The 72,089-nt window shown below is 36.1% G+C and overlaps 1 long non-coding RNA gene across 2 annotated transcripts; it reads right to left on the bottom strand.

Moving 5' to 3' along the window:
* Positions 1 to 17,801: 17,801 nt before the first annotated feature.
* LOC102013783 lies at positions 17,802 to 58,463 on the bottom strand. Of its 2 annotated transcripts, XR_001234401.1 has the most exons (5): positions 58,261 to 58,463; positions 55,366 to 55,440; positions 53,765 to 53,886; positions 51,357 to 51,470; positions 49,586 to 49,888 (listed from the first exon to the last, which is right to left on the bottom strand). It is a non-coding gene; the product is annotated as an uncharacterized LOC102013783 (long non-coding RNA). The 2 variants fall into 2 exon arrangements; XR_001234402.1 differs by lacking the exons at positions 49,586 to 49,888; positions 51,357 to 51,470 and adding an exon at positions 17,802 to 18,722.
* Positions 58,464 to 72,089: the final 13,626 nt, after the last annotated feature.

Below are 72,089 nucleotides of genomic sequence, written 5' to 3'. Positions count from 1 at the left end.
GTGTCCAACAACAGTAAAGCTAACCAGTACAGACAGTCAGTGTAAGAGAAGCAGAGTTGCTGCTGTCCCCATACCTGGCCATGTGGTTCAGAAACTTTTGGAACTACCTTGTGAGAGGGGTTGAGAAAGCTTTGGTGATTTGGGTTGGAGAGGCCAGAGAATTCTTTTTTCTGTACACAGAACTGAACTCAGGATCTTGCACTTCCCAGGCAAGAGTTGTGTTGCTGAACTACATCCTCTGTCCTAGAGAATGGTCTAAGCAGAGTGTGGGGGTGATTCCTGCCAGAGCTCACAAAATAGGTATGCTGATAGGAATGTGAATGTCAAAACCTAGGCTTGGGAATCTCAGTTGGGAACAAGTACTTCAGTAGCAAGTAGAGTAGAGGCTGTGTGTGTTTCACTCTGGCAGAAAAACTGTCTACATTTTGCCCATGCCTGAAACATTGAATAAGAATGAAATGAAGGGCAGAGGACTATGTGATCTGGTAGAGGAAATTCATAGTAGCCCAGCATTCAAGCTGTGGCATGAGTACCACTGGCTGCTTTTGGTAAGATTTATAGTGAGAATTGGGGGCAAAAAAACAAAACAGAAAAAATTGAAAAAACTTAAATTTTTTCCCCAAATACAAAATGTATGAAGCTGAGGTCAAAGAAGATGTGGTTGCAAAAGAGACTGGTGTATTAAACTGAAACCATGTATTTGTACAGGAGCAAGAACAGAGATGTTTTGAGGGTCTCAGAAGTCAGCAAGAATCTACCCCTCACAAGCTTAAGGGAGGAAAAGCATCAACATTTTATTCTAGAAGAGAGTCCTTGGGTCCCCTACATGAGAAGAGATTCCTAGGGAAATGGCATTTGAGATTCATCCCACTGTCCTCACACATTCAGGCATTTAGGCTTCTGTAGACATGGTCCACAGGGACCTGGCTACAGCTCTAGCTAACAGCTGACACTGGTGTCATCCATGTGGTGTTGACTGTACTGGTATGGAAAAGAGAAGAGTTGTTGAGTCAGGGAAGCTCCTATTCAGATTTCAAAGAAGGTTTGGGAAGGCAGGCAAGTAGCCTTTGAGAAGATAGTATGTGAAGCTTTGGAAATAAAGCCAAAGGTGTAGCGGAGCTCCCCTAAGGTTGGAGATTCCAGGTGCATGGAACAGTTGCTGAGGAAAGCTGCAGACTGTGAGCAGAACCAACCAAGAGAGGACCCACTGGGGCTAAAGCTAACAAAGCCGTAGGAATGGGGCTGTCCAGCCTTTTCATCCTTACCTCTTAACTCCGTATGCCCTAGATACTGGATACAGAGCTACAGGACCTAATAATTGCCCTGCTGGATTTCAGTGTTGCTTTGGTTGGATACTTTTTTTATCTACCTATTTCTCCCTTTAGACATGTGAATGTTTGTCCTGGGTCATTGTACCTTGAGATTATGTATATTGTTTTTTATTTTTACAGAAGGTCACAACTAAAAGTTTGTCATGAATCTGAGAAGAGATTTTGATTAGGACTTTTGAAAAATGCTGAACTGTTGAGACTTTGAGGAAGAGACTATTCTGGTTTTGGTTGTATATAAGATAATTGTATTGGGTTATGTGGAAATACTAATTTATATTATGTCTATTTGGAGATTAAGTATGCAGTAAGGAGAAAGGAGATATACTTGGGTATCAAGTGGACAATGGGTGAGACGGAATGGTTACACTGGATTATAATCTTGATTGTCTTGGGGATTAGTAAAGTGCACATCTGGGTGTGATGTGTAGGTCATAAAGTATGACCTTGTGTAAGATATCTGGTCTCTTCCCCCTTCCTCCCTGGTATGGTTTCTGTGATTTTCTTCCCAGCCACCATTAACTAAGCGAATTTGCTGCACCGTGACCATTTGCCACAGTGTTCCTGCCTTGGATCCAGCCAACCATTGACCATATGCTCTGAAATATGAACCAAATTAAACCTTACTTCCTTTAAATTGTACGTGCTGGATGTTATACCTCGGCCATGAAAATCTGACTAGTACAGGCATGTCGCAGAAGTGAGGGGCCAGAAGAAGACACAAAAAGTGGAACTGCTCCTACTGTAGCCTAGAGTAGTGTCCACAATCCTCCAGGACTTTTCTTGATTGAGTGTTGTGTTGGCTTAAAGGTAAAGCACTAGATAAATAAATTTGGCTTATAGCTATATGACAGGAGAATAAATACTGGCCCTGTTTTCAGGAATCCAAGTTCTTCCCATCTTTCCCTCTCTTGGACCCAGTGTCAGCTTCCAACAGAGTTTGTGATGAAAAAATGCCTGTCAAAAACAAGGGTTATATAATTTCTTGTTGAAGGTCAGTGGCAGTGCAGGAGAAGTTGATTTCCTTTTCCTTAAGAATAAGAAAGAACTTCTCCAAATGTCTTCAGAAAACCTCCTTCCCATCTAAGCTTAACCACTTATGTGAATCCCATTATTTAACTTTCATAGCAGTCTTGTACCTTTATTATATAAATACTATTTTTGATCTCTATTTTGTAAATGAGTACACTGACAGATAGAGGTTAGGTAACTTGTTTAAGGTCAGCCAGCCGATAGGCAGACAGGAGAACACATGGCAAATGGAGCTTGCTTCTGCACCCGACTGAAACTGGAAAAAATTACTTTCTCTGAGAAAAGAGGTCACATAATTAGGTACAATAATAATGTTAGTAGCATTACTCAGCTATATTACACATGAAAGAAGGTTTTTGGGGTCCATTTGGGGAAACCTGAGCATTCTTTCTAAGAATCATTTCTTTGGAGGAGCACATTCTTTGTTCAGAAAGAAAACTGGAAGAAACAAAATTTTCAAATAAATCTCATTGGAAATGTTAAAAAAAAATCTCATCTTAACAAAAAACTTGGGCAAAGAGAGATCACCACTGTCTTACCTAGCCTCTCCAGGCTTCCTCAAAGATAAAGATATCTCTGTCTTTCCATTTGAATAATTGATTGGGCTAAAATTTTGGCTCCATCCTTGAGAGTTCTTTTTGACTCATCCTATTTCCACTGTGTAGGTAAAATAATACAGGTTTACCTTCTGAATGCATTCAGCATATGAAAACTTCTTATGCCCTATTCTAAGACACCATTATCTCCTTCCTGGACTAATAGAATAGCTTCTTAGTTAATCTTCTGATCCATTCTTTCTATCCCAGCCTTCCAAATACACCACCCAGAACTGTCCAGTTGAACTGCAGGCAAATTATGTCACTTTTCTTCTTAAAATTCTCCATAAATACCCAAAGTTATTACTATGTAACCAATAAACTCTTCTGTGATAAGCACATGTATTCTCCAAATTTACCTTCTATTAGTCTCTCCTTTGCTCACCCACAGTCTTCTAATAGTTTTGATTTTGTTTTGTTTTGTTTTTAATGCTCCACACATCCTCCCATCTTCAGGCCTTTGAAATTTTACCATATATTTTCACCTGACTCATTCTCTCACTTGTATAGGTGTTTAGTCAAATTTGGCCCTTGTTTTCACTTTTATGTTTCATGAGTGCCTGTTTGTGGTACATAGTGATGATAGTTATCGTGGGAAGTTTGTACATATACATAACGAGTCTTAATTCTTTTCTGGTACCCTATCTCTCACTGCCCTTCCTGCGCCTTCCAACTTTTCTTTCCCTCCCATTTGCAAAAGCTCTATTTCCATCGTTTTTCTCTTCAACTCTTTCTTGTTGTTGTTGTTTTTCAGGACAGTGTCTCACCTGAACTCTCTCTGTGTCTCAGGCTGGCCTCACAGTGATCCTCCTGCCTCAGTCTTCCAAGTGCTGGAATTACCTGCATGTGCCGCCATGCCCTCCTTCAACTCTTTTAAATGATCTTTTCCTTTCCTCTCCCTCACTCTCCCTCCATCTCTTGTTCCTCTTCCCATTGGAATAAGACCTCTGTGCTTCCTAATATCTATCTTCTATTTCACTCAAAGTGTAAATAAGGAAGAAAAAGTCGCATTTTCAGTGAGAATGTTCCTTGCCATTCCATCTAAAGTTGAAACTTTTCATGAAATATTTTTATTACTGTCACCTGCACTATTTCTATCTTGACACTTAAAACTATCTAACATGTTGTATGCGTCCTCCTCCAGCTGCAAGCTATATATACATGTACGACTTCTTTGTGTTGAGCTTTAGTATTCCCAGCATCTAGAGAAATGCCCAATAATTTTATATTTGTATTCAATGAATGAATGAATGAATGGCTCTAAATTACAGTTATTCCTACTTTCTATTAAATTCTACAGTTCTATATCATTCACTTAGGATTTAGTCACAATCTGGCTTTTTTAAACTTGAAAAAATACCTTAGTTCAACAGTTTGATTATCAACTCATGAAAAGGTAAAGTATGATAGTACCTTGGTATTAACTTCCAAAGCCAAGTTAGAAAAGATGAATGAATGAATGAATGATGGCAGCAGCATTGGGGAATGATGGGCTGTGGAGGTCAAGGATGGGAAGTGTAGCACTAGCGACTGGAATCTAAGAAGGATGATGTCAAATTGAACATTAAAGCGAGGGCATTCTACCACGTGTGGGGAGTCCGAAGAGTGTTAAGCCCTCTGAAGGAAATGTAGTTGCCCCTGAAGAATTCACTACTCTGTCCATGTGCCCGCATCTTTCCCTCAAGTCTTCCTGTTTCACAGAGCTATATTTGGCAGATGCCAGACACTTTTCTGTTAATTGTAAAAAGTAGAAACAATCTAAGCAGTCGAGACAAATAACAGGTTCCAGAGAGACTGTGCTCTTTTCTCTATCACACAAATAATCCCACTGAATCAATTTTTATATGTCAAAAGTTTAGATGATAAAATTGGGGGAAAATGTAAAGCTAGGCCTATTTCCAAATATCTCATTCTAGAATAATAACATTTCACCTGTAACCTTGGAATATTTCAGTTTCAAGAAACATATATATTAAATATGGACATATACATTGGCAGTATTGGTTGAGATTAGTTTATTTATGTCAAGTCATGCTAACAGGCTGTCACATCTTTCTCCTGCTATGTGGTTTAATAAACGGTCAGGGAGAAGAGGCACAGTCACCTACATGGATGTGCAGTGGAGGGGATTAATAAAAACGCTGCTCCACACTCCTGGCTAAGGACGTTTACTGGTCCATGGCCTCTTGGGGACTGGGCAGTTCAGCAGGAATTGAGCTGCAGATCAGTGAGCAAAGCTGCCTCTGTATTGATAGCAGCTCCCCATGTCTCGTATTACTACCTTAGCTCTGCTTCCTTCATGTCAGCAGCAGCAGGAACAAGAGGCTGTGCAAAGTACACTGTGTGAAACTGCACAACACATTACAGGAGGGTTTGTGGTGTGTTCCAGCATGTCAAGCTCAGTTCTGTGGCCGTGCTCACCTCCTACACCTCCTGCTAGTCCCCAGCACCAGAGTGATCACCTGCATTATGCACAGCGTTGCCCCAGTCACTCGTGTTAAATGCTGGGCTGCCGTTGAACATCACTATGAGGCTAGCTGGGGAGAGCAAAGATTTCAGAATCAAACGTCACTCCAAAAGTGAGACTGGCTAACTCTGTACTTCATATCTATTAAAATGAGTGCTGTCTCTCCCTCAGCCCCATCTTCTAATGTTTGTAACAATTTCAAATTGCATACAACTTCTTTCATTCATCCTGTTCCTGTCTCAGGGACTTCGAAATGGACATCTTTGCAAGTACATAGCTCTATAAAGCTGTCTTTCTGCCAAATACAGGCAATAGCATTATCATCACATTCCAACACTGTTAGTGACTCTGATTGGTGGTGCGTTTCCATTGCTATCAGTGTTCTGAAATTCCATCCCTTTCACATACTTCCCAGCCTCCTGAATTCATCACCTACTGTGATTTTAATACTCAACATACCTTCTGAAACTATGTCATGTAGACTATTCTCATGAGAGGTAAAGAGAAGCTCTATTTCTGAGGAAATTATGATGCATGTCACTCTCTGAGTTATCGGCCCCACCTTCAGATCAGCATTTCCAAGAATCAGGCTCATTATTGAATGTTCTATTCAATACCTTGATTATTCCCCTATTCTTTCCAAATCAACTTCTTTTTAGCTTCTGCTAACTATAGAGGGTTCTTATGTCTCCCTACTCAGATGAGTCTCCTCCTCCTACAGATCACATCTGAAAACATGAATTTTCTATCTTTCTTTGCCTCTTAATGCCTCTCCTTTCTGTTATTTAACTATACCATTGTATGACTTAGCTCTGCCAAGTATCTTGACATACCCCTTGCACAAAAACTACTCTCCATTTTAAAACTCACACTATTGTTGAAAAACTCTTTGTAGATTAAAAAGCCTATGATTCTGTTTTGTGTATTAGCAGCTTCATAATAATTCCAAGGATAATGGAGACAAGAACATTTTTAAATGTTTATGTTTTTGATCCTATATGTAGGCCAATCCAAAGAAGTTATATATCATATGTATATAAGATACATTCAAATGCATGATAGATGGTACCATAGCAGAGGAATACATACTATGGAAAAACATCTCTTTTAATTGGATTTTTACCTTTTAACATAAAATTGTTATATACTGAATCATTATATATAGATTCACACCAATTTGAAGATTGCAAATCAGTGCAGGTGACACTGGTTCTCTGCCATCCAACACTCCCTTATCCATTGCTCTTCTTACCCATGCTGTGAGGCACTCAGGCTGGGCTCTAAGTAACTGAGGCAAAATTGGAGCCTCTGGGTCGAGTGTTGAAACAGCAGAACTTGCATCAATGCAATGCCTCAGAGGCTTCCTGCAACCCAAACTACAAAGTTTACATTTATGGCTGCTGAACGGACTGTCGATACTCTTGCTTTAACACCCAAATAAACTACCTTGTTAAAAGTAGCTTGCAAACCATGATATCATCTATCATTTTACCTGTGATCTTAGGACTGAGTTTCTAAATATGTGTTGATGCTACTTAAGAATGCAGTTCCACTCTTTCAGAATTCTCAGTTATTGTATTATTAAGTTGTTTTCTGCAGCACGCATGCAATCAGATTAACAGCTTGAACTGCTTAGTGTGTGGAAAAATACTGTTAAAAATGATAGATTCATGGTAGTCTTTAGTTGACTCTTTGGAAAGAGGAATTGGTGTTATTATCAACAATTTTTATTATTCATCAGTGCTAAAAAAGTTGTATGTTATTAAATCAAAATCATATAATTATGCTTTTATTTATCTTGTCCAATTAAATGGCCTGAATAAAATAACATTTTCTTAGTATTTGTTGTTAATTTGCAGGGTGGTGATGGAATTTCATTCTCCTGACTTCTAGATTCCTTGTGAGTAAATATGTGACCTTTGACTAAAATTGAGAGCTGCCAGTAACACAAATGTTTTATTATTTTGCATAAAGTCTGAAAATAATACCAAGAAAATATTGTTTCCTTAACAATTATTTATAATTACTGAGAATTTTGTGCTCTTTTTATAAATGTGGTTTACAGTTGCATTCTCTTAGTGTTGGGATCATGAAGAGAAAGCTTTGTGACCATTAAATTTTTTTAATAAACAAGTGATTATGATTATTATAAATTAATACCAAATGAAATTAATTTAGAAACCTCAAATAGATTTTTCTTTTCATATCCTCATGCCAGTTGCCATTACTTCATTTGATAGTCACCTGTTTATACTGATTATAAGAAATGCCTTTGATATTAATATGGATTATTCATGTCCTTTCAGGAAGACTATTATAATACTTAATGTACAGACAGGCTAAATTAACTTTTTAGAATCAAATTAGATTAATATGATTTTGAAGATGAAAACTATATTATATTTTTAAAATTCACTGGTGATATTGCTGTTTATTAAATGGATCACCACTCAGCCATACTTGAAATGTTCTACAAGCTGCTGAAAGGTCAAAGTTAATAGTCATGCATTATTGTGTTATGTGTGAGTATAATCAATCAGGTGTTTGTTTTTATGTTAACATTTGGTATGGCTGCCTCTCAGTGCTGCCTTTTAGGAGTTACCTGTTTCAGGAAGCATTTCTGTGGGTGAGGAGAGAAGCTAATCATGTGATCTCTGTAGCTTCCTACCCTTTCCTGTCACCATATTCCGCCCCTCCTAGTTGTGATTCTAGAAGCAAGAAGAAGCAGTGTCTAGAATGGTAGAAAAACTGGAACATTACTGAGAACAATTTTCATTCTAAATCAGTGGAGATTACTAAATTAAATATACATATTGGACTTGAATTAGACTTCTGTTCTTCTTGGCGTTGAGGATACGCTTCTCTGCTGCTGTGTGCCAGAAGTAACTTGCCCTTGTATCTCACGGGCTGTACTTGAAATTCAACTGAAGGAGTGCTTCAGAAAACAAGGTCTTCTGAAAGGTGTAGATGTCTGTAAATGCTTATTAGAGGTTCTTAGCTCTAGGGATCTTCACAACAATGACATTTAGCTATTTCACTGTTAATAGAAGTAATTTGGCTTTTCTGAAATAGAAATAATTTCCAAGGGAAAAACACAATTTTACTTAGTGTGTGAACTTTTCCTGAGAATACAGCCCATAATGAAACATAAATGCATATATTTTCATACACATTCTTTTAAAAGACATTGAGTTTGAATAGTGTTCACACATTACAAGTGCACTAAATACTATATTTGGTTCCTAAAATTCACCGTAGCACTGTGCACCCCTATCGCCTCAGAATCTTTATAATGTCCGTAGACACTTTTTGACAATGAAAAAAAAAAGGCAAAGCAGTCTGAAAATAAGTCATTTGTTCCTCAGTGGATGAGCATCTGGGTTGTTTCCAAGATTTAGCTATAACATATTGTGCTGCAATAAACATGGGTGCACAGATATCGCTGTGGTATGATGTCTTTAATTCTTCTGGGAAAATACCCAGAAGGGGAATAGCTGGGTTAAATGGGACTTCTAATCCTAGTTTTGTGAGGAATCTCCAGATTTATTTCCACTGTGCTTTCACCATTCTACACTCCCACCAGCAGTGGAGTAGGGTTCTTTTCTCCCCACAGCATCTCCAGCATTTGTTATTTGTTGATTTCTTGATGATAGCCATTCATTCTGGGGTGAGATGGAATCTCAGTGTTGTTTTAGTTTGCATTTCTGGAATGACTAATGACTAGTGACATCACTGAGAAATGGATAAAATAGATGTAGTATTTTTATACAATGGAGTATTACACAGCTATTAAAAATGATAATCTCGAGGCTTTTGTAGGTTAATGGATGTAACTAGAGACCATACTCAAGTGAAATAAAAAAAAAAATCATATTATCTCCTTGGTGTAGAAACCTGAAAGACTAGGTAAAACTCAAAATGTACAATAGATGGTAGGAAAGGGAAAGAAATTGCTCAAAGGAAAGAATGACTGAGGTAAGGGAAAGAAGAAAAAAGAAAGAAGGAATGCAAAATATAAATATATATGTGAATAGCTGTGATAACTCTTCTGCTGATGTCTGATGGTGTATTGAAATGAACAGTTAATGATTACAATTTTTTATGTTCTGATCGATTGTGCATGCTTGTGTCTGGTGGTCTGAGCAACTGATTTGAAGGTAACAGTATGCAATGGAATTACAATGGTGAACTCCTACTATCTTGTATAGTGAAAGTCTGTATTATCTCACTGTTTTATAGAATAATTATTTTCTTATTCTCTATAATGGTTTGAGCAATCTTTCATTCTTACATCGGGTAACCTGAGCAATGTAGTTGAGGATAGCGATATGTAATGTAACAACCGCTATTGATTCATATTATTTTGTCTTGGGACTCTGTATAACTTTGAATATCCTTGCTTTGATTTGTTTATGTTTGTGATACTGGTATGCTGCTACTGTTCTACTTCTTTGTTTGTTTGTTTTACATTTGCTACTATCTTTAAAATAAAAAAATAAAAAAGAACATTAGAAGAAATAAGTAGCCATTACATCTATGGGAAAAAATTAAATACTGTGAACAAATTTTTAAAAAAGAAAATAAAACATTACACACTCTGGATGATACAACTACTGGGAGAGAAAACGAGTAGAAATTCCACACACCCTTATACAAGTAGCTAGAAGGAGGGAAGTTAAGAAACACACAGTTTGACCTGTTACTATCTTGAATTAATTTTCTAGTCATTATAGGTATATTGTAACAGTTCTGATTGTGATAAATTGGTTTGGAGGCCATGTAGTTTCAAGATCTATTTTTAGAAGTGTTTGTCACATTAAACTTATTAAGCAATTTCGTGGTTTTAATACTGCTTGGAATCACTGTACATCTCAAGACCAACTCAACGAAGCTGCCCCACGGACGGGGGTGCTTTCACGTTATGAGTCTGTGCCTTCAGTCAGCGCAGTGTTATTTTGTTTTGTTTTGGTTTGGTTTGGGGTTTTTTTCGGTACCGGGAATCGAACTTACAACGTCGCGCTTGCCAGGAAGGCGCCGTGCCTCTGAGCTAAATCCCCAGCCATACGCGATGTCATTTTGAATGCTTAGCTTAAATATCCAGACCTGTCCTCTTTTCAGTGAATTGTCTCTCATCAGTCATCGGTCATACGCTTTAAGGGGCAACTCCAAATGTCTCACCTACTCTTCTACTCAGTGTCACTGTAAATGCTGCTCACTGAAAATTTTTCCCATAGCAATTGCAGATGCTTCTGTGTTAGTTATGTGCAAAGATGTCCCAGGTGTGATGGCTCATATTGTCTATACTCTGATCAAGCTTTGAAGTTTCTGATAGAACCACATCCCCGATACCTTTTCTACCCTGTGCCTATTTCTACGAAGTGTGCTTTCCTACCTTACCAAACTACTGTGGGGTTTGAGAATAATAAATAAGGTTCTACTAGTATAAATTGGATCTGCTGTTTTCTCTTTCTGAAACAAAGTACTTCTGCCTTCTGAATATATTCAAATCATACTCATTTTTCAATTCTTCAGCCAGTATCAGGCTCCTGTGAATCCTGATCTGATGCCCTCATTATTATTAATATATTCTTTCATCTTTCTCTGACTGTAAGAATATTCTTAAGGAATTTGTTATCATGTATAGTTTGTATTTTGTTAGGATGTTTTAAATTTTTGGTTTATTCAGCTAAATACATTTTTAGTACCATGAGAAAAATCTTAGGTACCACTCTTCACACAGTAGGTGCTCAGTGGAGTTAAATACATACTTACGGTAAAGAGGGAGGGGAAAGAGGCCATTGAATTGTGTAGTTAGTTGATATTTAAATAAAGTTGTGGGGTGGAAAATGAGAATATTTTAACTTTAAAAGTTAAAAAACTGATGAAACAACGATGAAGACAAAATCAAAACAACACAAAAGCAACAAAAATGATACATGACCTCAAAACAAAATGATAGGAGTTAATAATGGTTGCTACACCACATACTGTTATCTTCAACGAATTTGCTCAGTCCACCAGACATAAGAATGTAAGATTGATCAAACAATCAAAGACAGTAACAAGTAATTAAAAAAAAAAAAACTTTGGTGAAGCTCTGCATAAATAAGATTTAAACAAGTGAAGATGGCTTGGGCAATCCCAAAATTTTCAGAGTGATAGCTGGTGTCAAATTAAGAGTTTTTGTGTTTATTGTTTTATTACTTAGGGGAAAAGATCGTTGAAAGTTTTGTGGGTGTAGAAGAAACATGGTGTGGAAAGGAGACACGAAAGGCATTAATGAAAAGGGCATATCCCACAAGTGAGGGCTTGGGCAGCGAGAAAGAAAGAGGACTCCACATAGAAAATAAGTCCTCAGTTTCATTCAAAAAGAAGTATGATTCACATTGTGAAACTGGAGGTAAAGCAGTTAGAACAGTGCCCTTGATGGAGAGTGAGGGGGTAGAAGGCGTCCTGCTGATGCATTTCCTTCTCTTTAGGGAGAGGGTTCACCTTCCTCTGCAAGTGGTCACTGTGGTGGGGCTGAAGCTTGAAGTTGGAAGCTATGCTTAGAAGTTGTCTTAAGACAGTGAAAATGGTTGCTGAATAAGGACAGAATAATCATTCCAAGTGTAATGAAAGAGTCTACTGAAGTTAGAAATCCATATATCGGTAGTAGAATCATTTTACTGGGCTATGTGATAATTTCTGCAATCGTTAAGTAGATTTTTCAGGAAACAGTTAGAACCATGATTGACTACATCAAATAACATGGCTTTGGTATAAATAAAGGACTACAGGATTTCAATCTGCATATCTTCATGAAGTACAAAATATAGCTGAAAGGGATTTAATGTTATTCAGGATACTACAAATTTCTGTAATAATCTATCACCAGCTAGCACAAATCATTAACATCCAAATCTGTTTTTCTTCTCTTCTCAACTATAGGCATTGTATAAATAGGCTTGCCAGTCCAACAGTGATTTTTTTTGTTTTTTGTTTTTTTTCTGGTACCGGGAATCGAACTCATGACCTTGCCAGGCAGGCACTGTGCCACTGAGCTAAATCCCCAGCCCCCAACTGTGATTTATAATAACAATACTTTAAATAATATTTTAACAGAACAGTAATTTAAAATATTATTACTGCTTTATTTTTATAACTCAGTGTGTCAGGGTCCCCAAGACCAGCTCCAGGTTCAGAGTTTCAGTGAAAGAGCTTACAAGACTCCGCCTGCAGTCATAGTTACAGCTACAATTTATTACAGCAAAAGACTGTGAAGTAAAAGCAGCAAAAAGAAGGTATATGGGGCTTGGTGTAGAGGCTGCCAGGTGCAGGCTTCCAAGAATTGTCTTCCAATGTAGTCACACAGGGTGCACTTAATTCCCCCAGCAATGAGTTGTGACAACCTGTGTGAAATGCTGTCTGCCAGGGAAGCTCATTAGAGACTCAGTGCCCAGGGTTTTTATCGGAGGTTGCTCACCCAGGCAGACTCTACCTGACACATACTGAGATTCCAGAGTCCCACAAGGAAAGCAGGTGTTCAGCATAAACTGTGTTGTTTGCACAGATAATTTCTGCACAATGAGCCACTCTTACAAGTTTGGGTCATGGAAACATTCTCCAAATCCAAGTCCCAGGTGTCAGCCAAGGGCCAAATGTTTCTACAGGCCCTTGCAAGGACAGTGGTCAGGCCTAAGAGATTAATTCTCTGTACACTCTGCTACTGCCTCTTCTGATTCTTTTCCTTTTTCACACTTCATGATTTTTGTCTGTTTAGATATTTTGCCTCTTTTTTATAACCTGCTCACTTCTTTCTTTTCTGGCTTCTGTGTCATCTGTCACCTTTTTATCTATAATTCTCCTGTTTAAACCACTTACTTAATAGAGATCCTAATTGGTCCACGGGTCCATCTAAAATCTGACAGAAAGAGTTACAGCTGTTGGCCACTCAGAGACCTCTTGCTAGAATGTGAATTGGTCACATTTGATCCAACCAAATGGGGTCAAAAGATAGAATCAAGCATTGAATTTTGCTCAAAATGTTAGCTGGCCATGTTAATCTCTCAGGAATTTATTAATATTTCCCTTTCCAAAGGAACAATGTCCTTTATTCAGAGACCAGAAGCACAGAGAGATGATAATTCCATAAACACAGCTTTGGGAAATGGTTAGTATGTGAAAAAATTTCAAAGCTACCAGTTCCAGAGCATGAGTTTGAAGGGGACAGAAATTTCATGTCCTTCAGCATATTCATCATTCTAAAATTTTTTATTTGACCATAAGCTTTCTTAGTTTTAATTACTCACTAAATATAATGGAACTATATTATTCTTTGTTTACAGCGCTGCATTGCCAAAAAGACACTTTGCAGTGTTCTTTTATAATAGACCTATGCAAAAGAGTGAAATAGAAAATTTCTTTCTTCCTCAGAAGGTATTTTGGAGTTTGGTTTCATGCAATTCCATAAGGCAATTCGGTGGAATCATTACTTTTCTCTTCTAATCTAATTAAAGTGGCACCTCTTCTAAGAATCTTTCTACAGCCACCACCAACTGAATTTATCTGTCTCTCCCCAGGAGACAAGTAGGTGAACGAAATAGGACATACACTCCTCCAAATATTCCCAGCTCCTTTATCTCTTCTGAGAGCTATTTTGAATGTAAACAAACCTGTATGTCACGTTCTGTTTTTCTAAGATAAAACACACTTGTAATAATTTATAACATGTTACTTTGCATGGAGCAAATAGTGAATGTTTGAAGGAATGAACACGTGTCTTTCATCATGACATGAATCAGCATTATGAAATTGTTCTATCTTTTTTACCATTGTAATGCTTCCATAGGGACAAAACTCTGCCTTTTAAATCACTCGACAAAGGATGTTAAATAATTTTTACAAGTTAAACACTAATGAGAGGGAAACATTACAGTGAAAACATTAGCTCCTCCTTCAGTCCCCGCAGCACCTACTATGTATTCAAGTTTCATGGCCATCCTGGGTGTTTTTGACAGCAGCTCCATTACTTTTACAAGTACCATCAAAATGTGTTATTTTTGATCCAATTCTGTCATGTGAAGGTCACATTATCAAAAGGATGAGAAATGCCTAGTAGAGCAGCTAGAGGTCCTGAGAAACATTCGTGCTTCTGCTTGATTTGCAAAATGGGAAAATGTCTTTCTGCCCCATAGGTTTTGTTTTAGTAGATGATCATATATCGGAGGTGAAATATGAAACAAAAATCAAGGCATTTGACTGTAAAAAGCCTGATTTTATTGTACTGTGTTCTTCAGGAATGACATGTGCACAGTAAAAATCTGAATAGAATGAAAATTATTGATCATATACTAAAATACTTGTATGCCGCCATATTTAGCAAATCTTTTGCCATTATCCCCATAGAGGTGATGTGGTCTTAACCTGACTTACTTTAATGATTGGTGTGTAGGTGTGCATACGAGAGGCACAGGAAAAGAATTATCTAGATATCAATGCTGTAAAAATAATGAAATATGACATGTGCTTTGATAGCTCAGAATGTCTCATTTCCCTGCCTCCTCTTCTGACATAAATGGAATTTGGGAGCAATAGAAGAAATGTTCGGATTTTAAAAGAAGTGCATTTCTTCCTTCTGTCTGTAGATGAACTCTATGCCTAAAAATTGTCGCGAGGGCAACAAATACAGTACTTCCTCATTTTTTAAGAGTTCTCATAGTACCCAATGCAGTGTATGTTCAACTAGTGTTCTCCTGATCAAACCACTCTCTCTAGGTGCCAAGAGTGGTAAAACAGACTGCTTCAGATGCTCTCTTCTGGAATTTAAACATTCAATTTGACATTACTAGTGAAAATCATGTAAGAGTTTCTCCTTCCTTATAGATCAAAGTAAAACTTATAAATCCATGGCTTTGAGAGCTTAAAGTTATTTGAGATAGTCCAATTCATTGGTTTTCAACTCTATTAGAATCAAAGCTTCCTTTTACATCCAATAGTTAATTATAAGAACTCTGAAATGAAATTCATAGAAAGTACAACTTCCTTGTAATAATTTCTAAAAGTTAATATAATGCAGTAATAAGAGGGGACATGAAAGTACATTACAGCAGATAAGTACATATTTTAATATGTAAATGCTCGTGTGAAACTATGGAGAAGTCATTGTGAGCTACATCATCTTGCCCATAAGTGTAGAGGCACACAGTCCCCACAGTGTAAATGCAGTGTGATAAATCCACGGGCAACTCAAATACCATGGGCATCATTCCCATTACTGATATGGTTTCCTAAACTGGTGGCTGGTTTGTAGTGAAATTTTAAGCTAAACATGGTAAAGATTTCCATTATACAGTTGTTACAACCCTTGAAATTTTTGAGTATATTAAAGCTTGATCACTAAAGGATTCTGTTCATAATTAAGTGAAGTTAGGTTTTAGGCTTATGTGATTACAAACAGGAGTTCTGTGTTGAAAATTTACACTGGGAAATGCAGCACAATGTGAGACGACCTGGCTCTCTCCTCAGTGGCCTGTGCGCTGGCAGGTGTACAGCATTCCAAATGTTGTTACATCAAAAATTACATTTCCCCAAAAAAGCCGTGGGTCATTACAGTTTCTGTTGAGAATCTCTACCTAATTAGACATCTCTATTTATGGATGAAGAGACTAAACCCTGGAAAACTTGAGAATCTTTGTCATACAACTACTACAGATATGACTGAACTAAGCTAAAATCTCAGATTTTGCTCCAAACTAAATCTTGTCTTATGCCAACACAGGAGCTCTGATAAAGGTGGTGTCGAATGGAAGAATATTTCTGGACACTATGGCTATGTAACCTAGACAAAGACGTATGTGTTTTACAGTAAGCAGTAACCAGTGCATATGTTACAGTATCCAGACAGACATCTGCAAGGATCACTTTATTTCTTGAATGCATATAAACCAAATCTGCACCCTCTGTTGTCACTAATCTTATTCATCTTCTTGCTCTTCGCTTATTAAATCTTTCTTCCTACTCTTGGAAATAGATGTCTTCCAAGCCTTTCCAAGTGCTAGAAATAAATTTCCCCTTCTAACTGACAAAGATATCATTTTCTTTGTACGGCCTCTAAGATTTTCCATCATTACTTTTTCTATGAATATTTTCCATTTTTTCTTGGAACTTATAGAATTTGATGTTCACTTCTCCTATGATTACACTTACAGAAGTATAGTTTTGTTTGTATGTCTGTAAAGATTTTCTTTTCAGTGACTTTATCTATCCTATTAGTTGATAAATCCTGTAGGAGCAACTATGAACTCTGAGTAACATGTGACATCTTAAACACCCTGTGGACACTCCACAAATAGCTGACAGATTTATATCAGACAAAGGACTGGAATAGCCAGAATTCTAACACTAATTTAATGTATGCTATGAAGGATGATTCAATTATGCAAAATGTAAACATTTATAGAATGTTCACATACTAGGGATAGCTAACAAGCTTTTCTTTGGAATGTATTTTATGACACTTGATTATTGAAGTTCCTGGATGTGTGACTATCCTGTCCTAGTTGCTATAGGCCATCTGCAGGGAGAATTCCTGTAGCACTCTTCATAGTGGAAGCTGCTAAGTAGAGGGGTCATCCAATTAGTTCCTGTGGCTCCAGGCAGAGCTATACCTAAACTGTCATCAATTCTTAACAATCTTCAGAGAAAGAGCTCCTACAATACCCAACACTAACTGTCTAACAGTCTCTTATGTCAAGAATTCATCCTGCCTCTATGCTTCTCAAAAAATATACTCTTCAGTTTAAATTAGTGGTTTTTCTTTTAACAGTATTGGAGAACAGCAATTTTGGGTCAAGATTATTGCTACAACCATTAACGAACTTGACAATGTTAAGTCACTTAGTTGTTCTCTTCACTGTGGTAAGAAAAGAAAAGTATTTCTTTTACTTTCTAATATTCCACTTCCACAAATTAAGACAGCTATATATTGAGTTACTATGGTTATTTATTTGTGCAACTGCCTTTTGTCCTAACTACTACCATTTATTCAGCAAACATTTATTGAGGAACCCCTGTGGGGCAGGGGGGAAACAGTGCAAAGCTCAGGGACATTAGCAATACTAAAAATATACTCCTATCCTCAAGGGCTAGATCTGGAGATAACTAACCATATGTGTACAAATTTATTATCAAATTAAATCAAAAGTACCCAGTATCTTTCAAAAATACCCAAGAGTATTTCATGGACACATTAAGTAGCACAGAACTCTTGAAAGTGACATCGATCTATCCCTGTCAGTTCACCCATTCATTAATTTATCCTGCAAATATCTGTTTGGTCATATTTGTGAAGACGTAGACACTGTAGGCACAATAATGAACAAAATGTTTATGGTTTTTCACACAGTCTATATATTAATAAATTAGAAAACATGAATAATAATTGTCAAATAATATTATGTACTTAAAAGTACCATAGAATAATTCAGGATATCTGACATAGTTTGAGAGTAGTGCAGAAAGATAATTTTTTTATTTTAAAAACAATAAAAACTAAAGAACATAAACAAAAACAAAACAATAAAAATGATACAGGGTTTCAAAACAAAATGATAAGAAATAACAGTGGTTGGTTTATTATCCTATTATTATCTGCTGCAATCTTGCATTTTTAAGTCTGGTAATGTGAGCAACTTTGTTGAAGAAAGATAAATTTCAAATGGTAGCATAATGTCTAAACTTAGCACAGGTTGAGTATCCCTTTATCCAAAGTGCTTGCAGTTAGTAGTGTTTTGGATTTCAGGTTTTCTTGAATTTTGGAAAAATTCATGTACAGAATGAGAAACACCCTGGTGATGGGACCTAAGTCTAAACCAAAATTCACTGATGCATATACAATCCATACACATAATCTGAACTTAATTTTTGTATGTTATGCTTTTAATATGCCTGTAGTTTGACTTTGACCTATCATATGAGGTGAATGTGAACGTTTCCATTGGTGATATCATGTCTCATAGATTTTCACACTTTGGATGAGCATTTTTACATATTGATGGAAAGATTTCAGTATTTAGAAATGGAAAGAGACAGACGAGAGCAGATAATTAATTTTTTAAAAATCTTCCAGAGCAGGTGAAATCGGATGGAATCTGAGTATAGTAGACTTTCGCATAAAACATGGATACCACCCGTATGGCTGTAAGAAGAAGTGGGTGGGAGACAGTGGCACATGCAGCATACTTTTGATGCTTAGCAGTTTGATGAGTTCTCTTCAGCTGACTTCTATTGTCTTCAGTAGTCTTGTGATGAGCATATCTGCTGAGAATGATGAGAAAAGAAGATGAGTAATGTGAGCTTTGGGAGAATAAAAATGTTCTGCAATGAGCACATCATAAAAATATAATAGATTTTTTAAGGGACACTAAAGTGAGCATCCCTAAACTGAAACCCCAAGAGCTGCAGTCTGAAATATTTTGCATGCAGACCTGACATCAGAAGTAGAATATTGTATTTTTCAGCACAGAGAAGCAAACTTTAATGGGATCTCTTAAGCAGTAAGTGATCAGGACCCTGACTCCCATAACTTCAAATAGAAACCTTTCCTTGTTCCTTTTTACACCCTAGATAATTCACTTTTTGGTCTTCCAAATGTTCAATGTTCATATTCTTTTTTATTTTACCTTTTGTCAGTTGTGCCTTATTTTTCTTTAAGCTCGATCATTGTCTTTTGTTTCTGAAACTCCAAAGCAAAGTTTCCTTTATCTGGATTATTTCCCTGCCTTCCACTTTCCCCTAATAATTCACTTCAACTGACATTATAATGAAATCAGGATAATTAACGTTGACTAAGTCCTCATCACTGGCTATTACAAACAACAAATTATTATGCATAATGCATATTTATTTGATTTTTATAGTTGTACTCACCTGTCTGGAGGCAGATATGGGGAAAAGGTGTCTGTTCTCATGCAAGCTACAGGACTGGCCAGCCAGGGGTAAACGAAATATGAATGTTTAGATCTTTGGCAAAGAGCTTACCAAGTGGACTGTGGAATACACCCAGGAGTGAGAGGATGGAAATCAGAACACTGACTGATATGTAGGGTGAAAATAGAGATATTTGCAGACCAAAGTCTTGAAAAAAGTTGAAGTATGAATATGGTGAGAGTTACTGAATAATTAAACTATAAAGCCTCAGAAATTATGATCAGAAAATGAGATGTTTGATTTAGTGATTTTGTTGATAGAGCAATTTCAGTAAGGACAAGATTCTGGTTATATCTATCCAAGAGAGTAATAGAGTAGAGGAGAGTAATTATTGAATATGTATTTTAATTTACCCTTGAATTACAATATAATTGAGAACAAGAATTATATCACATAGTTTCTATTTGGCACATGGACTAGATTGAATAATAAATACAGACTGAAAGAATTTAACTTTAATTTTATAAGCATATTAATTCTTATGCCATTAGCATTTTAGTGTATATGCTCTTTAAGATTATTGAAAAGCTAGCACTCTTCTGAATATAAACATTTACTATTCTCTACATTAAAAAAATATACATATGTATATATAAGTCACTATGGTTTTTAACTCTTCAAACTGGAGAAATTTCATCAGCTTGGCATTGTACTTGGAACAATAACAATAATAACAAAATAATTAAAATTTTCCCAATTATACATTTATAGTAGATAAAAATAGAAGATGATTTGTGGTACAAAGAGTGCTTTCAATGAGGGCTTGATAATAATTCAATTAAGTGGTTGTGGTGTTGTTGAGAAATCATCATCCCTACTGCAATAATATGTTTAGCAAAAGAAGGACTTACATCATGAAACATCTACCAAAATTGCCACTGTTACTCTATTTTTTGAGAGAGACAAATGTCCTAACAAAGAGCCAACAAAAAAGTCTTTGTGATTCATTCTATAACTTCTAATTTGACACACACATGCACACATACTCTCTCTCTCTCTCTCCATATATATATATATATATATATATATATGTATGTAGCTATTGCCTATCTAACATAACTATGTAAATAAGCTTCTTCTTTTGATTTTCTGATAATGAAATCTCTTGATTCTAGTGATTTATTTACTATGCACATGCTCATTTATTTTTATACCCATTGTCACACCTACAAGTTAATTCCTCTGAGATAACCATTTTTGACCCAGATTTTTAGAAATTTGAATCAATATTATATTGAGATAAAAAATGAACATGAAAACTCGGCAGAGATACACGGAGGGTGAAAATAAAAACTGCCCTCCTGGTTGTTTGTAACTGTGTTTTCCTGGGGGCCGGTAAGACTCTAGTCCCTGTGTTTCATCAATTTAATTTCAGATATATATTTTTGGTACGGGAAACGGAACTCAGGACCTTACTCTTGCCGGGCAGGCACTTGTGCCACTGAGCAATATCTCTGGCCTAATTTCAGAGAAGTAAAGGACATTACAGACTTTTGTTGGTGTTTAAAATTAGGTTAATTGCTTGATTTAGCTATAATTGCCAACATGGATTTTCTAAATCTTATCACAAAGCACTAATATATTTTCACAATTTACATCGTTATTAATATGAATCACTTATATCTGTGAAGCCCCGGTGCCAATCATTTTCCTACCACAAAGTAAAACTCAAAAAGGGTTGTTGAAGACTTAAAAGAATGACTTAATCACTATATAACATTTTTATAAACTCTCCATCTCATAATAGTTAAAGTAAAGGGTCATGTATTTGGCAGAGCTGGAGATATCCAAGATAGATTTATAAAATAGTTTTAATGTATTCCATTGCATTCTATGGATATGGATCTACTACTTTATGAGAAAATACTGAAAGGCTTTTCTTTTCAATGTCAGGTAAAATAGTGTTTAGTCATAAAGCAATGAACCTCTCACAGATCTGTTCAAGGTAAATAAAAATAATCATTCTCATAGCACTTCACATTATACCTTTCAAAGTTTATGCGAAATTTTTAATATGCCTCTCTCTATGAAACAAGTATGAAACCAGAGGTACAGGATGAATAATCCGTGCAATATCTTATAGCTACATCAAAACAGCTGTGCTTGGTATTACGCCAGTCAGAATGTGTATGCATACAGACACATGATGCACATGTACGATTTGCCCTCTGCTCAATTATTTTAGTTCAGATACTTTGCTTCATTCTTTGTATAACACAGCACAACAATGGAAGATGATCATCAAGAACATAGGGGCAAATGAAAAGGAAAATATTTCTGCGGTCATAGGAAAGCACCATTTGCCTACACTGCTTACGGTAGCCTTAAATATCCTGTGGGCTGCCGAGTGTCCTTTTCAGCACCAGCAGAATATGCAGCTCAGTCAGCATCACTTCAAGAAACAGAAAGGGGATGGCAGCTCTTCACCAGACCCTGCAGGGGACTCTGCATAATCATGTAAGGGGCGATCCCTTTTTAAGCAAAACAAAACCGATTATTAAATACACAAAAGATCTTTCTTAAAGAGCTTTCTTTCAAAGATATACCTGAAAGGGAACAATGTTTAAAACCTAAGCCAATGTTTAAAACCTCCTGGAACTGATATTTACAGCAAAATAAACATTATCATCTTCATGCGGCAACACTAGTAGCGAAAACTCTAGCAAGAGCTGTATGACAGAAAAGGTTTTAAGCAAAGACATTTTCATATTTTTTTGATATGATGACAGGCTAAGCCTTTTGACATCTTAATATTCTGATCATTTTTCTTATCTGGAATATCATTATGACTGGGTAGGCAAGGGGTTATGAACTGTGCATATTAGAAAGTCATTTCTTCCACCAGGCACAGAAATACTTGTCCCCATCTTACTTTTTAAGTGTGCACCTATGAACGTTCAGTAAAAATGCAACTTGCTCATCAAATTGAAATTAACAATGGCACAGTAATGTATTTTTAAGCAGGTAAACCTTTTTAAATATTTGCCTGCCTTTATTCAGCCATAGTTGTCCATTCCAGTTTGTTGAGAATTAAGGTGTGCTGTAAATGTACATTATCTGAGCAATGACTATCACCAAAGAAGAAAAGAAATCAGCTCAAGGGAACCTGAGAAAGAGGAGCATAGTTAAGGCATTTCTTCTTTCTGTAGGAATGGTAACTATTCCTGAGTATTTTCTAAATTTTGAAATCATTTACAAAGTTATTCTCAAATTGACTTTGTAAATATTTGACACTTTTCATTTTTGATTTTTTTGGCCCTTATTTTTTAAATTGTTTTGCACTTTTAAATTCCTAGCCAACAACTATTCATACTATAGTACATGACACAATTAATATATTCTATATATATTGTGAAGAATTATATAGATATACATGCAGAGTAATGTTCTAGAAATGCTTTGTTCTTGAATATGTGTTGACCTAGAAATGAATTTTTAAGAAACTTGGATGAATTCATTCTCTTTTAGTGTCTTAGAAAATAACTAAATATATATATACATGTATGTATGAGTCATTTTGAGTTATTTTATACTAAATTGCTCTTAAAGTTATAAACTACTTAACAATAGATGAATCCGCACCAAGAGATGACACCATTGAAGTACTGTTGCCTTCTTTTTTCCTTTTTATGATTCATGGACTTATCAAACAATGTCTGGAGGGTTAGTGCCATTAATGTACCTTTACTAAACAACACTAAAATCAATGCATAAGTACAAATAAGTCATTAATGCAATTATGCTTCAATCTCAAAATTTTGTGATTAAGTTCATGAACCAAAAAATAACTAAATGCCTTGTCATTAATATCCCTGCCTAATGAAGTGAGTCTAAAGGACTATTTTACTTTTAATTCTCTCATTTATTTAATCTACAGACCCAAATACACATGCTCACAAGCATTTCTAGTTAATGTGTTCCTCACTGGCACCTTGGTTTCCAAGTCTGTATCCTATTTGGTATAGGATGACAGGTGTTGATTTTTAATATTAGAGCTGGGCAGGGCATGGACCACTACCAGTGTCAAAATCTCACTGTTGGGAAGTCAAAGAGAATGAATGATGGATAACAGACAACACCAGCTGGAATTCCTGACTGGTGATTTCTGAGAACAGTCTGAATGAGGCAGGGAGGATAGCATGTACCTTGACCTTCCACGTAAGAAGAAACACACTTTAGTTTTCTCTCTGAGAAGCATCTTTAACCTTTCCATATTGCCCCCAAAATGATCTTTCTAAAATCATTTGATGTGATGTTACATGACATGAAGTGAACATATAATCTTTGTCACAGGGTGATTCTGTATGCTCTGATCCTAACAGAATCGAGTCTTCCTTTATAAGATGTGAATGCGTTAGCCCTATTTACCCCCTCAGCTCCAGTCCTAACACTGGATTTATCTCACATCATACTATAATGATAATAAGGCACATTTTCATACTCTCTCTGAGCCTGAGCATCTGCAGTTTTGTCTTTTGACAAAACTATTGTTCGTCAGCTTGCTCAGTCAGAAAGATTTAGCGCAGGGGTAGGCTCCTAAGACTAGGCTCGAGGTTTCCTGCACAGCTCTGTGTGGAGCTGTGCAGACTCCAGCTTTTCAGTGTCTGCAATTTATCAAACTAGCTTTTCACAGTATTTGTCTCCTCCATTAGAAAATGAAGTCCTGGATACCAAGACCAACTTGTTCAACTTTTTATTCCAGAAGGCTTGGTTCACATATAGGATAGACTGATATCTAGTTGCTAGGATAGTTAGTGAAGGTTTTGGTGGTTTATCTACTCCTCCTTCTCAAATATCATTTCCACATATCTACATCCCCTTCATGCTCCTTACTATGGTCTTCTCTCTGGAATTCTTTAATGACATTGAATTGTTTCTGTAGCATCACATATATTATTTCATTTGAGTCTCTTAATATTTCTGTGTGATGAAATGGGTCATAACTACAGAGGAGAGAACTGGAAAAGAGAAAGGATATGATTTGTTTGCTTCAGGCTCCAGTTAACACAGAGCTACAGGCAGATTTTAAGGCTACCTCTTCACTCTCTCCAACCTCTCTTCCTTTTGTTGACCTCTTATCACTCTGTCTATCTCCTCTCTCTGCTTCATGCCACAAAGGCCTTGAAATGGTTTATAGGTGCCTAGGACCCTGTTATGTATCCCTTAAAGGATGGAGAAGGTCACAGTGCAGACATTTACCCACCTCCTTTCCTCCACCAGGCCAGCTCACCCCCTTCCAAAGTGCCAAGTATTACACTCTGCGGCAGTTGCAGTTTGGAAACTACGCCTACCTAGAAACATTTTGAAATGCCAAGTTGTTTTAAACTTGTATGATTAATTCAAATAATAACCTTTCACTAATACCATCAGCTCTTGATTGTTCGCAAGCCATTATGAAAGGTGTGAGCTCCCTGCTTGTCATCCCTTCCCCCAGCCCTCCTCTAGGCTTCTGTGGCTGCTCTGCAGGAGGGAGGGCCTTGGAAAACAAAGAGCTGAGACTTAAAATCAATCCATTGTTCCACATGTTATCAGCGCTGAAAAAGGCTTTGCAGAGGAAAGTGTTGCAACTATAGTTTAAAATATGGTTTGGGAATTACCGTGGAATTTATCTATAGTCTCCTCAGTGCTGATTCTTGCACTCAATCAAGGGATGAATACAACTGTAATGCTGAAAGAAAAGAAAGAAAGAAAGAAAGAAAGAAAGAAAGAAAGAAAGAAAGAAAGAAAGGAAGAAAGAAAGGAAGAAAGAAAGAAAGAAAGAAAGAAAGAAAGAAAGAAAGAAAGAAAGAAAGAAAGAAAGAAAGAAAGAAAAAGAAGGAAGAAAGAAAGGAAGGAAGAAAGGAAGGAGAGAGAGAGAAAGAGAAAGGGGTCAATAGTCACTCACAGGTCTTTAATCGCTTTAACATTTGATCTGTATTTAGTTCTAAGCAATCTGTAGATACTTCTTTTTTCATTCATTTTAAATCTTATTTCCTAAAGAAGGCATAGTACTGTTATCCTGGAACTCTTAGTCTCTGAAAACTCTTTACCAATTTAAGTCTAGAATTTCTTGCATTATGGATCCCTTGACCAGAAGAATACAATGAAATATTAAAAGAAAAATAAAGTCCTCCGATTTTAGCCAGGCTCCTACTTTCACTGTAAAATAGAGAAGCCCAGGGTCAGGGCACAATGGGTCAGCTCATCCTTTCCTCGCCAATGCTGATTCCCACTCAGTGAACAGCACCAACTGCTAACGGGACCGTGAGAGCCAAGGTGTCCATGCACTTCGGCATTTGTGCTTTGCAGAATCAGCTGCACTTTCGTACTCTGACCGATATGTTAAACTTAAGCAACATCATATGATTCACAAGTATCTCTTGCTTCTCATCAACATCTTTGAAAATACTACACTTCCTTGGGAAAATAGTGCATATTTATTCAGATCTATTATATAAAGTGAATTGTACAGGTGCAATTTGGGCAATTGTAGCTCTTTTCTGCTTGACTCATCATGCTCACTAGGAGAGAGCCATTCCTTTTGCACTGTTTCTTCCATACCCAGGCTTTCATACATTATCTTGGAATTGTAAACAGGTTCTAAGCCTCCCTACTTGTCCAACTCATCAGGTGTTAGAGCAAATGTTAATGTTAGTATCCTTGTTCTGTTGGAGAAATGATGATTTCCCAGAATGTTAGCAGGTTGAAAGTGCTTAGACATGCAGAACCAAATATTTTTTGCAAGGATAGCTCTCTCTTTAAATCTTATCCCTAGCACTTTTATTTCCTACCTCTCTTTGGTGGTAATTTCTGGAAGAAATATAAATCATAAAATGAATTAATCTGTCACATTGCTGGTTTTAAAACAAAAATAAAGACCTAATGGAAACAGAAATGATATGAAAGTTTCTGTTTCACCTTAGGAAGGAATCTTTGCCCACGCACTGATGGGTATAACAATAATGAGGCATTTTACCCCTTTTACACAGCTCCTTCAATTAGTTCACTGGGTAAAATACAAGTGTAGCTTCCATATTTTCTTACTAGATATTTTGCAAGTTAGTAAGGAGGATTCTTAAATTAATTTAGATTTTATTTTGAATTATTCTCAATTTCAGTGGCAAAACTCTCTTAGTGTAAGCTAATCATAGCTATATTAGGAACTTTTCCTCTATGTCATACCAATTTCCTCTTTTTCAAGATAAATGGAGGTAAGGTGCTGTCCTTCTCCTGCCATTGTCATGTCTGGTACCATATCAAGTGCACTAAAAATTAAGAATGGATTTTTCCATGGTAAGGATCTTCCCCAGTGTCTTGAATACTGCTATACAAATGTCAAGAAATATAATTTATAAATAATTCTCAGAAATCATGGTGCATCAGAATGTCCAAACCTTCCTTTTGGTCCAGTCTCATAACAGTTTACCTAAAAGCTGACTGACTCAGGGAAGAATGAAATCCTCCCATCCCCTGAGGGTTGGTAGCAGGACAATGGAGACCACCATGTGAGCTCTCTCTCTTTCTGCCCTCCCCTGTCCAGTGCTTGGGATTCAGTCCAGAACCTTTAGCTGGTCTCCAGCCTCAGCCATTTATAATTTTTGTTTTTTATTTTTGAGACAAGAATACTCAAAATCGCTAAATTGCCCATGCTGCTTCTTGCCTCAGTTTCCCAAAATGCTGGGATTACAGGCATTCACCACCACAGCCAGTTTAGGCTTTTAGAATTTGCTGAAAAAAAATCTGAAACTCTATTTTCAAAAGGCCTACTCTAATATATCAGACATATTTTATTACTAAATACATTCATTTTTCACGTATTTCTTAAAATTTTAATGTCTACATAAATGGAAGCTAAGAGAATTTCCTTTGTGTTTGAGCAGCCATAAGAATAGTCAACATGTATTTTCAAATATACTGTATTGCCGGCTCCTACTTCCTTTCTTAAAATGGGGCAAATGGATACTAGAAGATGGGCCAAGAATGTCATTGGTCCATAGAGAACCAATCAGAGGGCTTCGATTAGAAATCATCAGTCAGCACACCAAGGTACAGGCAGGCTAGAAACGTCATAAAATCATATTTACTTCCCATCTCAACTTTTAGCAAGATGATGAAAAGCAGAAGTTGAGAAAATTCTGACTGTGATCTTTCTTGATGGAACCTCAGGGATGTACCTCCCTACATTCATTTCTGAAGATGAACACAGCAAAACCATTAGTGACAACGGGCTTAGGAGGAAAAAACAAAACCCACAGTCGAGCACTCACTTCTAAATACAGTCTATAGCTGAGACTTATTTATGTGAATTTCCAAAGAATGAACAAAATGCATTTCTTTAATGTTTCCCTACTGTTCCTGAAAATAAATGACTCTGCCAAGATTTGCAATGGTGCTATCCATACCCCGGTGATGGGTGCTTTGTTGAACTGCTCGCTCGCTGGCATAATTTCCAGAAGTTAGGCTTCTAAGCATAAAACATTCTATGTTTGTCCTGAATATTTTGTAGTGTGAGACAAGCCGGGTACAATTTATGCGGTAGTGTGTCCTACAGCAACTGAGATGTCATGTTGCACACTGCTGAAGGTAAATCTACAGTAATTTATTGTAGACCCTTACAGTGGGCTACTTTTACCTTTAATGTTGTTAAATTGTTCCATTGCCTCTGAGGGATTATTTGCATATATTTAACAGAATGCAGACCTGGCCACATTTGTTTCTAATGTCTAATTAGATGTGAAGGAACCTTGACTTTAATATTATGCTTTAAATTTAACTCCGGTGAACTGTGACTGAAAATGATATTACAGTCTATTAGGTATGATCTGGAAAAATAAGCATGTAATTTGTAGTATTATTATTACAACCCTTTTTACTGCATATGTTTCAAACATTATTATAAAATGAATGTCACTACCATTACAATTTTGACATTTTAAATGAAACTAGATGAGGAATCATAAAATTTAAATATAAGAATATTCCATACTATTAAAGTTAAGGCCTATTCATTTTCCTATAAACTGGAAGTCTGTGTTTAATCTGTTTAGCTAGTTAACTAATCGGTTTTTGTTAATGCTGTGGCAGATAATTTTGCATGGTATATGAAGCATTTCTTATTTAGTGAAGATTAACCATTAAAATTTAATTGGCATTCACAATTTAATAGCCATCTCCTGCACAGTAGACTTGCACTTGTGATTTGTAAGTGTTAAAGAAAATGCGCAAACATCATATTTTGAAGGTCCCTAAAACTGTATAAGGTTGCAGTTATACCAGAAATAATGCTATCATTTTCAAGTTCATCTTCAACTTTCACAGTAAAGTTCTCAAATAAATTTCTAGAAATGTCTTTAGGTGAGGAACAGGGGGAACGGTGGACTTGAAGTGACTGGCCAAGTGTCTGTGGTGACTCAGTCATTTTTAGGAATAGCATTCTTCCTGAATTATGGAGTTAGCATAATCCTTAATACCACTGAGCTCAGAAAAACCCAAGGACCTGAGGGAGGGAATGAGGTGAGAAGATGTCAAATTTTATTAATAAGCTATTCAAAAGATGTTCTTGATCCAATAGGATATATTGGGAATGCCATAGACACCAAAAAACCCCATCTCATTCTGACAACGAATGGTGGTTGATATTTCATTTCAAATAGTTGACAATATGAAACTGCAAGAACAAAGACACATGTTCACTGACTCTCTCATCACTGTGTGCTCTTTGCTGAAACAGAAAATAGTTTTCAAATGCTAGAAGATTATTTTCGTCACCATTTATGCTATTCAAAGTAAAAAAGTGATCTAATTAACATATTTTAAATAAAATCAACATAATTAATATATTCTCCATTATTTTTGTTAGAACTAGCTAAAGAACAAAACAGTAGATCCAGTCTTGATTTGGTGCACTTGCTGTGTAAATACATGCATCAAGGTCAATTTTAAATTATTAATATATGACCAGTAGTAGCAGAGTGAGCAACTTATATTAAGTAACTGTTACACAGTTTGTACATCATACAGGCAAAGGAGAACTCCTGTAATAGTAAAATAAATTAGTACTCTCGAGAAGTGATGAGCATTGAGTAATTACCTGTGTTTTAATATATCTTAATTGTAAGCATATATAACTTGTTTTTAAATGATTGATGCATTTAGCAGCTCAGAAAATCTCTGATGATTTAAAAATCTATCCTCACAAACTGAAATGAGTCACCTAGTACTTCTGATATGGGGAGAACATCTTTTGAGAAGCAAACATAGATACAGGAAGCTATGATAATAGAAAGAAAAATAATGATAATTTGAAATAGGGTTTAAATAATGGAGATGGTAAGGAATAGTGGGGCCGGGGACCAGCCTTGGAAATTGTACCAAAGACTTGGGCTGGAGGTTGTCCTTAATATATTAACCTTTTGCATTTGTTTGAATTAAGAGCATTTTGATTTTCTTTTCAGTTTCTTGTCTACATCTTTAACTATGTTTCTACCACTTCTAAACGATGAAAATAAATATGGAACAGATGACCTTATTGAAGAACATAAATCTTACAACACATCATTAAAAACTAGAAGTCCAATTAAAGCAACACCCAGTAATTTGTAGAAATGGAGATATATGCTCTTTTCTCAAACCTCTTCAAAATCCAGATGTTCCCTATTTTGCTGTCCTTCAAGTACATGGTGACGTTAGCAGATTAATAGCCACATATATGTTAAAGGAATGTATGCATAATTGATTCTTTCGAATGGTAAAGCACTATTTTCAGTTTGGCGAAGATACACCTCTGTCTGAATAATGGAAATGTTAACAAAGAAAATATTTTCTTAAGGACTATGATTTATCTTTACATGGTCAGAACCTTATTTTCAACTACAACATAATTGTATGGATGTGTCATTGCTTTCAGGAGAGGCTGATTGTGTGTGACTTATCAACAGCATAAGCTATCATGCAAATGTAGAAAAAGTTTACAAAATCTACATTATTTTAAGGAAGTTAATTTAGTCACAAGTCTATTCTGCAGCTTGCATTCTAGTATGGTGTTAGTAATGTAGTCCATGTCTTTTCAGTAATTAAGGGAATTATGAGCATCTGCTGATGTTCTGTGACCATACCCCACTCTTTGGGTGGGTATTAGAAAATTTCAATAAGTGACGATTACATTAGCCTATAAATTACAATTCAGGTTAGAAACATTATTACTAATTGTTTTTATTATTGCTTTTGAGATGAGTCAGCTTATTTTTCTCCCACTGGTGATTAAGTTTAGAATTGATTCTCCCTGTTTGGTAAACTTAAAAAAAAAAATTAAGATTGAAATTGACTCCCTGGTTTGACTAAATAATGTTTTCACATTCTCCATTGAATGTCTGAAACTTATGAAAGTCACACACAGCAGATCAATGTCTTTTTCCTTTACATTCTGAATAAAAATGTGACTTTGAAGAGAGAAACTGATGGCTTCCTAGCGTAAATGTTATAGTTCCCAACTGGTGTGTTTTGCCACATCAAACACATCCTATTGTCACCTTGACAAGGTCAACTGGTATTAAATAACTTGTGCCCCTCCTTGGCTTCAATAAGGTAGAAAGAGCCCTGTGGTTCTGAGCCAGGAGACCCCAATTTCATTGTGGAACATGTGATCAGTAGGTTTCTTTCTCAATTTTCTCAGCAGTAAAATGAGGAAATGAACTTGACATCTAAGTTCTCTTAGATTTAAAAATGAATTTCCTTTATTATTGTTTTCATTTTTAGATCTATGTATGAAAAAGAGCAAGTTGCTGTATCTATATTGTAGCCTCAAAATGTTTTCCTTTAATGTGTGCATTAATTACTGGAACTAAGACTTACCTTCACTTCATGAAGTCCACTCCAACACCAAGGGTGTAATATGACGTAGGTGGAGACAACAACCACGTTATATTCTTGCGTTAACTGCTTTTTCCAGTTATGTGTTTGATAAACTTTAAAAACAAATGGAATGGGGGTTGGGGAAGAGGTGATGATAGTGGGCACTGTTTGTTTGTTTAGTTCTCTGGGATTAACTGAGGAGACTTATCGTCTTTGTGTAGAGTGCTGATTCATTGCTATGATAGGGGTTATCAGAACACATTTATCATCTCCATTTAATTCTCCCAAGTCCATCATTAAGTTTTATTAAAGGTCTGTCTGTTGAATGAACTGAAAAGAAAATAAGTTATTTTTTAAAACCTGCAAGAATACTGTTTACAGAGAGGATAAAATAGGAGAAAAGGAACCAGAGCTATAACAAGGGTAAATCAGAAGTCATGGCAAGTAGGATGAAGCAAATAGAAAAGTAAGATGTACTCTTACTTCTGCATTTTATATTCTTACTGTGCTCTTGCACTGCACTCTGAGCTCAGCTTCCCACTGAATTTGTCACTCCAGAGAGAGGTGGTGGAGCTTATACCTCTGGTCTTCAAGAATCGGAGAACAGACTCAACTGCAAACACTGCCAATCAGCGTGTGGATGAGAGCGAGAGCTGGTGTCTGGCCTCCCACATCTCTGGCTCACTTCTGCCCACCACCCCGCAGATCCATCTCCGCTTGCTTTTCTCATCATGTGTCACTTAGAAAATTGCAATTTCATTTCTGTGCTCTCCACTGATACTCCCTTCATTACAGCGACCCCTGAACTACTCCCCTCTGAAAACACTCCAAACACTATTAACACCAGGCAACCAGAGACTTACTTCATGCTCACACTTATAAGCCTTAGTAAAATGGCCCCAGGAACATTTATCCTGAATTATCCACAAAATCCTCCTATCCTGACATAACTCTGCTTTCCTAATTGCCTCCCCAGCACACACACACATGCACACACACACACACACACATGCACACACAGACATACACACAAACACACACACCCCTTACTGTGCCTTTCCCCCCCTTTTTTAGGACATTTCTCTCTCTGTATAACTTACTTCTTTCCTCTCCCCAATCCAATTGCCTTTTTAAAAATACTAAAACAATTTTGCTCCAGAAATGAAAAGAATTTGTAGATACATATGCATTTTTATCTTCCATGCATATGATATCTAATCATAAAATAAAATTCAATTTGGCTTTAATAAAATAGTTGTACACATTTAAAAAGTGAAGTACCTTCTTTAAAGCCATTCTATTGAACTTGTTGGCCATGTCGTAGGTTCATTTTGTGCACAGACCTGAAGCCTGGCTTTTTGCTGCTCTTTTTGTTCTCACAGCCTCTCCAGAGCAAGCAAATCAGGAAATCTACTTTGTTGCCCCCAGCTACCCACAAATTCCCTACCTGGGATTTGTATTAATTGCTTACAATTGGTTGCAGGAGGAGAGAGGCGAGTGAACCCAGACCTGACCACACACAGTTGTGTGGTACGATGTTCAAAGCTAGATTATCCTTCTCTGATCACTGCCGACTGCCTATGACCTCTCTGACTTCCTTCCTCACAAGGCCATTCTTTGTCCTTGCCGTGATCTCCGTTTCCCCCAGCTTCCCGATGCTCCCAGCCCATTGTCTCTGCTCATCTTTCCTTTGGCTCCATCACAGTTGGCAGCCTATGGGCAAGAATCACAGCAGTGCATTAAACCATACCCTAAATCTTCGTTGCATCTCTTCAACCAGTGTGCTTGCTTCTGTTTCGGGGGAGCCCCACTACTGATTTTATTTTCTTTCCAAGCAGCCCAAGGTTATCAAATAATTCAAGGAAACACCTACTTTAAACTCATGCTATGTGATGCCAGCTCGCCCATGTTATGTAATGCCTTGCTTGGCAATCCTTTTGTCTCTGAATACTGACTGAACATCAAAACTCTGAAAAATCCATTTGAAAAGTCACAAAAGCTAACATGTTGGCACGTGCAAGCCCATGGAGTGGGGGACAGAACTAAGGGAACCCCAGAAGCAGGCCGGTCTAGAAAGGAGTGACAAACCGGCCCCCAGAGCGGCCAGTCAGAGGGGAGTCCAGAGCAGTCTGGTTGGCAGGGGTGGGCTGCTATTTGCACATGCTCTAGTGTCTGTGCCTAGAGTTGACAAAGATAAATTCCACTGTGGTTGAACAAATAGGCTTTCTTCATCCCCAGCCAATAAATACCCCATATTCTGAATAGGCTTCAATTGACTTCTTGGTACAATTTGAGTTGATGGTCTGCACAGCTGTGTGGAAATGAGGGCTTGGGTTACATCACAGACAACCTCTCTGACTATAATTGCCCCATTACAGGAGTGATCAACTGAGACGTCATTGCCAAAAGTCCCTCGCTGTGAGCTCCCGGGGACCGGATACAGACTGTTTATGATGGAAGGCCAATTGCTCAGGGATTTACTGCCCTTAGTGGTTCCATGGAAGGCAACGAGCCTTGCTTTCAAGGCACAACGAAGAAACCATCTGTTTGCTCAGACCTGTGCTTGAGTGCAAGCCTCACAGTCCCTGAGGGCTTTGTTGATGTTGTTGTTATTGTTATTCTTCATTACTTATTGATCATCTGAAACACATAATGTGCTGAGAGATGATAATGTTCATAGGAAATATAGTTCATGTGTACGAAAAATGCTCAGTTGAATACACTATTCGCAGTGTTTGGAAGAACAGTGCTTCTCACCTGGTAACTAACTGGCCGAGTTGACTGTTTAGGAGGCAGTAGATTTTTCCACTTGTTTTAGGTAGGAATGTGTGCTTTAAAAAATTATGGAAATCTCTATAACTATTGGACGTTTTAACCAACTCATTAAAGTGTGATTCGTCCACCAAACTTACCTGATCTAGGTGAGTGTAGATTGGCTATGTGGTCCTTAATCCTGTCTTTTGATTGTTTTGCTCTCCATCTTTCCCTACCCTTCCTTTACTTCTCTTTCCCTTTTCTTCCTTTTCCTTCCCTTCATTTATCCAGGAAATATTTATGAGCATGTATTATGTGTCAGACATCATAGAATCAAAAATTAATGAACTACGGTCATTACCTCAAAAGCTTTCTTTTAAAAAAGAAGGGAAAGCAATTTACCATATCACCTTCTCATCTTGGCAGAAATCTACAGGAATACCCTTAAGATTAATAACCTCATAATTAGTACTGTGGTTAAGACCCTTAATAGCACAATTATAACACCATTTATTATTTATTATATTGATGACATTAAAGGAATATTTTTAAAAAACTGTTTATAATACACTTTATGATACTTTAAGTCTAAATTTAAGAACATAAAATACTCAATATTTATCTTAGTATTATGTATTTTCTTGTCAAATGTTACACCTTTTCTTATATTTTTGTCTGATCTAACCTTTTTGTAGCAATATCTTTGCAGAAATTTCTTACAACTTTTCCAAGACTCAAGGTTGTGTAAATGTTTATAAATTAATCATCCACTAAAATAGAATTAAAAAAAAATAGAATTAAACACATTTTAGAGTATTGAGCTCCTATGGAATAAAATGGATGCTATATTATAAAAATATTTTAAAATATTATAAAAATAATAATATCTTTTAAAATTTAACTGTATCAAAGATTTTTTAATTCTGCATCTGTAGTACCAGAAAATTTTAGTAATTAGGTCAATGTATTAAAGTTTGCTTTTTGTAACTTTTGTAAAGATCAGTGTTTTAATAAAGCTTCAATATTTTCTTTTGATTTTTAGAAAAAAAGGATTCATCATTGTACACATGCGCATATGTACAGTTTTTTAGTTGACTATTTTCTTCTCAGTCATAATAATAGCTCTTTACCAAGGAACTTATTTATCTCCACAGAGATAAATCCAAATGGTTACAATAGATAGAATTCACAAAACCTAAGTATTATTCAAGGACTAGGCTGAATCACAGAATTCACAGAATCTGCTTTGAATTAAGAGAATTACGGTCTGAAGATCATCTTGAATAAGCACATGTGACAGGCCAAAATATCTTTGAAAATTCCCCACATTATTGTGGGATTTTCTTCTTTGACATTTTAATAACTTAAAATTATAGTTCAGCAACATTATGTAAACATTATATAAACAAAATACCCATTAATTAATTGTTCTACAAAATGTGAGCTCCACAGAGAAACTTGGAAAATTTTAGAAATTCCCTGCATGTTTTGATCTGAGGACCATGAACAGTAGCTGATATTTGCAAGAATTTCTTGAGCCAATTTCTTGAGCCAATTTCTTGTAATTCCAAGGCTTCGGGTCACAAACTAGTTATCTAAAGTGCACAGGATACCCCATTGTTCGATTTTTCTTTCATTTTTGGTCAATAGATATTTATTAACTTAGTACTAAGTGCAACTCCTAATACAGTGTGTCGGATACAAAGGAATAAATAATTGTTCTGAAATTGCATTCCTTTTATTCAGAGTTTAATGGAAGTGTGAACATTTAGGGCCTCTCTAAACTACACAGTGTTTTATGAGGTCCAGTTGGAGGAATTTGGGCTCAGTTCTAGGCTTAGAAAATCCGGAATGCAACCAGAGGATTTTAGGCACTCTCATGCCAGAAATAATCTCCCCAGTCACATCTGGCATCTTTGAGTATATTTATACAAAGTGTGATTGAAAAATACAGTGTAAGTCTAATTTTTAAAAAAAATCACAGCGAAAGATATATTGCCGTTAATCCTCCTCAGAACACTGACTCTTACTTTTAACACGTTCCGTCACTCTTGCCATTCCTAAAGCAGTTTTGAGAGTCCTCTCCTATGTGTGTAGTGGTGCTGTCTTGACTGCTTCAATGTGCTGCATCCATTCATAATGTTTACCTTGTGCGGTCATTTTGACTTTGGGGAAGAGCCAGAAGTCTCAAGGTGCCAGACTCGGTGAATAAGGTGGATGAGAAAGTGCTCTGATGTTTTTATGAGCCTGACTTTCTACTGCCTGGCACTCGGCAGCAGCATCCACCATGTATTTTCTCCCATCTGTTAAAGGCATTCACACGCGAGAACTTTGAAACATCTTCAGAAAGTGGCAGGAGTGTTTCAGGCAAGGAGAGCACCTTGAGGGGGACCATGGCAATGAATCTTGAAGCGTAATAATTTTTTCAATTTAAATATATATTTTTATCTGCATGTGTATGTCACAATAAGGCAGATATGATTAATTCTGCTCTGGAAGGAGAAATTTCAGGAAGCACACAGAACCAGGAGGCTAACTTCCAGCATGGCTTCTAGTGATCTTCACCTTCTGTAAATCTCATTCATTCTCTCTCTCTCTCTCTCTCTCTCCTCCTCTCTCTCTCAATTTCCCTTGGGGAAAGTGAGCTGCCACCTCCCAAGGTGACCCTGTGGAGGACCATGTGGCAAAGGATGTAGACCTGCTAAGAGCCATGTTAGATGCGAGTGACCTTGGAGGCAGATGTCCCCTTTGCCACTGTCTTCAGTCCTGGCCTATAGTTTGATGGTAATCTCAGGAGGCAGAAGCACTCAGCTAACTCATGCCTGAATTCCTGGACCACACACAATATGAGAAAATAAACATGTCTTGTTTTAAGTTACCAAATTTTGGAATATTAATGTTTCTTTGTCTTTCATGTGTTCAGTAGTCCAGAATTCTTAGTCCAGAAATGATATCTTTCCTGGGAAACTTTTTCTCTAAAATATGACTTAGGGACACAGACATATACCCTGTTATAAGACAGCCCTGCTTTAGGTTCTGGGAATCCTTTCCATTCAGCCACTGGATGGAGAGACATCACAAACTAACGCAGTCAGTGGTGGGCATGGCATGGAAGGGGCAGGCTAGGTTTGAATATACTGCACATCATTCCTTTCCATATTGTACTGGCCAGAACTCAATAACATGGCAGCAGTTAATTGGAAGGGGACTGGGAAATGTAATCTAGCTGTGTGCTCAGAAAGAAAAAAGGAAATGGTTTAGTAAACAACGTGTCAGTCTCTGCCACATGGGGCATCAAGCGATTAGGTAAGGACAGAGTAGGGTGAGAAAGAAATGGAAATATTCCAGGCAGAGAGAACAGCTCCCTGGAAACTTTGAAGTACTTGGCATAAGAAGCACTGGAAAAAGCCTGCAAGACACTACCAGGAGACAATATAGACCCTCGTTTTCTCTATAAAATGAGTAAAGGAGCAAATCTGAAAAACAACAGGAATCTCATTATGAATGAGTAAAATACATATCTTTTAGAGACACAATTATGCCAATTACTAACAGCTTGCAGGATTTAGAAAGAGCAATGCTGATTACTCAGGTCAAGTTTGAGCAAAATATCTTAAACAAAAGAATATTACCACAGGAAGGCAACTCAAGCAGGTTTCATATATACCATTTGATTGTATTTAAACAAAGAAAAATTTCCTTAAAATAACCTGATACACACCAAAGGAGAAGGCCAAATACCAAACAGCTCACTTCTGATAATAAAAAGTACACAAATGAAGAATCTGACTGCCAATATATTGCCAGTCTGTACTTCTAAAATGTATTTTATTGGCCAAGTTTAAGCCCGTGATTTCTGTTTTCTTCGTATTTGTGCTAAGGAATATTAGTGTGTCATCTAATAGAAGAAAAATCAGATGTGAGTCCTTATAAGAGACTAGAGAGGTTTAGGTGAAATCACTGACAATTTGCATCTTCTATGATACTTCCTTTCTGCAGTCAAGGAGTCCCTTATTTCCTTAGTTTTGCTGCTTAGAAAAGAAACTAAATCCAGAGCACCCATAAGTTTAATTAAAGAAATCATTTTATTCCCACAGTTTATTCTTATTTGTAGAACCATAGGGTTTAAAGATCACAAAATGGAAGATAAAAGTATCTATATTAGACCATATGTAACATGAAAGCATATTTCAAATAAATGCAGTGAGTCCCCGAATTACAAATGAGTTCTGACCCAGGAGAATGTTTCTAAGTAGGATTTCTTCATAAGTCCGACAAAATGAATCTCATACACCTTTGACACAAATATACAATGTGCTCTAAAGGATAATTTAAATGAATATTTTCAATAGACTAAAAATCTCTTTCATACTAATGATTACCAGTGATGATTTTTATTATTGTTTGAAAAGCTGGGCTTTAGTTCTAAGAACTAAGTCAGTCCTTTAATGAAATCTGTTTTATATAAAATAAGATTGGGGGAAAAGGCTAGTAAGTCTTATTTGAATCTAAAAGATGAATAGTTGCTTCTCAATAAGTATGAATTCTGCTGTTTTCATTTTTCATCTGGGTATCAAAACTGTGGAAGACAATACTAGATGAAATGGGGTTCGGTTCCCTTTACTTTCAAGAGTATTTTTATCACTGAAGCAAAAGAGCATCATTAATTTTGGAATAATTTAGTTAAAGAAAACTGTTGGAATGTCACCATAACAATACTGCCAGTATGACAAAGTGTGATGTGACAAAAGGACACCTGGCACTGTGCTCTGCCTGGAATCTCCGATTATTAGTCACAAAGCTTGGGACAAATTATGTTTCTCTAAATTGGCATTTTGTATCCTATATGCTACCTATATGACTTTGGAAAGTTTCCCTCCCCCTGTATAGCCTCGAGTAGGGTAGCAACTACCCAACTATAAAGGGTGGGCCAGCACAAGTCTTATCTACATAACACTGCTAGTGGGACCAAAGGGAATTAAGCCCTTTGTAACTTACAAAGCATGATCCAAATGTAAGGTACTATTATATAAATCAAGACTTGCAAATTGATCTTGTAAAGGACAGGATACTAAATATCTTAAGTTCTACTAGCTCCTCCGTCTCCACTGCAGCAATAGCAGTGCTACCTCATCCATGGTCTCGCTTTCTGCAATTTAAGTTATTAAAGATCAAACTATGGCCAAAAATGTTAAGTGGAAAATTCTGAAACAAAGCTTCAAATTTCTTACTGTGCTAAGTAACATAATGACATCTCTTTCCATCCTGTTCCATTCCCCCAGAAACATGAATCATCTGTTTCTCCAGTGTATCCATGTCATATATAGTACCCATACCGTAGTAACCATCTGAGTTATCAAACTGACTATTTCAAGTATCACAGTACTTATATACAAGTCATCCTTATTTTACTTAATCATGACCCTCAGAAAGTAGTGATACTGGCAATAAGGATACGACAAACAGCATCCATATAGTGTTTCCTTTACATGTAAATATTAAAGTGCTTGCCTTAATAAAGGAAAACAATATGCTAAGGTTGTTAAGTTTTATGGGTAAGAATGAACCTTTTACCCATGAAATTGTGATAAAGGTAAAGGAAATTCATGTTAATTTTGCTATCACATCTCAAACTACAGAAGTTGGCCGATAAGGGCGTGATAAGTGCTTAGGGAAGGTGGAAAGGCTTTTGGTTTTAGAGTATAGTACTATCCACATTTAAGGCATCCACCTCTGAAACAGGTCTGCCTGGGACACAGAGAACTGTAGGACCCAGCGCTGTTGTAATTCAGAGGCAGCTGCAGACAACTCGCAACCCAATGTAAAAATGAACTTTCATTTGTTCACACTGATACTTGAAATTCACATCATTATAACATATCACAAAATAGTATTTTCCCCAAATATTTAAAGATGTAAACATCATTTTACAGGCATATAAAAAATATACAGTAGGCTAGATTTGTCTTGCAGGCTCTTATTTTCAGAATTCTAATTTAGTCACTTTTCTAATTACCTGGACAATCTCCAGTCTTGCTGTAGAGAATGTGGACCTCAGAACTAATTATAAAGGCAGAGACTTGAACCTCTGCTTTTTCATTTTTTTTTTTTTTTTTGGTGGTACTGGGGATTGAATTTAGGGCCTTCTGCATGCTAGGCAAGCATTCTACCATAGAGCTACATCCTCCAACCCCCAGCACCCAATTCAGTGTGTGTGTGCATATATATGTTTTTTTTCCAGTATTTGAACTCAGGACCTTGTGCTTGTTAGGCAGAGCTGTTCAGACTGCTAGAATCAGAATGTGCATTTTTAGCTTGATAACTTAGGTGCTTCTAGTGCTTATTTATCTTCGAAATATCCTCACGTAGAGCACAGTTAATCACCAGAAAAAGTAAGTAACAGGCTTTCTAAGTAGAGTAATATGTATCACAAAAGTACATATTAAAGTCTGTGTAATTACTGATTCTAGAGCCCTACCTCAGGCTTTTTCTCACTACTAAATTTTACAGACACAAACACACTGTATGCACTACGTGTATATACACATAAGCACATATAAATGTATGGTCTGATGGTAAGGTTCATCAGTCCACGGTGAGCTGCAAGTGAGCCCATTAGTATAAGTGGGGTCCACATGACAGTGGCAAAAAATATCTAAAAGCCTGAAATGATGAAAATATAAAATCAAATCAAAGTTTAAGAGCTCAGTCAGTCTGAACTCACTTTGTGTCAAGTCAGACAGTTACATGTGCCCTCACTAGATCCCTAGGGCATCATCATATTACTGAAAAATGCAGGAGCTGACATTCATACTGATGACCCCGAAATAGTGATTAAAGGTTAAATGATGCACTGTGTTCTCTGTTTAAAAAAATTGGGACATAACATATGCTTGTGCTTCAAGAAGACTCCCTTTACAAGTGGTTTAAATAAAAAGAATGGTGTACTTAAACAAGCTTACCTTCCATTGTTTGAAAAACATTCTTATTTATAATGCCATTCTCCACTGATGCTAGATAACTATGGCTTTGTCTTCCTAATTTTGAATGTATTAAATTTCTTTTATCCTACTTGAGTATAGATACCTCACAGCTTTGATTTCACACACTCAATTAAATTTAAGAAAAGCCAAGATTATCTTTGCTTTATTTTTGTTTTCACATTTAACTTCCTACTAAGATGAAAAAGTTGTTCAAGGAAGGTATTTTGAAGAACAAGAAAAAAATTATTTCTCTCTCTCCATCTCTCATAAAAATTCATTTCTTATATATTAAAAATATTATGTTATCCCATGACCCTCTTTTCCAGTCTGAAATCAACCATAACATAAAAAAACTAGTAAGATATATAGATAGCAGAATTGAGATAAGAAATAAAATAGACTGTGATAAGTAGCATACCAAGCTAAGTCTTTTTGATCATGGAAGGATTAGGAAGATTATTTCATTCTTCATTTAGAATGGTAGGAACTAAGGTGGCTGAAATGAAGACTGATTAGGAATCTACCTTTAATCATGGCGTATAGAAGTTTGTTTTGTAGTTCTTTCTGTCTCTGTTGGATAATCAGTAAGATGGGACAGGGTTAGAAAAGATAGAACATATAGCAAAACACCTGTAAAAAGAAAAGAGGAGACTGCCTGTTATGGGACCAACTCTGGTTTCTTCCATGAAATTCTAATTGAGAACTCAGGGCATGGCAGCCTGCAAAGGATTCTCTCTCGTGCTACGGTCAGGCCTGTCACTGAGATGATATCCAGTTCCTAGGCAATTCTCCCCTGTATGCTATATTTAAAATTAAATGGCAAAATGATCTGCATTAATGAGGGCCCAGAGCACTGTCAGTACACTGGGAGGAAAGTCATACTTATGGTAATTCGGTTTCAATAGGTTGGTCATGTAAAGAGAATGGCTGACAGCGGGTTATCAAAGCAATTTCCAAGTGGGCAACTGAAGATGGGCATTCTGACTGAATAGGGACAAAAGAAGCGCTTCAAGGACGCAGTGAGCATACGTTCTAATAGCGTGGAAAAGTCAGCATTAGTTCAGAAGCCAAACAGCGCAGAGCAGCCAACAGAGAACGAATGAACAAGGCCTGAGTACAGAAACGCACGGCACCGGGCAGGGAGGAGCCGGCAACAGGTGGTCAGATTGACAGCTACAATTGGAAGTCACCTATCCAAATACACACCCACCCACCCAAAGTGAGCTTCTCAGAACAAATTAGCCTTTCCTTTTTCTTTTCTTTCTTTTTTATTGAGACAGGATCAGGCTGGCCTTGAAGTCTCTACGTAGCCTGGGCTGGCCTAGAACTTGCAGCAATCCTCCTGTCTCAGCCTCTTGAGTACTGCGACTACAGGCATGTGTCACCATGCTTGGCCACAGATTAGCTTTTGTAGTAGCACTTATAAACAAAAAATTGAAACCCAGAACAAATTATTTAAGGGTGATTTTAATTAGATATCATGGTTCTTTTTTCCTTCAAGGTCTTTTTGTGAAGATATGTTATATGTGTCTGATGTTATGTCTATAATACTGGGCATTAGAAGTGGTATGAGGAAGAGCATAAATTAAAAGTTTTACCCTTATGGAGCTTACATTTGAATTCTTGAATAATTCAACAGAATTTCTTTTTTTCTCACTGTATGCTATTCTATCTATGCAAATATTTTCCATCATTCCCCAGCATTTTCTTTCAGAGACTTTTAATTATGGATTATAATCACATATTACCATTTATATTCCTTCGTAAGAATACAAATTCCCCACTTCTATGTTTCAAAAAGCCAAGCTGTAGCAGAATTGATGGGGTTTGTAGAAGAAAATATGTTTATTTTCTCACCTAGAGAAACTATCAACACCAATCCTCCCAGTGCCAAAAAGGCTGGTGCTGACACAACCGTTTTAGGGTTAGGGTGCTTCCAACAGGGATGAGGCACTGGCATCTCTCAAGGGAAAGCCCCCTTGGAGAGGTAACCTGGATATACTGTGACAGGCTTCTCAACTTAGGAAGATTTTGACCCCAAATCACCCTTTTATAAATTTTACACTGAAGAAAACTGGAAACTGAGACAATATCTTAAGGGCCCTTCACAGTATGAAATGAATAAAAATGCATCTCCTTATAAATATTTTAAGGGTTAAATGTGACTTAAGAGTATACACTGACTTATCATAAACATTAAAGAAATCTTTTTCATTCACTGTGTACACAGAACTTAGTGCATTTGTAAATAATCAGAAAATATGGATCAGAAAGAATATTTTCCAATGAAATCTTCCTAGCATGCATCCTGTTCATCCCAAAGATGCCTTCTGATGGGGTCTGAGAACTTTATGGGCCGTGATGGGTACAGCTGGATGTTGGCCCAGTTAAAACTGGTTTCAGAGAAAACAATTGTTTGGATGATTTTAATGTAGACTTCTTCCAACTACTTAGGAGACCTTTTTGCCACAAGGTTGGAAACATTCAGATGCTTGACTCATTTTATTTAAACTGTTTCACAGAGTACAAAGCCCAATAAACCCACCTTCATTTTTTTTTGCTTGATTTCTTTCTCTTTCTCTCTCTTGGAGGAGCCATTCCTCTAACACATAAAGAAGTTAATTTTGAAAGTGTGGTGCCGAAATGATATGAAAAGTCGTTTAATAGAAAAGCAATGGTTGTTCAGTCAAGTTGAAAGAAGCCTGTATTCTTGAATTTACATAAAGGCCTGTGCATGGTGCTATTTGTTAAAGTAAGTTGAATAGATAGTACTTAAATTACATACAACTGTGTGTTGTTTTGAACTGTTTATGTCAGTAAAGTAAATCTAATGACACAAAAGTAATAATACCTTAACTGTTTTTATAAGCAGTTTACAATATTTATCGTTTGTGGAGCACAGCTAGCGTTATCTGCAATTCAACAGTAATTTTCAATCACAGCTTCAAAACAGTTAACGTTAAAAGGAATCAATATGCACCACATTTTATTGCATACCCATGGGCAATAGCTTCCTGTTAATGATCACAACTGCCAACTTATATCTATCACGGTGATTTTTCTCTTCATAAATTAAATGGAGTGAATTGTGACATAAACTCTAAGATCATAATATGATATTTAAGTATCTCTCACTTATTTAATTTTTTTTCACTTTGGCTGTGTGATCCATTATTTGGAATTATAACACCACCATGTGCTCAGATTCTGCTATCAATATTACTAGAGAGAGGGATACCAAGAAGACTAAGACTCATTCTTTAACTTTATTCTTGTCACGTTACTCAGAAAAAAAAAAAACAAGACTAGCTTCTAAAATCAGTGTCTAGAAAGTTACCTGAAAAGATCAGCGTTATGCCAAATGTGTGTCACTATAGTAAAACATCTAGTTTGAAGTACTTCTTACAGTGTTTAAAATGACACATTATTGGCTAGTTGGAATTTATTGTCTATGAGAGGTGACATAACAGCCCAGTGAAGACCAGTGTGAAGTCTGTCTTGAACATTCCTCACTTGGTTTTTTTTTTTTTCCACAAATATGCATTAAATGTCACCATGTAGCCTTCATGTCAAACACTCTCCTGGTTGCTAACAAAAGAAAAAAAAGTGGCAAAAGAAAGAGAGGGAGAGCAAAAGACAAAGAAGGGGGCTAATAATTCACATCACAGACTTAGAAGTCAAGGAAGCCTGGATTGGAATCCAAATTCCTTCAAGGTTACATGAATTTGATAACTTCTTTAACTTTTCTATATGCTTTGGCTACCACAGGAGTAACATGAACCAATTTTTCTACCTATGTTATTGGTGAGAGAATGATATGAAATGATTTTATTGTGACACCAAAGCATGCTTTGAAAGTGCTCACAGTATACTGACAATGAAGGATGTTTATAGTTCAGTATAAATGCTACTTTCAATAAAATACGTTGTGGAAGATTTAAGAGCACAAAAAGGGCTTGTTAAACATAGCAGGATGGTAGGGCTTGTACTAGTCATTTCCTTCTCTTACTATTTACTCTCAGCTTGGATTTATTTCCTTCAGTCCCATGGTCTCAGTTAGCATTTTTATGCTGACACTTGTTAAATGTACATCTTACTAGATATGTCCATTGTAACTGGGACATAAACCCTATCTTCCAACAGGCCTCACCAGCAGTTCATCTGCAGGTCCTCAACCAAACTCATAGATCTTATCACAAAACTCTTCCTCCTCTTATAATTCCAGTGTTGAAAAATAGCACATCAGCCACTCAAAAGCAGATCCAGAAAAGAACTCTCTCTCCTATCTCATAAGCCACTAACCAAGCTCCATTAATTCTACCTTCTAAGTATATTTTACCCAGTGTTTCTATCCTTCCTTTTATAGACTAATACATGACCTAAGACATGGAAGATTCTCATCAATTTTTAGCTCCATTCTAATTCACTTGCCGCATTGTAGCCAAAAATGATTAATTTACAAGTCAAACCTTGGCGTAGTTACACCCTTTCCAAAAGACACTTCAGTGACAGTATACCAGTTTCAACTCTTTAATAACTCTAAATCAGAATGGTCATATCATTTACTATTTAATTGAACTGTTCTGAGAATAAAAGGGAAAAAAATCGCCACTGCACTTTGACAGCAAACGCAAGCTGGGACTGTCCAAGATAGTCTGGGACCCAACTGCTTGGTCTCAGCCTATCTGCCCTGGGCTCACCTTTGTTTCTTTCTTTCTTATCTTCCTTCAGACTTACGGGACTCTTTTTAGTTCTTCACAAGTTACGAGTGTTTCCACCTTCAACATCTTTATATTGTTTCTTCAGCCTAAAACACTCTTCTCTCACAGATGACAAGGCAGAGGACCATGTTGTCACTTTTATTCTCAACTTCCAGCACAGGACCTGGTTCACAGGATAGGAGATGCTCCACAAATGTTTTTAGAATACACAACAGGGTGAAAGGGGATGTGTTTATATGACACCTTTCAAGGACACAGAGGGACTCAGAGGCCAGATGGATGTTGCACAAAACGACCCTTGTGGTCTTTGTTCCCAAAGATACTGTGAGTCTCTACTTCATGGTGTTGCAGGTCATTAGTCCTCGTGTTCTAAGCAGGTGAATCTATTTTCAGAGGAAATACTGAGAAGATCATTAACGTATAAAGCAGGTAAAACTGAAAACTGCTCTATGGCTGGCAATTTGCTGACCTTACTAGGTCAACTTCCCTTACTCTTTCCTAGTCTATATCTACCTAGAAGGAATCTTCAGACCATGAGAAATATCAGTTACACTTTGCTCTTCTGGACCACCAGTAAACTCTCTCAAACAAAGATAAACCATCTGAAAGTTAAATCAGAGAGTCTCTAAATGTATCCTTGAGGTCAAAGTGGAGATCTTGATTTTCTCTCTACTGGCAACCATGTATCGCTATTTCCTGTGGCTCTGACTGTTGTATCATCATCTGCTTTATACCAACTGTGAGAGGCCCTCTGTAGCCTCCAATGTAATTAAAACTCTTAGATCTCTCATTCAATTATGAATATATATATATATATATATATATATATATATATATATATATATTGGGCATCTCTTATTCTAGGTACTGGGGTCCTAAAATTTATAATTCTATTTTCCATGCTGTTCTCAGTGTAAGTCTGGTCAATTTGCTCTTGTTATAGTAAGAGTTAGCTTCATCTATTGATCTACAATTCCTGATGAAGTTTTAAGAGTTTTAAGTCTACCAGTGAAGCCATATAGGTTCTATAAACTAGGTATGAGTTCTTCCAAAGCGTAGGTTTTAATGTTAAAAGGGAGAAAACTGGAAATCAGAAAGGTAAACTTGTTTGTCTAAACTTAAATAGCTAATACAGAGAAAAGCTGAGCAATAAATGATATATACCTTTCATATTATTTGAATTTGTTTGGGCTTCTATAACAAAATACTATAAACTGGGTATTTTAAAAACAATAAAAATGTATTTTTCATGGTTCTGGAATCTGAGAAGTCCAAGGTCAAGGTAACAGCAGATGCGATGTCATCTTGCTACATCATTCTCTGGTGGAAGGTGTACATGCCTGTTTGATACTTCTTTTATAAGGACACTAACCCTGTTCCTGAGGGTTGACTTATTTGAACTAATCTTCTAGAGGTTCTACCCCCTATTATTATCATCTTGGGCATTAGGACTTTAATGTTTCAATTTGCCCATACATAAACATTAGTTTCTTGTACATGTGGTCTCTTTTATATAAAGGAGTTTCTAGTTTTCAGTTGATCCTTTCTAGAGAGGTTCCCATCTTTTAATGTACAGTATTTATGAAACTTTACTCTAAAATTTACTTCCTCTGGTAGTCCTCATACAACCCAAGCTGATGCAGTGTTCCTTTACCTTGTGACATACAGCCTGTGGAAGGTATTAGATTTTTACTTTGTGATGGTGCTCACTTCTTGTCATATTTTCTTTTTTTTTTTCTTTTCTGGTACCAGGGATCAAACTCATGACCTTGCACTTGCTAGGCAGGTGCTTATGCCACTGAGCTATATCCTCAGCCTGTCATATTTTCATAGGAAATTTCCATCTCAAATAATAAATCTATGGTCAATCTTAAGGATTTTTTCTATTTATATGCCTGTGTACATGTAAACACACACACACACACACACACACCATACTATGAAATTATAACATAGGTCTTAGGAAGACAGTATAAATATGGCTAAGAGTTTATACCATAGTCAATTATCTTAGTTACTTGACCTCTGTGTGCCTCAGTTTTGTTATCTGTAGAATGGGGAAATTACATTAGCTACCCTGTATCTTATTTCAAATTATATTCAAAATTTAATATAATTGTAGACATAAATACAATAATGCCTGACAAACAGTAAGGGTCACAGAAATGGAAGTTATTGGTGGTGTTGCTCCTGGTATTGTTGCACCAGAAAGAATGAATCCTTTGTTCTTATTAGAGAACAAAGATTAGTTCTCCTAAGATTGGAGACCTCAAAGTGTCCAGCTTTCTCCATAACATGTGCCCATCTCACCATCCCATCCTCTTCTTGTGTGTCTGTGCTGCAACTTTGCCTTGGTATACCTTTTCACACCTTTTTGTTTCTGAGCTCTCAGTCTTTCAGGCAATTTGAAAGACCCATTGCTGACAATGATAATAGTGAAGCTCTCACTGATGTCTTCAAAACCGTGCAGAAGACAGAAGACATCACTATTTCTAATGATGGATTCGATGGCAAACTGCAAATATTAACACTGTGCAAGGTGCTTCATGGGCTTCCATCTTGGAAGAGATCACTGCATCTTAAAGGAGACTTGCAAAAAATCTAAAATCTCATGTATGTTCCTCAGTGACAGCTCCACAGAGTATCCTCAATTGTCTCTGATTTTGGAGAGAAGTATAGATGATCCTCAAATGAGGTGATATTATTCTCACAATAGTTCTGAAATGGGGAATTCTAATTTCAATAATGTACTTGTAACCTTACCCTCACTTCTCTCCCTCAGTCAATATCTTCACAGTTTCTTATGTTATTTGGCGGTGGAAGCTTCAATTAGCTGATTATCTGCCTTTAACACATGTCTTTTGCCTCTTATAGTGTTTGATTACCTCCAAACAAAGAAAGCTAATAATCTACTTTTATCAAGGAGATGCTTTTTCTGCAGGTGTCCAAGAGGATCTGAAATGACCAGGGACCGAGCTTAGTTTGAGGAAAGGGTTTGATGTGATGAGGTGTCACAGCTCCCAAAAATTGGTAAATCACTGAGCTTTAAAATCTGCAAATACTGTATTTTGATTGGGAATATGCCTCAATTGTGAGAGTTTCTTTTGAAAAGCGTGTCCATTTAGTATTTGTGGATACTTTAAATAAAGAAACCAAGCACACTATGAATTCTGCCTCTGGGGAGGTCTGTTCCACACATGGCTCTAGATCATTCTGTTCTGTTTGCCAAACCATGCTTGATAGTAAAATCTAGATTTAGATTAAATCTAGATTACCTTAGATTGAGCAGATCTGCCTTTCTTAAGATTATTGCTCATCTGACTAATGCTTGGCTAAGAGTTCAGGGAAGGCAGTTCATGTGGCCTACCTCCAATTCATACTAAGATTCTTACCAAATGGCAATATAGGCTGGGAACTGGGTGCTTCTTGGCAGACACAAGCTTTCTGTCCAAATAGCACAAGTTGGAATCACTGTTCTTTCATTACTACCATTATTCTCTCACATTTGGGAGCATTTTAAAATACTTATTTGAACTCTTTTAATCTACACAACCATCCTATGGATTAGTGTCAGTTACTATGATAGCTAGTGATTTAAAGAAATTTGGGACCAGAAAATATGTTTGTCAACCTGCCTCAGGCTAGAAATTTGTCACAGGTAGAATAAAAATGACAGTAAAAATGATTTGACTCATTCCCTTTTAGGAAGTTGTATAACTTATATCATTTTCTATAGCACACAATTTAATTTACTTTACTCTAATACTTTTAAGGGTTTATAAAATGATAATGTTGAGGAAAACAAACTAATGAGATGATAATAAAAATAAATGTGTAAGAGTCCTGAGACTTAAATATAGAAGAAGGGTATTTCTATCCCATTATGGTTTTAATATTTCCATCCATTTCCAATATTTTACAACTCTCCCTTATGCAATTAGAAATGAAAACATATACACTACTAGTTTCTTAAGTTAGATACGCCATATTCAAAGAATTAAAACTCATTAAAAATGTCTTTGCAATTCTTATTCTTCATGAAAGAGATATGCTTGGACAACTCCCATCTGTCTGTCTCTCTTGATCATTCTCCAACTTTCCCCACTCTTCTTCCACTTCTCGGAGTCTCAGGTGCTGAGCTTTGTGAGTGGATCTGACGATCATCATTGTACATGGCTTATTCTTGGATCTAAACAACTGGAGGCCCTGGCTGGTGAATGGATAGAAAGAGAATGTGGTTGGGTATCGGGCTCTCTCACAGGCAGGTTGCATGCCTGGAGACTCCATGGTTCATCTGAATTGTTTTCTCCAAATAGCTCTTTTAGGGTTCAGCAACTCTCTCACCTCTTTATTCCTTTAGACTTAGGGGTTCAATAACGAGCCTTAGTACTGCTAGGGAATAATTTAATGATACCGTTAGCCACACCTCGATTAAGTCAGGCTGCTAGCATCCTGAACCACCCAATAGGAGTGTCATCTATTTCTGCAAAGATCCTGAATGAAACAGAAACCTTTGTAATTTAGTATAACTTTATCCATATAATATTAATTTTGGCTGTATAAAACCATTTTTCTAATTTTTCTTCAATTCAAAGAAATCCTATCATGTTTTGCTCTTAACTATGTGGTATAATTTCTGTAGCTCAGCTGGAATCCATAACCCTCTCTTTAACAGCAATTCTAAATTGTTAGTAATCTCCATTGTAATGATAGGTAAAAAATTGAATTAATTGTGTAAAATAGAATTAATTTATGTCCTTCCCATCTCTATGTATTGCCAAAGCTACTGGGATAAAGAAGCTTCTTGATTGTGGCTAAAGATTTGAGCTTCTGATGTTAGTCAACCTAATAATATTTTGCACAGTGAATCCTTAAATCATGCTATGAGATGTGATATAGGTGAGATGAAGATACATCTGTGTACTACAGCAGTAGGTGAACAATCAAAACATTGGGAACAGGAATAGGTAAAAATGGACTAGTGTTAGAATATAGATTGGTATCTCTTTTCCCCAAGTATATCATTTTCCTAAAATTCAAGTCTTAAATGCCTGCTGGGATTCAAAACCAAAAGTTCTTATATTTTATACAATGTTATCTATATTGAAAAATGAATAGATAATAGACTTTTTACTATATGGTAGATGCAGTTCTAGTGAAAGTTTTGTGTAACTTCTGTTTTGTTTTGCTTTGGTTTTTGTTTTTAGACAGATCTTAACATGTACTTCAGGGTGGCCTTGAATGCAGTATGTAGCCCAGGCTGGCCTCAAACTCACAGAGATTATCCAGCCTCAGCCTCCCAGAGCTGGGATTGTAGGTGTGTACCACCACCCATGGCTTCTTAGTGAAAGTTTAAAAGGTGCAAGAGTTCCATATTTTTACCCTTGAAATGATCTTGTATCTTAAACAAAAAAAGAGATCTTGACATATCCAGGTGTTTGAATTTTCTCAAGAGATTTTCATAGGAAGATGATGAGGCAATGTAAAGTTCAAAACTATAGAGCTACTAAAGATATACAATACATTGGTTATTGCTACAGTTAGACTGAGATTAATAAGAAATCACTCCAAAACTTAGTGTCTTACTGCATGTTTCATTAAGTCTTCAGTATGTCAGTCAGAAATTTGGGCTGGGCTCATATTAGAAGTTCTGGTTTTGAATGGATTCATTCCAGTACCTTCAGTGAACAGCTAGGTCACTTGGTAGCTGGCTACTCTAGGATCATCTGGGCTCAGAAAGCTCTTCTCTGTTCCGTGTGGTCTCTCATTTTGTGGGCTTGTTCATAAGGCAGCTGGGCAGGATCCCATCAAAGCCGGCAGAGGCATGAAAGAAAGGCATAACATCACTTGCCCCATGCCCTATGGGCCAAAGCCAGTCCCAAAGCAGCTCACACTCAAAGGAAAATCAAACATACCATTAATGGGAAGAGATTCTAAATCACAGAGCAAAAGGCATGCACACAGAAAAAGTGAATGCTTTTAGTCATTTGGGGATTTACCAAAATTAGATGATAAGGAATTATGTTGAATGGATGAGATGTACCAAATACTGTACTATGTTTTTTGTGACTAGAGGAGGTGTATCAAACTCTGCACATTCACGATGCTCTCACTGAATACTTCTCAGAAAGAGTAGAAATTTTATCCTTACTGCTACTCCACTCCACTCCAGTACTCTCTCTCTCCCTCTCTCTTTCTTTTGCCCTTTTTCTCCCTTTTCCTCTCTCTCTCTCTCTCTCTCTCTCTCTCTCTCTCTCTCTCTCTCTTTCTCCACAAGTTACACTTTCTTCAATTTTTTTCTTGGCTTTTCTTCCCTCTCCCCATATTTACTCCCTGGCTCCCAGACCCGCTCTATTCCTTCTCTGAGTGAGTTTTATCCTTCCCCAGTCTCTCTTATCCTGCTTACTGTCTATTCCAGAATCTGGCAGAAACCAAGTCAATGAAGAAAACACTCAGTCATTTGGCAGCAAGAAGAAGCAATTAGATGCCAGCTTCTAAAGGGCTAGAGGACATTTAAACCCCGAGTGCTGGAAATCTTACTGAAATTGCAGACAGAACAGAGAAAGAAGTGCTTGAAGGATTATTAGCTAGCCAGAGCTTGGCCCCATCGCACTTTTTCCATTGCCTATTATAAGAAGGCTTCTATGCTCCTGCTTGAGCCAGTGTGAGAAGGGAGATCAATGAGCATCTGTGAGAGAGTTCCTCAGAACTAATGAAAGCTTGTCTCAGTCCTTTAAGAATAAGAACTAGAGAAAGTGATTCCCAGAGCACAACGGAACTCCTTAGATGCTGGTGACAATGAAGAAAAGGGTTCCAAATTCTACTGATATAATCCACAGAGCAGTTAATCTCTGAATGGTCATTGAGATGCATTTTGTAGTTGGACGCAGAAGAGTGGCCATTCATTTCATTCTGTACAGTACCTGATATTGCACTCCAACTTACAGCAGGCAATTACTCAGACCTCTGTTTTCTATTTTTCATTGTTATTCTTTTAATACATGCCTTGCCCCTTAGCCAAGCCAGGATTGTTACTCCACTGAGGGTTCTTCAGACATCATTAACCACAGGAAGAGAACATAACACAGCAGAAACTTGAGATTGAATAATAACCTTGAAATTCAAACTGACATCATGCATTATTGTTTGCATTATATACTAAACAGTTATTAGGAGCAATTAGCAATTAAAGACTCTTAGGTGCAGTTATAGGGTTTTCTATAATATATCCCGAATAGCAGGATAAGTGCTTTGGCTGCAAGCCAATCATCAAAAACCCCACAGAAAACTGTAATCTAAAATGTGTGCTTCTTTACGGCCACTGAATGAGGCATGTTAATCAAGCAAAGCCACGTACGTGAAAGGGAGACATCAGGTACAAACTTGCACTATGAAGCAAATTTCCATTTTATACAGAATCCATGTATATCCAAAGAAATAACATTTACATACCTATTTTTCCATTTAGATTTTATGAATGAGAAACACATAATAATTACAGAGAGCAATATCAAGAAATATTTTTAAAGGAATATATCCTGATTTTAGGAAAGAATCAGTGTAATCTCTTCCACCTTCTTGTTCTTTGGTATTTGACACTGACACTTGGTGTTCATCATAATGATCCTAAGGGCCTAAGTATTCCTTCTGAAGATCAAAGTGATATCATATCATGATCATCCCAATTTTCATGTTAAGTATAGTCTATACATATTTAATTCCTTGAAAATTAAATAGCATATGGGGATTTTTAATTTTCTGACAATATTCATCTTTCCAGAAAGCCACATTCTAAGCCATATTAAACAAATTCAGCTTTGTGCTTTATTACGCATTGTATCTATTTTATTAATATCAGTATGCTGGCTTCAGTTCACCTTCTATTAGTAGTTACATATGTATTATTTCTGCTTCCAAATAAGTCATGATTGTGCAGTAAGCTCATCTCACTCTCTATTCTGCACAATCTTAAAAACATAGTGCAGACCGTAGGTGAAATGTGTAGCTTCTATAAAGAGCTTAGTACTTCGTGTGGAGAAGTAGAAAAGCATATTAAGTGAGGAAAAAGAATCAATTATTCACCCACCTTGATTACTTGAATCTTTGTAGTAAAGTGTAAACAAAGAGCTGATCTATATCAATTAGCATGGTTTGCATTCTTCCAAGTTCCAGGCATACCAGGGCAAGTCTATGGTCTGTAAGATATAACTGAGAAGGGTAGGAGACTCTATGATATATCTGGACATGAACTGACACCCTTAAACTATCCACAGCTTCATGTTATCTTAAAACGAGCGAAAAGTGGCAATAGGTAAAGCAAGCAATTAAATTTTGTTGTGATTTAAATATGAATAAACAATGTGAATAGAAACTGTTTTCAAATTTTACAATGAAGTATATGATTATCAATAAAAATATGAAAAATAATCAAAACATTTATGAATTAACTTCTGGTTATTTATAGCAAGAATGTACTTGTTTCCATAGTAATTAATAACTAAGCAAATGGAATAATATGTAAAGGTAAACTAAAATATACAAGCAAGCAGAAAAATTAAAACTTGACAAAAATACATAAATTATGCCGAATTGAAAATGAGGTTTACATAACCATACATTATTTTTCTAACACAAAGACAGAAAGCCTGATGCTCCATAATAAATTACAGTATGAAAAACAATAAACCTGAATTCAGGCAAGTGGTAATTTTGCATTTATAATGGAAAATTGCACTAAACAAATTCTGATTTTTTTCCAAAGTATAAGCATAATACAATAATTTGTCATTTGTGTCAATAAGTGCTTTCTTATCTGCCCATAGACTAGTCTGAGTGCGAGGTGTCTGGACTTGTGAGAAGGGCTTCCCTTCCACTGTGATCAAACTAAACCATTTCTCCCAGAAGCTGAAAGTTTACTACATCTGCTGTTCTCCTTCTGACTGAGCGAGCAGTCTCTCTTAGTGAGTAAGACACTGAAAGTCTGTTGCACACAGTTTGAGGATGAGTTGTGTGGCGTGCTTCTCTCTAGCTGTTGCTGGTGAGATGCACTTCCAGCAGATGGAGCTATGGCTCAGTCTCAATTCTCAAGGAGAAGATTTTTTTAAAAAGATTTAAAATTTCGAAGTCTTTTTCAGCAGCTTAGAAAATAACCATTGCTGGATAGCAATGGAAGGTAGGAAACTGATTCAAAAATATGAATATGTAGATTAAACACAAGTTTCTTCCTAAAGCACTTTAATATTCTATGCTTATACAGGAGATTCAAAAGAGGTTTTCTGACACAAAACTCATATCTTGGACCTCTCTTCAATAGGAGAAACATACTACTTCTAAGAAAGAGAGAAAAATAACAGCAAGTATGGCTGCTGGCATTGTTTTCAAAGAAAGCCAGCTCATTCCAAAATTGGATGAGAGGATATTCACATAATTGTTACAATTATTAAAATAGTGCTGTTTTAGATTTTCTGTTCATTAACTGTAAAATATATTTACTTAAATGTCTTTTCTCTATCTAATTTTTTACCTTTATGAGAACTAAAGATATTGCTGTATCAATTATTCACTTGAAGTTTGCCTTCGTCTTGCACACATCCTATATAAGAAATCTACCTGTGGCTCATTTCACAAAATGCAGTAATATTGTTAGTGTCAGCCATGCCGTACAATCATCCAGTTATAAAAACCTACCTCATATGGAGGAAAACTGTTCTGGACGGATGAGTTGGGGGTGAGGGGTATTCTTTCAGCTAACCCATCCTCTTTCTGCAACAATATCATAGCAAGACCTTCAGCAATAAGTAACAGCCATGACTATAATATTTGTATTTTATTATTTTTTAAATTATAGGATGTTCTGTGAGTTTTCACTTCTGTGATACCTTCATGGCCCTTCAGGTGTGTGAGATTGGTATTATAGTGAACTAAATTTACCAGTCAGTTTCACAGAGAATATTTGATGGAGATCCAACTATAAATAAGAGGGAAAGTTTGGCTTATCCATCACGTGTACCACTTCTTCCAATGTTTACCTTTATGCACTGGTTTCATAAATACTCAATAAGATTTCATAAATACTCTATCTGGTTTGTGCATGTGACTGGAAATAATAGAAACAGGCCTGTTTTCAAAACAAGATGATAGAAAATTAACAATGGTTGTTATATTGCACATTGTCATCTTCAAAATAGTTGCTCAGATTATAAGATACAGGCATGCAAAACTGATCAAACAGTATTTTATTTTTTTCTCTCTTTAAAATAATAATAAAAGAACAGGTTTATTTCTGGTGGGCACTCATAAACGTCCTCATAGGTGGCAGTACTATTCAAGGATACAAAGTATTACCAGTCTTTTCATTAAAACTAGAAGAGGACTTACTTGTGCTGCTGAATATGTATAGGAAGCATTTGGGAGACGATTAAAAGCATAATCGAGCAACTATTTCTACCGTTTGATGTGGTGATTTCATCACAATCTTTTGTGATTTTGTTCACGTTATAAATGGTGATGTGTAGCTTGTAACTCTTATCTGAAGCTTCACGTTTTTTCATAATTCTTGAATTTTTTTATTTTAGTTGAAATTAGGCAAATGACGATGGCTGATAACTAGTAGTTAAAATGAAATTATTGAGAAGAAAAAAAGTGAATTTTTTTCCTAATGCAGAGACCACATTTTTCCTTAAATTGTAGATATAAATGTGAATTTTTGTACATTGTAGGTTTGGGTTTTCTCCTAGTTTCTCATGGCTAGAAGTACTCTAGTTAGATACAAAATGTTTATAATGCTAGTTTAACAAAATATATACCACATAGATAATATGAAAAAAACTGGACTTAAAACTCAGGTATCACTTGGATTCTGGCCCTTTCTCTTACCAGCTATGTAACTTGACTACACTATTTATCATCTCAGAGCCTTGGGTATTTTAACCATAAAATGGGTGGGTCCTTGACCTCACAGGGAGGTTTGATAAAGACTGAATGATGGAATGAATCTTTCATATCATTGTCGTACTTTAGGACAGCTGAGCCATGTTTTTGGACAGCTGTGTTGCAGAGCATACTTTCCTTACCAGGGCTCATTTCCATGCAGTGATCTTGTAAATATCCACTGCTTTGTTTTTTATTAAGAACTTTTGAGTGCTTCCAGTTTGGGTCTGAGTTGAATAGAGGAAAGCAGTGATTGGTTGTGCCAAAGCAGTAAGAATTCACTGACTTTCTAAATTACTTAAGTTTTGTTTTCTCTTTAAAAATATAAGCAGAGAGGATGTAAACACTACTTTCAGAAGATTAAAGAGAAATGAAACAAAATCAAAATGAAATAATTCTCCAAAAGGATAGCCTAACAACCTACCACTTTGGGAAAGAGAGGGTTTTGAGGGGCTTTGTCAGAGAAAGAATCCTCAGAGCAAGCAGCACAAATGAACTTGCCCGCACATCGTTGCTGCTATAGAAAATTGGCTCCGAAACGACCATTCTGTGTTAGTTTTACCTGCATATTTTCAGTTGTCACTACTCTACTCAGGGGACCAAAGAAGAAAGCGATTTTCCAGGACCAGTAAGTCTACAGGGGTCTGAAAGTGGGAATCTGCCAACAGAAAATTAAAGTAATAAGGAAAGCACATTAACAAAGGCTCTTTTTCTTTTAATAAACATAAAAAAGGTGTCCCACCAGGCATGCCTTTTTCGAAGTGTTACTGTAGCTAACAATTTTTTTTAAATTCTCAAAATACAAAATATGAGAGGAAAGAAAACGTCGCATTTCAGTTTTTGTATGTTTTTCTTTTACATGGTTTCATACAGTAACTATACCTGTAATTTATTCTGTTTGCTTTCACTTATAAGTTATGGATCTAAGTTAGTGAAGGTGTCAGTGTGCTGTTCATAGGGTCACATCAGTAATTATTCATTTTTTAACTTTTGGGTGACTTTAATGCAATATAGACTAGATGCTGGGGATGTTCTTTGTAGAACTGCACTGTTCAACATACTCAGGAAGGATTCTTAAGGCAATGATATTTTTCTAATTTCCCCCATTCTTTGGCTGATTATCTTGGCTCATCATTTGGATAATGGTATTTTCAAATAATTTAGAAAAATCTACACTTTACAGCTCATGTCCAGATGAAGTGAACCTATGGACTAACATTAAGAGAAGAATACAAATGACATGCTATTCATGAAAGGGAAAAGCAGCAATTTGCACTTTTCTCTCTCACTCAGTAGCAATAATTCTGGCTTCTTATTAATGAAGGCTTACAAAATACCCAGAAGACAACAGTAGTGAAGGAGCAGATTCGGGGAGAGATTTAGTTTCAGTGTTCAAGTTTTACAAACACAGTGGCTCAAATAGCTTCTGTTTGAAGATGCTGAAGATAATGAAACAGAAAGAAAAACATTCTCTTTTGTGTAGGGAGCTCACAAGCAAGATAGGTAAATAGACCATTAATCATACTATTATTTAAGCACGTACAGAGTCACTGCTCAATTATCACCGCAAATGAAGAGGAGTGATAGCGAGGGTAATCCAACATGGCAGCTAGAATAATTTATATTCGAGTCAAAATGACTTTTTGTACTTACATTTGAATATAATTGTGTCTGATATTCTGGGACTCCGAGCTGAGCGCCCAGCGGGCACGAGAGTTCCCACAGATGCACAAGCTCATTGTTCCCCTGCAGAAGCACAGGCAGCTCCGCGCTCAGCCCTGGAAAACTGCTCCGCAGCTGGGCTGACACCGACCTCAGCGCCTGGCACCGCTCTGTCCTGAGCCCTCGCCTAGGCCTGCGTCGTGCAGCCGGGCTGGGTACGCAAGAATGGGAGGGGAGACAGATTTCACCTGCCTGGTATTTGTGCGTCTCTACACTAGGTCTGGATGAGAAAAAGATAATGACATGCAATTGGAAAACATTTTAATGAGAATAAAAAATGCAGAAGCAATCACAAGAGTAGCGTGGGACAGTTCGCTCATACAGCTGCTTCATGAAAAATAGACGATTTTACTTTCTATACCTGAGTCCAAGTGCTGAGGCTTAATTTATTTCAGCAGTAGCTGTCATTTAATAGAAGGAAAGATGTATTTTTGCATTTCTTCACATTGTTGTATTTCTTGCTTTTAGCCCTATTATTGGATTAGATCTAGTTTTCAGTGCAGGGAAGGGAGCGTGGCTGGGAGTTCCAGAAGGTGCTTTAAGGACATGCAAACACTTCCAGGTCAGGGTGGCTGGAAATAGCTGTGCAGTAGGAAAGTTGAGTAGGTCTTGCAATCTTGCTGTGACTAGAGGAGACTGTGTGTGCTGACAGCATTTTATTATAGAGAGAATGAGTGGTGGGGAGGAAGAGAACATACAAATACATATTCTCATTCAGTATATCGCTTACAGACAGTTTAATTTATCTTTATGGCAAAAACCTTTTTAGGGGTAACCTTACTGAAAAATTATCAACATATTGCTTAGGGCAATTTCAAATTCTTCCAGATATAATTGAAAACTCATGAGATAATGAATAAAGTTTTATTTTTTTGTTTTATTTATTTATTTATTTATTTATTTATTGGTACCACGAAGCAAGCTCAGGAAGGACCTCCAGGCAGGCACTGTGCCGCGGAGCTATTTCCCCAGCCTGTGAGGAAAGTTATTCATTGAATGATAGTAATAATGGTAGAAATTATCCACATTTCAATAATTGCTCAAGACTGATACGTGCAGATTAGTGAGACCCGGAAATGCATAAATACTATTTTTAATAAATATCAGACTTCTAAAGACAAGTGTTAAAGGTGAAGCTTGGAAAATAGGATATGACTTATGATTCTCATATATTTAATATCTAGTAGAGAAGCTGTACATGTTAGTGCTACCTATAGTCGCAGCACTCCTTATAGAGTATTTTCCTTATTTTAACTGTATATTTCAGACACTTATAAGCCCATAAAATTGAAGGGTGTTGTATTCAGAATAAAAAAATGGACTTGTTTCATCTTTACATATTCCAGGTACTAGGTCAGTTTATTATATAATTAACTGCATGTAAGAAATTTATTGAGCTAAAATCATAGGTGTTTTAAGCTATGAGAAGATTACCAGATGATAATTAGCATGAAAAGAATGCTTAAGAGTTCACTGATCATATGGCAATGAAAGGGTCATTTTTGTTGTCATAAATCTTTCTTTTTAAAAACTTAGCTGACAAGGTCCTGAGTTTGATTCCCAGGACAAAAAAAAAAAAAAAAAAGAACAACTCAGCAGAATAAATAGAGCTGAGCCAATAGGGTTTTTTTGTGATAGTCATGGGTCTCTTAGTTGCAAATATTAGAAAAGTAATCCTAATACCTTAGCAAATATAGTAATTTGTTACATCTCATAAAGAGAAGTTCATAAGTAAGGGCTTCAGGCATAACTGCATCCAGCTACTGCAAGAACATTGCCAGAGGACTTCTGTCTTTTTCTCGGATCTGTTTTCTTCATGCCTAGCATTTTTCAGACCCTTTCCTTTCATATATTGACAAGTAGAACATTCAAAACTTCAACCCTTCATCCTAGACTTCTATCCTGTAAAAAAGAAAGTCAATAGAATGCCCATTTTCAGTGGTTTCACCAGCCACATTTGGGCTGACAGTGATTCTGATGGACCTGTTTTGTATTATAAGCATTTTCCAAGTCAGTTTCTACAGCCAGGGAAAATGGGCCATGGTGACTGACCAGGTCTTGGTCACATAGGAACGATCAACTCCCAAAGGAAAAATAAAATGCTTATAAGAGAGTTTAATTTGTTGGGCAAACAAAATGGCAGGTGTCTAAAAGAATCTTATACAAAGTAAGCACTTAGTAAATAGTCATTAAAGCAAAATGTTGTGATCCCTTAAATATCTTTGCAGACCACATACCAAGAGGACATTTTAACTGACAAAGAGCCACTTTAGAAATTTTAGTCACAAATGGATATTGTGTTCCCTTTGAGTTAAGGAATATTTTTTTATATGAGGAAAAATTTCAACATAAAGTCAAGGGTAATGAAGTTTCATTCCTGTGTGAATTAGCACTTCCTTTAGTATCTTCTATACTCAGATGGGACTTTATTATTAAGGTCTTCCTACCTAGTCTCTAAAGAGAACAAACAATGCTTTAACAAGTGACTCTGGCCATGTCAGAACTTCCCACTGCCTATATCTTGTTTTGTTTTTCTATATCTTTTTATTACTAGTTGGAATCTTACATATTACCTTATATATAATGAATATATATATCTATATACACATATATATCCTATATATTTATTTATTATATAGTTTACATCATTAAAATATACATTTTGCAAGAAACAATAAATCTTATGGTTCAACCAGGTGATTAGCACATATTAGATGAATGCTCAATATTTATTTTTTGGAAAATAAAACGTTCTTCAGTAACCGAGTTAGATTTTTAAAAGGCCAAAAGAATTCAGCTGTATAAATAAATTCATATAGGACAATTATTTCATTAATTAAGGTTCTTTTTCATTGGTTGCAGATAGAATACAATTTAAACACATAATTTTAAGTACAGAAAAGAGTAAAAATTATGCAACATTCCAACTTCCTTTAATTTGCAAAATTGTACTTATTACCATAAACCTCAATTACTAATTTTTGATCAGGTTGGACGTTATGCTGATATTACATACATGACAAATTATGTTTTTGCCTTGTTCTCAATATATTATCAAATTTAATTAACATTCAGTGAGTACATTTATAGTAAATCATTCTATAATGGTTGCGGTGTAACACGTATAAAATAATTTTGCTTTGGTACGTAGATATGTACCAAGTATGTAAATGTTTTCTTTGATACATAGAAAACATTTCACTTAAAATTGAGATTAAAAGGCATTTCTTTTGTAGTCATTGCAGGTACTGAGTTGAATTATCAACAATACATTATAGAAAAACTGGTTTTTCCCACCTGGCAATGGTACTGGCCACACTAGCAGGCTCTCTTCAGAGAGTACAAATTGATTGTGTCTCATTGGGAAGATAAATAAACAACAAAAACCTTAAGTTAAATTTAAGCTACTTAAATTGTTCACTACTTCTTTTAACCTGCATAATAGAGAACAAAGAACATAAACACCTTTATGGGTCTCAAACTTCTCCCTTCTGTTTATTCCCCAGTGTACTCTAATCTCCTCTGACTCTAAACTATATCCTCACTAAGTCTCCTCTTAGATGGTATGACATGTGGTGTCTTTGGAATATCTCCGCCAGTGCCATGTTAAATTGTTGTTTATCTTGGTTTCCAGCAGCACAGACAAATGTTTGACATGATCACAAATGTAGAAACAAGAATATGACATATCTGTATAAAATGAAAATACGACACATCTGAATAAGAAAATACCAAGTATATGCAACCAAAATGTTCCATTTAAGATAGTCGTCTTCATCCTAGGAATCCTTTACAGATTCCTCTCTGTTAGAACACTAATGAGTGGATTCTCCAAATATAAAATGCACACAGCTTTCCTTCCATCTTAAAGCCTTCAATGCTCCTTCATTGCTTGAAACATAAAATACCTTGCTTAGGTCAGTAGTCATTCCTTCATAAAATATTTTATCCTGGCATTTTCTTCTCCCATTGCATAAAAGCTGTTTAAAGGCAAAAATGTTAAGTAAATTATGTCTTTGTTCTGGCTACATGCATAAGGCATATGAGTGAAGCATTTTTCTCATTCCTGGTTCTTACACACTTCCTAACTCTTCTTTTTTTTTTTTTTTTTTTTTTTTTTTTTTTGGTTTTTCGGTTTTTCTCCGGTACCAGGAACCGAACTCACGACCTTGCGCTTGCCAGGCAAGCACTTTTGCCGCTGAGCTAAATCCCCAGCCCCACTTCCTAACTCTTCAACATCCGCCTCAAGTTACATCTGTCCCATGAACCCTTGTAATATTCCCAAACCATCATGCTCTGCCATTGTTGTGAGTGACAGTTTTATTTTTTTAATAGATATGGGACTTACTGTCCTATTAATTTGATGAAATTTTATCATTGTGCATAACTGTCTGGATCCCTAAGACATAGCTGGTAATAATCATTCATTACATTTTGCTGATATAAACAGTGGTGATGATGGTAAGAATTACAACTTTCATCTAATATTGCATGTTCTTCGAAAGGCTCATGCATTCCAGAAGTGAGATGTAGACATAGTTCACAAGAGAAAATTAATTTTCAAAAATAGAAATCAATTATTCAAGTTATTATACATTTATGAATCAGGATATTTTATCAGAGCATAGAGTTTACTTAGCACAGTTTGAGGCCAATATTAGGAATTAAATAAAATGACATGCAATGTATATGTCACATATTTTATACTTCAAAATACATTAATACAACTTAACCGTGAGAGTCATATCTTTAATATTCTTTTAGCAATTTTGCTCCTATGATAGTTGTGCCTAAAATATCTTGTAAGTTATAATTGCATGTATGCCATGAATCCCAGTATTATAGAATATGAAAAAAGTTACATTATTGTTAGATTTTTCTAAATGTTCATAGTGTGTGATGGCCCAGTTTTTTTGTGCTAAATCTTTTAGAAATTATTCAACTCCACTGAGGTAAAGAATCTACTTCTCTTTCTTTTCTAATCTAACCCCCAGGGCCACTGCTATATGAACATCTCACCCTGCTAAATTAAGAAGCCCTTCATTGTTGTTTTGTGTGTACCTTATTTAGGCCATCAGCAGACAAAATGGAAATTGTATTTTGTAACCCACAGTGTGGTCCACAGGGGAAATGAGGAGTTGATAAGTATATATCCAGTATATTTACTCTAAGTGATAATTAAAACCAGAGTCCAGAAACACAGAAGGAGCCATGGAATGAAATTGTCAATCTAGAAATTGTCAAATTGAAAATCTCGCCTAATTTTTCTGCAAACAGCAGTTCCCTAGAATCAAAGACCCAGCTCTGCTCTCCTGGGTTCAATTTAGAAGAAGAAAAAAAGCAGAAAGAAGGTTCGTTTATACTGCATGGACTCCTGCTGGTGCCATGATTGTGAGGACGGTGTTGGCATTTCCATTACTTTCTGGGATGGAATATAGCATAAAAGATCAAAGACATGGGCAGCTTATTCCTTATATTAATAAATTAACCAATTAAAGTAGTAAGTTTTTATTCAGGTGGAAAATATTATTTTTTACTTCAGAAAAACCTTGAACTATTTCTTATTTAAATGCTTATTGCTCAAATACCATCTACTACATCCCCCCTGAAATTCAACTTTTATGTAAGGATACATAGAATATTTTGTCTTACCTGTTTCTAGAACTTAGCTTTCTACTTGAAGAAGTACAATTTTGTTATTACTGAGCTGAAAAAATTAAAGGAACATATACTGACGAACTTAATGCAACATATTTTTATTTATTAAGAAAGGATTCAGTTTTTTTCTTTGGTTTTTTAGATACAGGGTCTCCTGTGTAGTCCAGGGTGGCCTTGAACTCACTATGTTTCCCAGGCTGGCAATCCTACACCTCAATCTCCTGAGTGCTAGGGTTACAAACATGTGCCATCATGCAAAGCAAGATTCAGTTGTTGTTTTTTTTTTTTATTGCTCTCAGACAAATACTATAGAAATTAAGTTTCATCATATCATCCCAAAACATTCAAAAACTTCTAAAGCATTTAAATTCAAAAAATACAGACAATTCTGGGTTTGAATATTGACATGCACCTTGCTGAGTGGACCCAGCTCCTCACACATAAAATGGGAATTCAAGTAGTAGTTTCTGTAAAATTAAATGTATAAACAGAGCTCAGCACACTGTCTGTCCCCAAAAAGTGTTCAATAAGTGACAGCTCTTCTAGACTAAGTATGAAATTCTGCAAGAACTGGCAGAGGAACAAACACAGTTCCCAAATAAGTCATACACAAAGCTATATGATGAATCAAATTAAAATGTGATAAAATTATGTCTTTCTTAGTCACCTATGTTGATATTTACTGTCCTATTGGGAAAAAGTACAAAACTTCTTTAGGAACTGTTCTCTGGATTCTTTTTATTTTTGAACTATCATAAAGGTTAAAGCATTAGAAGCACATTAATAGGACCAAAGTGGTGAACTGTTCATTTGAGAAATTTTACAACTCTTATGGTAGACAAAACCATAGTGTTTGGGGGAAGAGGAAGAGAGAGAGACAGACAGACAGACAGACCGAGTTTTCCTGAAATGAAATGTTTAAGAAGACTAGAAGAGAGAAATCTATGTATTGACAGCTGATCTTGGGACATTCCTATAATCCAAGCATTCTTGGGAGGCTGAGGCAGAAGAACTGAAAGCTGGCCCTAGTCCCTTCACAAAATTTAAAAAAAAAATTAAATAGGACTTCACATGTATCTCAGTGTGAAGGCTTGGCTTTCAAATCCCTGTACAAGGAAAAATAAAATACTCTTAGCAGTTACAGTTGCTTCGACAAGCCCAGCAGCAGCAGTAGCAGTAGCAGCAGCAGCAGCAGCAGCAGCAGCATCCTAACCAAGAAAGGTGCAAAACTCCAGCATCAGCACCTCTGGTGTCTGTCCCTGAGCCACATGCTGCTGCTTGAAAAATATCTTCCACCACGCTGAGAAGTAGAGAGAGGAAGCAGTAATTAGCTCTAGCAGGACAGTTATGTACAACTACACATTTGGATATTTTCAATAGATATTCACATTGTACACTAAAAAAAACAGTTGTGTTGCAGTGATTACAACCTATTATTATAGTATTGATCTCTTTGTTCACAAAACCATTCACTATTCAGAACTCGAATCACCATCATTATGTTTTAAATCCTGCTTTCGGTGAGGAACACTCTCCAAATCCAAAGCATCTTTTGCCTTGGTTATCTGGAGATACACCTACTCAAAAGACAGGTCTTTCAGCAGATGTGAGAACTTTTCAGAATGGCCATTATACTTATAAATACACTAGCAGTTTTCTGGGCAAAATAACCCTGCTGTAAATCTTTCTGCAGAGTAAATTTTATTCTCTAATTTATATTTTGAGCCAATTCAGGCTTTCATGCATATATGGGAATATCACAATTTCAAACATTTGAAAGACAGGATCATGGGGAAATGTGGAGTGTCTACAATATGCCAAATAGTGTGTTAATTCTTTGTTTCATTTATGCTGCTTAATTATTCCTCAAGAGTACCAGAACTTAGCAAGCTAAACTTGAAAGTTAAGAGACTTGCCCAAGGTGATACATACTTTTGTACATGTGCATATCTCACACTAGTGAGGTTTGAAGCCCGGGTGTGTCTGAATTTCAGCATTCATTACTGTTTTGTAAGTCTCTTGTTTCCAACCTGTGACCTGCAGATATTTAAATGATTATCCGATTTAGTACACATATGGAACCCTCCCAACAAGCATATTCTGAGTGATAAATAGTTTGTCTTCATGCAGTGCCATTTATTGTATATAAGTGATACAATAAATAAAATACAAATCTACCTAAAACATGTCTGAAGTGCACTATATTTAGTCAATATTTTTGCTTTATTCAATAAGCAGAAAAAGTACAACAATGGGAATCCCATGAGAATTTGACATTTAAAATTAATTCTTCCAGAATGAGGAAACTAATAAAACATATGTATAGATACACACTTTTAAATATTTAACCTCTCTAAACATTAAGTAAATAAAAATATTTCCAGTTTTAAAATAATTTGGCATGTGACCATATTTATGGTCACATTCTGGCAAGTAACAATCTTGCTAAGTTCTCCACGAGTTCCAGTGTTAGAGTTGTGCTACGGTCTTCCAAAAGGGCACTTAAACTGTCAACCCAATGGCAGTCTACCCAGGCATCACTCATGGAAAGAACATCTTTTCAGTCTTTGCAGTCATATATACGCATAGATCCACTTGAGACTCCCATGAACACTCCGTTTAGCAGTTGATATCATAGTTGGCATGGCAACCTGAACATACATGGTGGGCACACAGTCTTTTATGTGGCAATGACAGTTCTGTAGCAAGTGATAACTTAAAATATGTATGTCTTTGCAGCATTAAATAGCATTTAATGGCTTCAAATATTTAATCTTCATAGAATTTATAATTTAGCCCCACAGTAATGATTTAAAGCACTGGGGAGAGATGAGAACAATAAATTAAGCTTTTTTCTTTTATTTCAATAATTATTTTGATTTTCTTTTTGACCTCTATCAGGCAGCTAATGAAGTTGGTGATTTGGGGGTCCAGACAAACATTTTGGCTTGACACACTATTTAGATGACTGAAATAACTTTTTTATATCTTTGCTTTTGTGGAACTATTAGGAACTAGAGCTTTTCCTCTGGCTGCCAAGTTGAAAATATCTACCAAAAGCAACTGTGGTCTACTTTTGGGGTAAACCTGCTATTAGCTTTAAAATCAGTGGCCAACTGCTTATTGACTTCAAGCTATTTTTTCTGCCAAAAGGTACTTAGGAGTTTTCTTGGTTGTGTTTAAAATACTTAGGTGGACTCCCAGGTAACTTTCTCTCCTTTAGACTCTTTGTACTCTTAACTCTGACCAACTGTCAAATAAAGATTAGATGAGAATTCAAAGTGCCAGGAATTCTGGATCTATGGTTAAAATGATCTATCCTTAGACTTTGCTGGAGGGTAGAGGGAAGATGAGAGATTTTGCTAGTAGATGTTACTCCCTATGCTTCAGAAATAAGAAATAGTTCATAATAGCTTAAAATCAGTTTATATAATTTCTTAGACACCAGTCATACCCAATATCAGATGTCTGACAATGCCTTCTAAGATAGATGTGTCATATGGTCATAGTCTGGATATCGTATTTTCCAATTTGGTACTTAGTACCTCAGTGTGTAGATAGAATGTGTCTTACAACTCATCAAACATAAACTTGGTATGTCTGTAAACCTTCTTTTGCTGTCCTTCACCTTCAAATCCTCTCCCTGTTAAGTGAAATAGACTGCTACATTATCTAAATTTAATCTCACATTTAATATATTTTTAGAACTGCTTTTATCTGAAAGCATAATTTCCATTTTTTTAGTACATCACTTTCAAATACACACAAGGATTCTTTTTAAATGTGAATGATTGATAGATAGATAATAAAAGTCTGTTCACTATCATATGTGTAACATTGATTTCAGGTGAGAGGAGTTAAACTTGTACAAAAAAAATAGAAAAACACTGATGTTTTGGTCAAATTTTGTTAGGTTTCAATTCTCATAAAGGAAAAAAACATCTCTCAAATAATGCATGTAGCATGCAAAATGCATACCAATTGCATTTCAGACACAGTGCAACTCAGCAAATACTACTCAAAATCAAGTGGTTGCACAAACGATTACTTAATTTTGCTGTACAAAGGCTGAGTCTGTCAACTACTTATTTTCTATAAGAAGATGAACATTGATTCCACGCTTTGAGGGAGAGGATGAGACACACATTAAAAGCCCCATCTCAGGCAGATAATAATTTAATGTCTAGTCCTCATAATTCAGCTTAAAAGATATTTGAATTTATTATAATTTCTCAAAGTAAAAAAATACTACTACTCTTCAAATCTTTTATTTTGTCAAATGCCAGCTCTTTGAATAGGTCATAAAAGCACCTGTTGATAAAGCAAATCTGTGTTGACTGCTTATTGAAAAAGGTAATTACTTCACCAACAGAATTTTAGCAGCACCTTAGACAAGGTAGGGAAAGGCAGAATATTCATGAAATTTTGGAAGGTTTTGAACATGAATTTGATTAAGATTGGCCAAATTTGTGACCTAATGCTTTAAGTTTGGTACCCACCAAGACAAAGCAATGAAAGTCCGTCATGTAGATTTGATGAACCATCCAGTATAACCAGTTCTCTAGTTTCAGGAAATTCCTGAAATAAAAGTAAAATCATTTGTAGTTTTCTGCTTTTAGATGAAACTTTCCTAAAATAACAAAGATATGTTAACTGACACAATAAGCAATGGAGAGTATATGATTTTGTTACAATTTGAAAATAGAAACTTCAACACTAGTCAATTAACATACCCATAATACATATATATTTCTTTGTATTGCAAGCTGTTATATGCAAAAATATAGTTTTTAAGAATTAAAACAACCATAAATATTTGAATATGTTAGCCAAGTATTTTTTATTGTATTGTATTCTTTTAAAAATTATCATCTGTATAATCAAAAACTTTTGAAAATGTATCCAGTAGCTCAGAACTACATTAAAGAAACAAAATCCAATTCTAGAAAGTGCCAGGAGACTAGAGACACTACACTACCAGAAGCTGTCTTAGTCTGTTCAAAATGCTATAACAAAACAGCACAGACTGGGTGGCTTTCTCACAGAAATGGATGCTGAATAATCTTTGATGAAGGTGTTATCAGTTGGTTTTTTGGTGAGGAATGGCTTCCTGTTTCACAGACAAATGTCCTCATGCATCCATATTTGGTAAAGGGGAAAGGGAACCTGTAATAAGGGTACCAACTTCATTCATAAGATGACCTAATCATGTCCCAAGTCCTCAACTCCTAGTACTTACCATTCTACTGAGAGTTAGGATTCCAACCTTTGAATTTTGGGAAAAACAGATAAGCAGAGAAGAGAAAACAGCCTGTTATGAAGCCTGAAGTGTGCATACTTTTAAAATTATTATAAAATGAGGATATTCTAAGACACCTATATAGGCAACGAACAAGCATATTGTAATTTAATGTCCTTCATTTTTACTGCCTGCATAGCCAGCACATGAGAAAGATGTTTTGGCGTTTGGCCCATAATCAGTATGTGTGTAAGTAGTTTCCCACTGTTCTGTTCAATATAACTTTTCACCTTCTTGATTTTGAATAAGTAATATAAATATTTTTCAAGGAGATTGTTGATGGGCCCAGGAATGGAGAGCTACAAAAGGGTGGAAAAGACTCTTGATCCCAGGCCTTCTGCATTAAAATTCTTCTTTTAATCAAAGGGCTTACCAAGCATTATTTTTCTAGACTTCATTTCCTGATGTTTTTAAGAACAGAATTCAGAAATCTCTGCATAAGTTGCCGGTGGCTGTTTCTATTACATGATAGATTTTTGCCAGTAGATTAACTTGAATAAAATCACTAGACAAAACTGCAATATACACAAATGTTTTCCCACCACCCTCCTCTGTGTCCTAGTACTTTTTTCTCCTTCCCATTTTCCTCCTACCATCATCACATGGAAATTGCAGTAGAGGAAACCATCTGAAATTCAATGATACTAATTTTTAAAAGAGCAAAAGTGACCACTAAAAGTATTAATTTCGGACCCCTCTCCTTCCACTGGGAGTTTTGCATTCCAAGTAATTAGGTAGAGGAATGCTGCTTTAATTGTCAATAAGTGCCTGTGAATTCTGTTGTTTATTTTTTAATTTAAACTGAGAAAATCAATCATCTCCTAGCACTTCTGAAAGGAAGCATATGTTATACACATGATAGGTTTTTATAGTCATGATTGCCTCATTCTCAGTGATAAAATAATTTTCTACCTCATCAGGTGCAAAAAATTAAAATAATACATTTTTTCAGATTCTGTGAAGTAGCAGATTCTATGAACCACTCAGATTCTGTGAAGTAGCAGCATAGTACATGCTTAGGAAGGGGAAGTTTCGTCTCATCTTTTGCCAATACATGATTTTCTTTGATACTTCATTGACACATTCAAAGAATTATGGCACCCCTAATATGACTTATTTCCATGACCTTAGAATTTTGTTGTAAGCAAGAGATGATAGCTCTGCCTTCATACAACTTGTATTTTGGGGGGTTGATTTTTTCCCTAGGAATCCAACATCCATGACTAAGGGCCTTCAATTTCATCTTTCCTTGGAAAAATGTTTGAGCCTGCGAAACATAAATTGAATAGATAATGCCATAACAGTTCATTAACTAATGATTATTAACTATTACCTTACTTCAAGATATTCAGAGAAGGACTGCTATCTAACACACAGGAAAAGGAAATAATGCAATGTGATAAACAGGGTAGTTACCAGCAAATTTCCTTGGTTACCCTAGCTAAAGTTGAATTTATTCAGTACATTTCCTGCCCTATTTTTATTCTTTAATTTTCTCCTTAGTACTCATCATTATGGAGTTATTCTGCATTTTATGCAGTTATCATGTTGATTGCTTCAGTCCCCAGTAAGAAGTAAACCACAGGAAAGAATGCATAGTAACTAGTGCATCTTTCCCCCTCTTATCGTCTGTGCATAGAATTGTGCCTGTGGCAAGTAATGCTCAGAATATAACAATATATTTCAAAGTATGTAAGCAGGTAGTGAGAAAATCATCTTAATTTAGTTTAAACTTTGCCTTGTAGATATTGAAAGATGTGAAGGGTTTTTGAGCAGGATCAACATACGGGAGATTCTCCAGTTGCAGGATTCAGGATAAAAGAATGCCTGAGATTCACATCTATTAAGAGCTAAAAACATGAAAGGCAATTGAGCCATAATTTAAACTCTTTGCTGATTTTGACTCTGTGTATGCAGGAGGAACTGTAATACTTCATGTTATACTGTACATGTAGATAGATTTGGTTTAGAACATATAAGTCACAAAAGAGTTAACATCCTGAGTCAAGTGATCATGCATTTTCCAATGTGCTTGATAACCCTGGAGAGCAGCTCAAACACTGGGAGACTCTGGCTCAGTATGTACCAGAATTGGGTTAAGAGAAGTATATAAGGAATGGGGAAAAAATGGAATCATAGAAATTAGAAATAAAGGGGACTGTTAGATCATACTGTCCATCCCCTGCCAAGGCAAATTGTTGCTGACAGAATATTATAGCTTTACTCTTTGCAGTAGATTTTTATAGGCTTCCCAGAAGAGATTTCTGATCTGTCCAGAATAATGAGTGGGGGGATTTTCTTTTTTCTTTTGCATCTAACCACTAGAAAGCACAGCTTTTCACTGAGAACATTAGTTTGGGAAACACATTGAAATCTAGCATCAGTTTCTATTTGCTTTCTGTGTCCGTAGATAAAATGCACAGGTGTGGCTGTTGGGAAGGGAGGCTTATGACATTTCTTTCTAGTTTAGTTAGCAGACTGCTTCTTTGAGATGCAATAGACTTAAACTGATATGCTACGTATTTCAGAGAACTAAGAAGATGTCAGTAAACGTGAAGAAATTTTAAAAACTGAAAAATTTAAAACTCCTATTGCTTCTTGGTTTTTGGCTAAGATCCAATGTAGTAAAATTCTTTACACTATCAGTTTAGCTACTTGATTTTATTGAAATATACATATACATATTCTTATATTATATATATGTATATAAAATCATGTATATCCACATACATAAGCACTATCTCTGTGTATTTCATTAAGACATGCAAACATTTTTCCCTTAATTCATTTAATTGATGCTTTC

This window comes from Chinchilla lanigera, unplaced genomic scaffold, assembly GCF_000276665.1.
Source record: "Chinchilla lanigera isolate Chin_1 unplaced genomic scaffold, ChiLan1.0 scaffold00002, whole genome shotgun sequence".
Classification (NCBI taxonomy): domain Eukaryota; kingdom Metazoa; phylum Chordata; class Mammalia; order Rodentia; family Chinchillidae; genus Chinchilla; species Chinchilla lanigera.
This window is presented reverse-complemented; position numbering and strand designations above follow the sequence as displayed.